Raw genomic sequence first — 70,274 nt, 5'->3', positions numbered from 1 at the left:
CCTTCATCTTCGGCGATGTGCTTGCTCGGGCGATCTCCAAACACTTGGTCGTCTGAGTTTTACATCTGGCGACTTCATCTTCAACTGGGCGATCGCCAACTCAACAACTGTCGACTACACGAGCCCCCCGACTTCCTTCCCTTCTGCAAATCTGGCGCCTTGTCGACACGCCTATACTGTAGCTTGATGCCACGTCATCACTTCCGACTACCAGGGCGGTACACAAGCCCCCCAGTCTTGAGCGAAGACTTGTCCAGCGAAAAGACTAAAAGGGTCACGTCAACACCGATCTACGTGGCACTGACGCAGAATTCCAAGCGGTTGTACTTTCTGCTTCTCTGACGCTCCACCAAACCCCTCACCCATCGCTCGACACGTGGCTTCATCAACGGTTACCTTCAGTTAACGTTTGCGCTTCCTAAACCCCTTTCGAAAAACCCTTAAACCCATTTCTCTTCACTGTTCCATCACTTTCTTCGTATTCTCAGACGCTCCTACTTTCTTCTGCAAAAAAGCTCTCAGCGTTCTTCAACTTTCTGAATCACCAACATCCTTCATCGCCTTCCCGATCATAAAAAGGTACTTCCTTTCCTTTTTCTGCTGGTTTTTCCTGCATTTTAACCGATTCGCATCATCCTTTAATTGTCTGGTGCATACGTTGTGGGTTGTTTTTGCTATTTCCCCTTCTTCGTAGCTTAGGGCTTTGTCTTTGTTGCAACGAACCTTCGTTCGTTCGTTTTTTCACCCTTCGTTCATGATTAGAGTCAGCCCCTGCGAGTCCTGATTGCCTTTTCCTTTCTTCTTCCTTTGCAGCTTCCATCATGACTCGCTCCAAGATCACCCCGAATCCTCCTCCTTCATCGCGAAACCCCTCTTCTCAAGCACTCAACCCACCGCGAGCACGCGGTGCTTCGTCTTCCCAGGCTGAGAGGCCTGCACCTTCCCGCCCCAACCCGGCCCAGGCCACTCCACCTGTCACCGGAGGAGCCTCCGTCCCCCCACCAGACTTCAAAAAATTGTACCCCTGGGCCAACTCGACCCTGTTGAGGGAAACGTCTTCTGTGAACACTGTTGGGGCAGTTCTGCGGTTGACGAAGGGGGATGAGCCTCACCAAACATTTCACAAGGAGCACGACGAGAAGATGACAGTGCTGCCTTGCCCCCCCGAGCTGCCAGTTTGCGCCGACGACAAGGCGAACAATGACGGGCCCTTCTGCTTCGTTTACACAACTCTGTTCAAGAAGGTGAAACTAAAGTTTCCCTTTACTCGCTTCGAGAGGGAGCTTCTCACCGAGCTCAACATCGCCGCCGCCCAGCTCCATCCCAACAGCTGGGCGTTTGTGCGGGCGTTCCAAGTTATGTGCGACCATCTGGGGTTGCCAGCATCTGTAGATGTATTCTTATTTCTTTTTGAAGCCAAGCACCCAGGAGACCGCCTGTGGGTAAGCTTGAATGGGATTGCTGGGAGGTCGATCCTCTCCATCTTCCAGCAATCCTATAAAGAGTGGAAGGAAAAGTTCGTCCAAGTGCGCCCCAACGACAAGGACGCTTCCCTACTCGACGGCTTCCCCTTGTACTGGGTGAACAAGGGGAACAAAGAGTCCAAGAGCTGCTTCAGGAGACCCAGAAGTCCTGATAGCATGGGCGCTTTGGACAGAGATCTCTGCTTCTTTTGGAAGAGTGTGGCGGATGCCAACATCACCTTCCTTACTACCACCCTGATCTGCTTCGAGTTCTTCGAGGACCAACTCGAAATTCGAATAGGTTAGAACATTTAAGTTCTTATTCTAATACTGCTTTTGTTAACTGTTTCTGGGCGTCTTGTGCGTTGTGCGCAGGACTTTGGTTTTATTTTTCTGCACTATTTGTCTGCTTGGTTGCATACTGTCTTATGCATTTATCTTCTTTTTGAGCTAACCCCTGCATTTTCACTCTATGCAGATAACATGTTGGGGCGGGGCAAGCTTGCTGAATTGAGGGCGCTCGCCCGAACCCACGGATTGGCAACAGGCTCTCAAACAGTGTCAAACTCTGTGGTGGAGATCGCCGCTGCTCAAGGCAGATCGCCACCCAAGGGCCCAACTCCTTCCGATGTCCAAACCGCCGCCCAACGCAAGAAACTGGTTCTCAGGAGACCCAAGAGGAAAGCCCCCCAGGTAGTCCACGAGGAGGAGTAGGAAGACGACGAGGCAACTGAAGATGGCCTTGTCACGAAGAGGAAGAGGGTGGCACCTTCTTCACCGCTTGCACCACCCCCTCTTCCAACAACGCCGCCATCCACGCCTGCTCCTCCTCCATCATCGCCACCCCCACAGGCTCCTGCTTCTCCAGTCCAAGCCATTCCATTGGCATCTGCACCACCTGCGGTTGAGGCCCCTGGGCCAAACTTCATGGAGGACCCCCCAAGCGCCTCCACGCCCTTTGTATCAGCTGGAGGGGGTCCTCCTTCAAATGTCTCAACCGCCAACGTCGCACCAATCGGGGATGAGGTTGCCCACAACTCTCCAATCCTAATTACCGAATCCCCGACGTCGCCACCACGCCCAGAAGCTCCTGCTGAACAACCAACTAAAGAGGGTGGCGGCGAAAACCAACAAGCAAACCATCCGGTGCCTCCACAAGCCAAACTTTCTCTCGAGGTCCAGAGGATGTGGGAGCCTTTCTCGGCCAAAATGAAGATGATGGCAGAGGACTTCCCCACCATCATCTCTAGAGCTGTGGAGAGCTCCACCAAAAAGCTCCAGGACGACCTCTACGCCCTTCGAACTGAAAACAGCACTATAAGCGGAGAGGTTGTCCTGCAATCTGACACTCGCGGAAATTGAACACTCCCGAGTAGAAGATGCAATGAGCACCGAGCTCAGGATGGCGCGCAAGGAGGCCACTGATCTCCGCCATAAGGTGCAGCAACTGGCTCAAGAAAAGATCGAACTGGAGAGCAAGATTGTGCCTTATCGCGTCAAGGTGGCTGACCTGGAGGCTCTCATAAAAACTGACGCCGCCAAGGTGAAGAAACTGGAGCAAAGGTCAGCCGACCGGGAGATCTTCCTTGGAAAGGTGGAGAAAGCGAGGGATGACGCCATGGCTGAGCTCGACGAAGCCAACAAGGAAAAAGGGGAGCTTGCTGCTGAACTGGGCAAGGTGCAAGCAGAATCCAAGAAGGTTGCTGAAGACCTTCTCCAGGCTCAAGAAACCAACGAAAAACTCAAGAAGCAAGTTGAAGAGCTGGAGCAGCAGAATAAGGGGCTGAAGGAACAAACTGAAGAACTCAAGAAGCAAATTGAAGAACTTAATCTGAGTTCTGCCCAAATTCTGGCTGCTGGATTCGAGGCTGCACGGGAACAGTTCGCCTGCTTGTTCCCCGATCTGGACCTCAGCATGGTGTTCCTTAACAACGAGGTAGTGGATGGGAAAGTGGTTCCCGCTAAAGACTGATCAATTCCCTCCATCCGCTGCCTTTGTGCTTTCTCTTTGTATATAACTTGTAAACAACTTCATACTTTCTTGTACATATGTTCTGAACTGACATTTATCTTTAATGACAAAGTCTTGACATTCCTTCTTACAACTCCTTCTTATAACTCTTTTAGCTGCTTTAACTTTCCTTGCACAATTTTCTTCAAGAAATTAACTTAGCGATTTTGTAAGCGCGAGCATATACTTAACTGCTTTGAACCACTTCGACTTCAAACAATAATCAATTTAACAACTCGTAATCTTAAGGCAATGAATCTTAGCGCAAAATCACTTTTCAAGCAACGAGCTTTAACTCAACTACTGGCTTAAAACATTGTTTCACCCGATCTGCTTCATCAAAACGGGTCTTTAACTTTCTCGCCACTGTTTGAACTTTTTCTGGTCGCCAAAGAATCTTGGCGATGTCAGCTTCTTTCTGGCTTCACCTTGGCCATTGTTCTTTTATCTGGGGGTAGAGGCGCCTTTCGGATCCTTCTCTACCTTCCTGAGCTTCAGAACAAAAGTCCGGGTGGCTAGGCGCTCTCTTCGAACCTACCTTAGCCACCTTCCAAACTTCTTCCACCCTTTACACCATACCTGAACTCGTTCGAGACGAGAAGGATTTTATCTTGCCTGAACTCGCTCATAGGCGAGAAGGTCTTTAACTCGCCTGAACTCGCTCACAGGCGAGGAGGTCTTTAAATCGTGCCTCCACATTGCCCCAGGGGTTACATCTCCTCCCCCCCAGAAACACTGAGGACTTTTCACTGGTGCCTCTACATTGCCCCAGGGGTTACATCTTCTCGCCCCCAGAAACACTGAGAACTTTTCGCTCTTCCTCGCCTGCACTCGCTCGACAGCGAGGAGGTCTTTAACTCGCCTCAGGACGCGCGAGGGCATTGAGGTCTTTTAACTGGTGCCTTCGATCGCCGACAGACGATGAGGACTTAAAATTTTAACTGATGCCTTCGATCGCCGAAAAACGATGAGGACTTTAAAACTTTAACTGATGCCTCCGATCGCCGAAAGACGATGAGGACTTAAAACCTTTTAGAAAGCATGCAATATATCTTTACTTGCTTTAAATCACATATAAGTGACAAGGTCTTTCTTCAAAACTTTTTGAAAACAACAAGCACGCAATCTAAAACACCTTTGAACTTCGAAAACTCTTCTTTTATTGGGTAGCCTCATTAAAAACCCTCCTTAGGGAAAAAAGAGTGCCCCCTTCAAACTGTTTTAACAGAGACATCGTAATATAACTTTGTGTTTGTCTTTACTTACAAAGCTTCTAACTGTAATACAACTTCAGGTGCGTGGCGTTCCAAGTTCGAGGAATCGCCCCTCCTTCCAATGTCTCTAAGCGGTAGGCGCCGTTCCCGAGGGCCTCGGTTATTCTGAACGGCCCCGTCCACTTGGGCGACAGTTTATTCTCCATCTCGTACTGGTGGGCTTTCCTCATCACCAGGTCGCCTTCTCTAAACTGTCTCGGCATTACCTTCGAGTTGTATCTTCGTTCGATCCTTCTCTTCACCGCCTCAGCTTTCAATCTTGCCTCTTCCCTGACCTCATCCAGTAGATCCAGGTTCAGTCTTCTTTCTTCATTTGAGTCTTCCTCCACGAAGTTCTGAAATCTCGGCGAGCTCTCCTGGATCTCCACTGGAATCATTGCATCACACCCATAGACTAAGCTGAACGGGGTCTCATGGGTTCCTGACTGTTCGGTGGTGTGGTACGCCCAGACTATACGGGGTACCTCCTTAGCCCAACTTCCTTTGGCTTTCTCGAGCCTTCTCTTCAAACCTCTCAGCAACACCCGATTAGCCGACTCTACCTGGCCATTTGTCTGAGGGTGCTCGACGGATGCAAACACTTGTTGAATTCCCACCCCTTCGCACAACTTTTTCAACAGGTGGCTTGCAAACTGAGTCCCATTGTCCGACACCAGGCGCTTGGGCACACCAAACCGGCACACAATGTTCTTCCACACGAAACCTTCGATCTTGTGTGCGGTGATCTGGGCCACTGGCTCTGCTTCGATCCACTTGGTGAAATACTCAATCGCCACCACCAAGTACTTCATCTGCCTGATCGCCAGCGGGAAAGGTCCCAGGATGTCGATTCCCCAGGTATGAAACGGCCAAGGGCTGTAAATCGACTTCAACCCCTCGGGAGGCGCCTTGTGCCAATCGGCGTGCTGTTGGCATTGTTTGCAACACTGTGCATACTTCTTGCAGTCTTCTCTCATCGTTGGCCAGTAGTAACCTGCACGGAGGGTCCTTGCGGCCAGAGCTCGACCCCCGACGTGGCTTCCGCATATGCCTTCATGGAACTCTGCCATAATCCTCGTGCATTTCTCACCATAGACACATTCCAGGAGTGGGTGAGTGAACCCAAACCTGTACAACTCGCCATCAATCATTGTGTACTTGCTAGAATTTTTCTTTATCTTCCTAGCCTCTGTCGGATCCAGTGGAAGAAGGCCATCTGCCAGGCACCGCTTGTACTGTGTTATCCAGGTGTCTGGCTCATGGATAGCGCAGACCTGCGTCATGTTCACCTTCTCTCCTCGACATGCTCTAATTCTCGGCGATCTCAAAGTTTCTTGCGTCAGGGACTTATGGCTTATCGCTGCTTTCTCCGTCGACTTGCTTATCTGAAGAACCAGGTGATCTGCTACAAATGCTCTTGGCGTCTTCAGAGTTTCTTGAATTACTGTCCTCTGCCTACCCTCCTTGCCTGAGCTGGCGAGCTTAGCTAGCAAGTCAGCTCGGGCATTCTGCTCTCTGGGCACATGCACTACTTCAAAGGAGGCGAAGGAACTTTCAATTCCTGCACATACTCCAGGTAAGCCGCCATTTGTGGATCTTTAGCCTGGAACTCGCCAGTTACTTGCCCTGTGACTAGCAGCGAGTCACTCTTAGCCATCAACACCCTCGCTCCCATATCTTTGGCCAGCAAAATCCCGGCGATCAGCGCCTCATATTCTGCTTGATTGTTACTGGCTTTGAAGGCAAATCTCAAAGATTGTTCGATCAGCACGCCGTTGGGTCCTTCCAAAATGACCCCAGCACCGCTACCCTGCTGGTTCGACGATCCATCCACCGAGAGTACCCAACGGAAGTCGTCCCCTTCTACTCGTGTCGCCTCAGATGAGAGCTCGACCACGAAATCTGCAAAGATTTGCCCCTTGATCGGGCCTCGGGGCTCATACTTAATGTCAAACTCTGACAGCTCCACTGCCCATTTCACCATCCTTCCCGCAACGTCGGGCTTCTTCAAAATTTTCTGGATGGGCAGGTCAGTCATCACCAGTATGGTGAAGCTATGGAAATAGTGGCGCAACCTCCTCGCCGAAAATACCGCAGCTAGCGCAGCCTTTTCCAGGGCATGATATCTCGTTTCGGGGCCCTGCAGCACCTTACTAACAAAATAAATAGGCTTTTGAACCTGATCTTGGTCCTGGGCGAGCACCGCACTCACCGCCCTCTCAGTTACAGCAAAATACAACCTGAGAGGGGTTCCCACCAGCGGTTTACACAAAATCGGCGGGCTCGCCAGATACTCCTTGAGCTTGACGAAGGCTTCCTCGCACTCCTTCGTCCAAGCAAACTTGTTATTGCGCCTCAAGCACTGGAAATAGGGATGTCCCTTCTCTCTGCTAGCTGACACGAAGCGAGATAGGGCGGCCATTCGACCTGTTAATTGTTGAACCTCCTTCACCGTAGCTGGGCTCCTCATCGCCAAGATGGCGGCACACTTATCTGGGTTGGCTTCTATTCCTCTTTCAGTCAAGAGAAATCCCAGGAATTTTCTAGCCTCCACGCCAAAGATGCATTTCTCTGGATTCAGCTTCGGTCTGAACTTGGCGATCGTCGTGAACAATTCTTCCAAGTCTGCAACGTGCTTGCTTTTTTCCGGCAAGGTCACGACCATGTCATCGACGTACGCTTGCACATTCCTTCCCAGCATTGGTGCAAGTACCCGATCCATCAACCTCTGGTACGTGGCCCCCGCGTTCTTCAGCCCAAACGGCATCACCTTGTAGCAGTAGCACGATCTCTCCGTCATGAAAGTTGTCTTCTCTTCATCCATGGGATGCATCTTGATCTGATTATACCCCGAGAAGGCATCCAGGAAGCTCAACAACTTACACCCTGCAGCACTGTCCACCAGGGCGTCTATGCTTGGTAAAGGATATGAATCCTTTGGGCAAGCCTTGTTCAGATCAGTGAAATCGACGCACATGCACCATTTCCCATTACTCTTCTTCACCAGCACGACATTTGCCAGCCATTCAGGGTACTGGACTTCCCTGATGTGGCCCGCAGCGAGGAGTTTTTGTGTTTCGTCCCTGATCGCCTGCCTCCTCTCCTCGTTGAACTTTCTTCTTCTTTGTCGCACTGGTCTTACCAGGCTGTCCATCGCCAGATGATGGCACAAGAAGTCGGGATCGATCCCGGGCATGTCCGAAGCGGACCATGCGAACGCATCCAGATGTCGTTCAATCACCTTGGCGATCTGGTCCTGGAGCTCAACCTCCGGGGATCTTCCCAGTTTGAAGATCTTTTCCCCGATTTCTCTCTCGAGCCACTGCTCGACGGGTTTTGGTCTGGTTTCTCTGGCGATCACCGCCCTGGCGATTCCCAGCTCTCTCGCTTCCTCAGGGCGATTCCTTGCCTCTTCCTCCTCCAGACCAGCGTTCCCCTCCCCCAGCTCAACGTCCACCATCTCCACGTCCCTTCCGGTGGTCTCTTCTGTTACCGTCGATCTGGGCTTCACACCGGGAGGCGGGGTGGTCGTTACGTAACTCACCGATCTCTTGTTTTTCAGGCTATTCTCATAGCACTTTTTCGCTTCTTTCTGATCGGATTTGATGGTGATCATCACCCCCTCCATAGACGGCAACTTCACCTTCATGTGCCGGGTCGACGGTATGACACCTATCCTGTTGAGCGTGGGTCTTCCCAACAGGATGTTGTATGCTGAAGGAGCGTTTACAACAAGGTATTTGATTTTCTCCGTTCTTGAACCCGCCACATCTGTAAACGTTGTCCTCAATTCTATGTACCCCCTGACCTCCACCTGGTCTCCAGTGAAACCATACAAACACCCTCCATAGGGCCTCAGCTGGTCAAGGGGCAGCTCCAACTGCGTGAAAGTCGGCCAAAACATCACGTCTGCTGAGCTTCCTTGGTCCACCAGCACCCTGTGGACCCTTCTTCCTGCTGTGATCAGCGAAATCACTATGGGATCGTTGTCATGAGGCACAACATCCCGAAGATCTTGCTTGGTGAATGTAATATCCACTTCCGGCGAGTGGTCCTCAAACATATCCACCGTCATCACAGACCTCGCGTACCTCTTCCTCTGTGATGCGGTGCATCCACCTCCTGAGAAACCTCCTGCAATGGTGTGGATTTCCCCGTGCGTAGGCATCTCGTGCTGCTGAGCCTCAGCACCTGCAGGTTGGGAGCTCGACGCTCCCCCCGTCCTCCTATCCAGCAGATAGTCGTTTAGGAACCTGCTCTTAACCAGATCGTCGAGCTGGTATCCTAAAGCTAAGCACGAATCCACTGTATGGCCAAAGCCCTGGTGAAACTCACACCAGGCGTCTGGCTTGGGTCCCAGCACCTTGTCGCCCACCTTCTCTGGCGCCTTCAACCTAGCAGATGTATTGGGAATGGCGATCAGGTCCGCCAATCCCATGACAAACTTGTGCTTAGGCGGGCGATTGTATTCCCGGCGTGCTGGTTGTTGGCGTCCTTGGCCCCTACCCTTGCTCTTCCTTGGATCATAAGGATGGCGAGTCCTCTGATCCCTCCTGGCCGCCGCTGTCTCCGGCACCCTCTGTGGCTGGATCCTGGTCTGGGCACGTGGCCTGGTGGGAGCCACGCTCCCTCTCTTCTCGGCGACTTCACTCTCGTCGGCAATGTGGGCCACCGCAAGTCGCCTAACCTCAGCAAACGTGGCGGGGTGGGCCCTAATCAATACCTCGCAGAATGGTCCCGGCAGCACGCCCTTCTTAAATGCATAGACCAGCATCTCTTCATCTTTAGCCGGCGGTCTGACCATCTGCGCCCCAAAGCGATTCAAGTAGTCCCTGAGGGACTCTCCCTGGTACTGCCTTATATCAAACAAATCGTAAGACACCCTGGGCGGTGCCTTATTCACGATGTACTGCTTGACGAAAATCTTCGAGAACTGTTGAAAATTGGTTATGTGACCGTTAGGCAGGCTCACAAACCACTCCAACGCCGTTCCCTGGAGTGTACTCACGAACATCTTGCAGTATACGGCGTCCGATCCTCCTGACAGCATCATCTGCGTATGGAACGTGGTGAGATGAGCCTCAGGATCCTCCACGCCGGTAAAAACAGCCTTGACAGGTACCACACTCGTAGGAATAGGCGTGTCAGTAATCGCCTGATCGAAAGGCATAGGAAAGACACGAGGTGGCGACGACGGCGCGACCTCTTCAGCAATAGGACGCCCTTGCTGCTCCTGAAGATCCTGACGCAGCTCCTCAGTCACCTTGCTAAGCTCATCATTCCTGGCCCGAGAGGCGGTCAGGTCCTCATGCATTCTCGCCTGTTCTATGCGCGAGGCTTCCACAGTTGCCTGCAACGAGCGCATAATCTCCACCATCTGCGCCATGGTCATGGCAGCGGCGCCTTCAGCAGCGACGGGCGCAACTGGACTTGAACGATTGCTTCTCATTTTTCTCATGAAATTTGACGAATCACAGAATGCAACGAACAACACTTCCTTCAGCGTCGATCAACTCAGCGATCAATCGGTCATAACCTCGCAAAACTTCGCAAGAAACTCAAGAACACAGAAAACCTCCACGAAAACCTGGAACTCCACCAGAAACCACCGCTTCCTCCACGAAAAGCCAAACAAACCAAAGAACTCAAATCTTCACCAAACAAAGACTCGCGCAGTCAGCAGAAAACTTCACCTCACCGAACAAAAATCCAAACGATCGGTGGAAAACGCGAAAACACCGAACAAAACTAGATGAACAGCGAACTACGGTTGCACCAGCACACAACCACACAGAAAAACTACGAAAACCTCCAAGAACTCACGCTGCGGATGGGAACAAGTTTTACACGGCCCCACGGTGGGCGCCTGATGATCCTGCCTGTTGACCAGAACGTTGGAACTTGCCTCGTCAAACTTGGATCGACGTGTGCACCGCTTCAACCTCCGTCCTTCTTCAAGATCCACCTCAAGAACCTGCAAAAGAACAGAGCGGCGCCGCTGCGGCCGATCGCACTCCAACGCCCAAGTCAGTGACCGAACCACCAAATACTAAGAGCAAAAACACTCAAGAACTCTCAAGGAGCCGTGCAATGTTCTCTCTCACAGTATGCTCAAGAACTCGCAAGCGTAAAGAGTGTAATCTGAACGTGCGTACCTTGAAAGTTCGTTGAGAAACCCTTAAATACCTGGTCACTTTCTCTCTCCTGGCAGTTACAGACCTGGACACGTGGCTCGCATCCAGTCGTACACGCGCCATCATCTGGAGCCTCCTTGACTTGGGCGCTGCTTCTACTCTCATTTGGCTAAGTTACTTATGCATGGTACTGCCCAGTGCATAGCTAACTTGGGAGCAGGATCTCTACTAGACTTGGCGAGTTAAGGTGCTCCCGTACACCTTCCCTGTGGTCTCGCCGGCCGCCTTCATAATCTGCACCACCTTCATCTTCGGCGATGTGCTTGCTCGGGCGATCTCCAAACACTTGGTCGTCCGAGTTTTACATCTGGCGACTTCATCTTCAACTGGGCGATCGCCAACTCAACAACTGGCGACTACACGAGCCCCCCGACTTCCTTCCCTTCTGCAAATCTGGCGCCTTGTCGACACACCTATACTGTAGCTTGATGCCACGTCATCACTTCCGACTACCAGGGCGGTACAAGGATCAAAGCGAATTGAGGAATTAAAAACACTAATCCAACCTAACAAATCTTATTCATCAGGAGGCTGAATGAATAAATAGATGTCCGTTATGATCAATCACTTAAGCCTTTAGAATTTAGGGTTCTCAATCATTCAATTTATCATTTAAACCACACTTAAATTAGTTTCAATACAATAATTACAGTAACGCTAGAAATTATTTCATCTTATCGTGTTCACATTTCAATGCGTAAAATTATATATATATATATATATATATATACTTAAAAAAGTATATTTAATTATATAAATATTTTTTAAATTTTTTTATTGATTAATTAATATCTTTAATAAGATAAATTAAAATAATTATTACCTTTAAATTACTTACTTATAATTCATTTATAAGTGACAATGATATAAGTTATAATGCTAGTGTATATTGTATTTTTTAAATAAATAAAATAAAATTTTATTTTAATTTAAATAAAAAAAAGTAGCAAGTCACTTTGTCCTGTCCTATTTTTAATCTACCAGTTCCTGTGTTTTAATCTATTAGTTTGACAATTTACACGGAACTATGGATAACACAGAATTAGCTCATTATTTTGATTTACTTCGTTTAGGTCTACTCTCCATAACTTTCAACTTGTATGAGTCAATGATAGGACGGAGCTGATCAGCCTCCAAGCTCACACAATAATAAAAGGGATATTTATTCCTAACTTGCAACTTGTATGAGTCAATGATAGGACGGAGCTGATGAGCCTCCAAGCCCACATAATAATAAAAGAGATATTTATTCTTGCATCCTCAAATTTCTTCTTGCACTCCATCACTTGTAGAAATCGAATTCCAAAAGTCAAAATAGTTGTAGTAGAGGTTGGAAGGTAAAATATTTTTTCTCAAAAGGTTATTTTAGAAAAAAAAAATATATCTTCTAAATTTTTATTTATGGAATTAAATTTTATGTTAGGGAAATTAAATTTTAAAATTGATGAGGTGCAGGGAAAAATATAAATTGTCTTTTCCAGTTTTTATTTTCTGGATACATTACAAGTGCATTAATATTTTTTATTTTTAATAAAATTTTAATTTTTTATACGAACTACGAATCATCTTTATGTATGTCAATAGATTGAATCCACTTTACTTAAGCGGAATGGACCAATTCGACCTACATTTTACAAACCAATACAAGATTAGTCTGTTTACATTGTTACCACCCTAAAGAATGGATCAAAAAGAATTGGAAGACAAAAATACTAGTCCGACTCACCAAATTTTCAAATCAAACGGAGGATGAATGAATAAATAGTTGAGGTATGTCATGATATTTAGGGTTAAGCATTCTCAACCATTCAATTTATTATTTAAACCACATTTAAATTAGATTTAATATATTTTTTTTTATTAACAATAAAAAATAAATAAATGGGAACCACTTCAAGGGTGGTCCAACCCTTATACAAAAAGAGCTAGCGCCTTACCAACATCCAACTAAGGAACACCTTCCAATTTAAATAAGGAACAACCAAACCAACTCAAGAAAGTATTACAACCAGTCTCATACAATCCACTGGGTTCAAAACCCAGTTGAGGTACGTAAAGGAATTACAACAGGACTTTGCAAAAATCCAAGACTAAACATTTACCTGTACCAATGCAAATACCTCGAGCGCATCTACCACGCCCCTGTCGAAGGTCACCGAGTTCCTATGTCTCCAAATTCCACTCACAACACCAACCCAAATCGCCCCCCAAACGTCATTAACCACATCAGAAGCCGAACACAACCTGAATTGTTGGAAGTTTACCAAAGGGTCCTTGTGAATAACAAACGACATTCCAAGCCACTCAAAACAAAGACACCACACTCGCCAGGTAAACTCGCAAACGGAAAACAGATGACTGGACGACTCTTCCACCTTCCCACACAAACCACACACCAGATTCTCTACCACCACTCCTCGCCTTTCCAAATTTACCCTAGTAGCAATCTTATTCTCCATCACCCTCCAAGCAGTGACCAAAGCAGAAGGCAGAGCTTTGCACCTCCACAACTTACTGTAAACTGGAGAAACCTCCCCAACTCTATCCTTCCTAACTTGAAAATAGGTTGAGTTAACCGTAAAAGTATGAAACCCCCATGCCTTCCAAATCCAGCAATCTGCCTTCCCCGATTCCAACTTCGCCCCTTGTAGTAACTGAAAGAACTGCTCCACCAGAGGTTTCTCCCATTCAAAAAAGGGTCTACGCCATTCAAAGTGCCACACCCAAACACCATCAATCCAATTCCCTAGTTCAGCCACCTTTGCACCTTTTGTCACACTAAGAGAGAAAATTCTCGGGAAAACACTCTTCAACGCTCCACAACTCAACCAACTGTCCTCCCAAAAAAGGATAGCCCTGCCCTCACCAACTTCTCACTCAAACCCATCTTCAAAACTTCTTCCCCAACCCTCTGAAGCCCACACCTCCTTCAAATCTTTCCACCAAAGAGAGCCCCTACCAACTTTACCTTCCTCTCTCAAGCTTCTCCACCCACCATACTTAGAAGCGAGGATCTCTTTCCACAGACCGCCCTTATCCGTACCCAACCTCCAAATCCACTTACCTAATAGAGCCAAATTAAACAACCTTAGGTCAATAATACCTAGACCCCATAGTCATGAGGCTCACAAACCTTTTTCCAATAGACCCAAGTGATCTTCCTACCATCTGAACCACATCCAAAAAAAAATTCCTTTGTATTCGAACTAACTTCTCTACCACCAGAAGGTAATTACAGTAACTTTAAAAATTATTTCACCTTATGTAACCGTCGTGTTCACATTTCAATATGAATTGAATGCAACCAAATGTAAATGGTAAAAGTTGCATGCAAAAATTAATGGACACCTCATTCAATTAAATTGCAAAAAAATATTGTTGATGTGAACTTGGTTCATGCATAATTAAATTTGATTTTTCTCCTACATTAATTACATTTGAATTTTACAATTTCATTTCTAAATCAAATTTAATAATTACAATTATTATATTTTAAAATAATTATATTCGTTTCAATAACTAAAGTTCAACCTCATCTCCAATTATATATATATATATATATATATATTAATAAATGTTTCTAAATATTTATTTGCAGCTCATATTATTCATTGTTGAAATCTAATTTATACATATTCTTAATGCAATCAATCCAAGGACTTATTAGTAATTTTTATATATTCTTTCACTTAAAAATATTTACTTTTTCTGAATCTAAATAATCTCAGGTTTTCACCATCACCTCAATCCAACCGAAGCTTAAAATATGAGCACCAAAAACTCAAATTTTAGAGTATGACTCGAGGGATGCTAAGTTTTTTTTTTTAAGAAATGAATTTCAAAATGAAAATCTGCTTGGTTAATTTGGGGTTAAATTAAGGGTTAATTTAATTTAGAATTTTTAGGTCTATTTTAAAAGCTAAAAATGTAGTTTTTGTACGAAAAATGTGTTTAGTTTTTTGCAAGTTAAGTTTGTTTTTAAAAACAGTCCCTCTATAAAGTCGAATAACACTTTTCTCGAATGTTCTAATTCGAGTAACATCAACCGTGGGACCATAACAATGTTAAATAAAAACAAAAACTTTAATCAACATTTGAAATGTTACCATCATGTAATGTGATTTTATAATACATGTATGTATATGGTGACGAACTATACAAAAAACTGTAGGCGCGAATAACACACTGATGTATGTATTCGTATGAGTGGCCTAAATATAAAAAATTAACATGCAAGTTATATCAATGATTTGTGATTTTAAATATCATGTTTCGTGTCTTTTAAAACAATAAGAGGGAAATTAATGATTATGAACCCTTGATCATGGAGACCTAATCGCAATTCTAAGAGAGGAAAAATCCACTTCAAATAAACTTATAGAAAGAGAACACACTCAATATTCTGACTTAAAGAATCTCCCAAATTTAAATGTAAATTTAAAATGTGATTAATGAAATTTAGAGAAAACTACCCATTTTGATCATTGTTTGCGGTCCATGATATAATACTACAAACTAGAAAGTAATTAAAACAAAAATGAAGGCATGGTTATATGTATATGAATAAGGATCATATTTATGAAAAATTGGGGAGTTTTTTCATGGTTCTTTTAACTTTGTATAATCTTCAAGGTCAAATTGTCCCTCCTCCTCCATTGTACTTTCATATTTTTTTTTTAATTTAAACAATATTTTTCTTAGTATGATAAAGAAAGTAGTGTCTTTTTTTTTTTTTTTTGGTAGTAATTGCTGGTAATGATTGTTTGTTGTGGCTAGAAGGTCAAAAGCATGACAACACTCAATTCCTCCTTCCAAAATCATCTATTATAACTTATCTTTATCAAGAAATGATACTTTGACAACTGATCCTGTCGTCAACTCAAGCGTGGAGGAATTGTTTTGTCGCTTCCTTATCCCGCCTATGCAACTGTGCTATCCGCAAGAATGCTCTTAGAACCTTCTCCGGGAACTTCAAACGCAACCTGCAAAACACACAGACGGCGCCTCTAGCGGTCGTTTGCACTCCGACGCTCAAGTTAGGTCACAGAACCACCAACAAAAAAATGTCACTGAATCTCTCTCTGATTCTCTTTTTTCTCTCTCTGTGTGTCTGTGCCTAACAGAATTCTGTTACGCTATCCTCTGCGTGTGTCAGAATTCTGTTACGCTATTGTGCGAAAACGTACCAAAATGAGTAAAAACGTGGGTGTGTACCTTTCACGACGCGGAGTGCACTTTTATCTTGGTCGCGCCTCTCTCAGACGGTGACACGTGGAGGCATGCAACTCACATCTAACCGTACACGTGCCACTACCTGGAGGGTTCTAGCGCATCTCTTTGTGCGCTTAAGTTATTCCCTTGCGGAGTAACTTAGCGCGTTTCTTCCATCTGGGTGAATCGCACACTCCCAGGAGAACGCCAGGTGTGGCTGGACTAGGCACACTCACCAAGCATTGCTCTATGCATAAACGATTTCCCCTTCACGATGTCATGCACGTAATGGGTTAAGAGAGTCACCAATCACTGACCGGTTTACTAACTCCCTCAGGCCACTCTCGTGCACGATTCTACCGGCGAGCAGCTCCTCTTTCTCTGATATATGATCATGCGAGGTCCATGCGTAACGCTCTCGCTGGGAATCTCAGTCCCAGTTTAACTGCGTGTAACACGAAACCCCGATGACCATGCACCCGATGACTGATCGGTGCTCTATTGCTTCTCGCGTTCTCCCCCCAGGTGTTTATCTTGGAACTGATCTGTCGGTGGCCACTCAGTTACTACCCACCGATCACCGTTATGGGTGATCTCTTCCCTGATTTCTCTGCCACCTGATCCACGTGTCACCTTGCGAGTGGTCCACGTGGTTATCTGCTGCTGACGTCATCGACTACCGATGACCGACCGGATCAACAACCATAAGAGTTGTAACTTTTGAGATGATTGATTTAGATATAAATATATATAATTGTAGAGTGATGGGTCTTGCCTAACGTATAATATGAGAATCGGAATCTTATCCTTAACTGGAAACGTGCATCATCCTTTATTCATTAGACTTAATCGCCCTTAATGACTCAATAAAGGCAGAATCGGACTACGTTACGCCGGATATGGTCAACAACAAGGTGATCTATCTTTTACACACTTATCCTAAGCCACTTGGAGAGGATCTAGGGCTAGGTTACATCTAATACACAACACAGGGAGTACTCTTAACTCATATTTTATCATATCATATCATTATTGAGCGTCGAAGTGTCATCGCAGGAGGAGCTCTCTCGTTTCTCGAAGGTTGAATCACTAGCTTGAAGGGAGACCACCATTAGGAGCTCATCCAGATTCTGACCTACCTCGAGTTGGCAAGAACAATGATAAAGGGTAAATTTGTAATTAAATGATATGAAAAAATATTAAAATAATAGTATTGAGGGTTGTAATATAGTTGTATAAAAAAATAGGATTGTCAATATATTTATGGAGGGCTAAAAGTTTGATGCTCATTAGTACTTCATTGCGAATGAGACAAAAACCTACCGTCCTCTATTTATTCTTTGTGTAATTTTATATTATTTATGAACTAAATTTTGCATCAAATAATACAAATGTTCAAAGTGTATTGAATCTTAACTTTTACTTAGGTGACAATGTAAGTGAAATTAATTTTGATTTAGTCACTCTCAAATGCATGCTTTCCTTGTCTCCCACTGGATTTTGCTTTAGGTGCATCCATTTTTGTTATATACTATTCAAAATTATATCATTTGCATAACAAAAATTCATGTTTAAATTCATATTAAGCAACCTAGATAACCCGCGAAGTGTACAAATGAAATAAAAAAAAATCACACTGAAAAATGTCACTTCAACAAATATTATCATCAACCCTGTCACACATGCTTAGAAAATGAAACTACTCTTTCAAATAATACGATTAGAAAAGAATGAAAGTGATATAGGTATAAAGAAAATATGAGAATGAAAGTATAACTAAAATTATTAAAAAATGTGAGATTACACTTCACTCAAAGTTATTTAAAAAAATTTAAAATGTTAAAATCGATGGTGGATATTGAATTTGACACCTTCAAGTCCTACTTCAGAATCAAATTAAAAAAAAACAAAAAAAAATGTGTGACAATTGAATTACATTTATAATGGAGATTCTCCTAATCATCTAAATATTGTTGTAGTAGTGTCGGCCTCAAAGTGCTACATAGAAGTAGGCATGAGAGAAATCGAAAACCTTCAATACTATTCAAATGTTGGTTAAGATTAAATGTATAACATATTGGAAGCATAAAAGTATTATCTCTTTTAACACAATGAAATGAATAAAATAATAAGAAAAGAAAAAGATAAAAGAAGATATTGGAATGTTGTAGTAGAGGGTATCCTCCAATAGAACATATATAATTAAAAAGTAAACAATGTTTATAGATTGTAGTAGGAAGAGTAGGTATTTACATGGTTAGGATGAGATAAAAAGATTGGGTGGGATGGAGGAGAAGCATTGGAGAACTTGTGGCATTTCGGGTCTTTCCTTCTGCATCGCACTGGTACACTCACAAGCGATGCGTACATACTCCCTAACACTCTCCTCACTCAACCCTTCTCTTGAAATATTCACATCAACCATATCCATCTCCGCATTTTGCTCCCTCATCTTTTTCGCCCACTGGACAATCCCAATTGCATTCTCGCCCAATTTCATCGGCAAATTGGGCCGGTGACTGGACATGGTCTCAATCATCAAAATCCCAAAACTATAAACATCCACCTTCGTGTTCGCCACATTCGACCCTTCAATGTATTCGGGCGGCATGTAGCCCATTGTGCCCGCGAACTGTGTGGAAACGTGGGAGTGCGTTTTATCGATCCTGCGGGCCAGCCCAAAGTCAGCGATGTGGGCATGGAACTTGGAGTCCAGCAAGATGTTGCTGGCCTTTATGTCGCGATGAATGACGGGCTTCTCGAGCCCGTGGAGGTAGGAAAGCCCGTGGGCCACGCCGCGGATGATGTTGACGCGAGTTTCCCAGGACAGGGGGGTGCGAGAGGGATCGGGCTCGTGGAGCCACTGATCGAGGTTTCCCTTTTCGATGAACTCATAGACGAGTAAACGTTCTGGGCCGGAGGCCCAGTACCCGAGGATTCTGACGATGTTTGGGTGGTTGAGCTTGCTTAGGGTTTCCATCTCCGCCCTGAACTCGCGGAAGCCCTGGAAGGCGTCGGGGGAGAGCTTCTTGACGGCGACGAGGGCGTTGGTGGAGAGGCGGGCCTTGTAGACAAGGCCGAAGCTGCCGTCGCCGACGATGAGGTGCGGGGAGAAGTTTTCGGTGGCGACGGCGAGCTCCTCCCACGTGATCTTGATGAGGTTGGGGTCGGAGGACCAGCTGGCGTCGACAACGGCGAGAGAGAAAGAGGCGTCGCGGGTGGGCGCGGGTGTGGTTGATCTGTGGCGGGTGCGGGCTTTGGAGGAGTTGCGGTACTGCTGGCAGAGCATGATGGCTCCGACAAGGAGTAGCGAGACGATGAAGAAGCTGCCTATGGCGGCGACGATGGCTTGGAAAGCGTTGTCCATGGGAGGGGAGGAGTGATTGATTGACTGAGTGAATTTAGAGAGAGAGATGAATGAGTAAAGGAATGTGAATGGAAAATGGAAAGAAAGGAAAGTGGGATTGTGATTTCGTGGAAGATGTTGTAGGAGACCAGTCAACGGTCATCAACTCCATATTAACCCCACTTTTCTCTGGTCTTTCCCTCTGCGGTGATTTTTGGCTCTTTCTATTAGTTTTTTTGCTCTTTGTTGAATTCACAGGTTAATTATTAGTGCCTCTGTTGACCTTAGAGAAGGAAGGAGACGGGTTGGATAAAGTTACTTTCTTTCTCACATCACTTTGTTATCTATTCTCTCTTATTATTGCACAGTTTTTGAATTATTAATTAAGTTTCGTGATCGATTATATTTTTTTAGGTTGAGGTTGAATGAGTTTTACTCTTATTTGTTTGTATGAGAGGGGAAGGTTGAGGATCGGAATGAACAGAAAATTAAAAGTATTTAAGATCCTTTCATAATTGAAGAGGAAAAAGAGTGAAAAAGAGTGGAATGAGATAAAAAAGAACATGATATGATGTCCTTATTTTCTCATACAATAATATTAATAATAATAATTTTATATATATAACATAATATAATTTAAAAAATCATATATAATATTAAAATTATTTAAATAAATTAACTTAAGTAACAAAATTAATTTAAATTAATAAAATGAAAAATAATAAAATTAATACTTACATTAAAAATTATATTTAATTCTTTTTTTGAATTTTACATTTTGTTTATTTATAAATAAAATTTTAAATTATTTTAATTAATTAAAATATGCATAAAATTAATAATTTTTTTTTATATATAAGGGTAAATTTATAATTTTATAATTTACAGTATTCAAAAAAATAATTTAAAATACTTTTACAATTATTACATTACTCATGTATCTGAATAAACTTTTTTTAACACATTCACTCTAGCATATCCTAATCCAAACACACTAACTTTTTTTACATTTTTTTTCTTACACTCTCACTCTTTCACACCCTCAACTTTCCACTTTCCAATCCAAACAACTCTCACTCTTCCACACCCTCAACTTTCCACTTTCCAATCCAAACAAAACCCATATCACCTTATCACATTTTGTGCACATACTCCTCGTACTTCCCTCTCTTTTTTTTGGGGATAGAGCAAAGCAAGAGCTTTCTGACCGTTGAAAATCTGGGTTTCTATTGATGCCAATTTGTGATTTGACATGTTTACCCCAATGGGATTGGACCCATTCAAAAGTACTCACTTTTACTTATTATTTCTCTTATTACAATTACACTAGCAATTACACTAAATAGGGAGTTGTCATGCATGTAAGTTCTTTGTGGACCTACTGAAAACAAGTGATAGGTCTAGTGATGAAAAGAACATATGAAAAGAAAAAAAAGAGCATCATTCCACTTAAAAGATGTAATCAGACGTTTATGTTTAGTTTTGTTTGAAATAAGGATTGTATCTGACTAATTTGTGGCAAATGTGAGGAAATAGAGATTCTTTGTATTAAGGTGAAATGTAGTAAAAAGTAAAAAGAAATAAGAAAAATAAATTAAAATAAATTAAATTTTTTTTTAAAAATAATGTGATTGAAATTTTAATTTTTAATTGATAAAAAATTAAATTATAAATTTGATTTAAAAATAAATAAAAAATAAAGATATTTATTAATTTATGTATTTTAATTGTTTATAATTAAAATATTTTTTTTTAATATTGTCTAAGAACTGGTTTTGGAAAAAATACGAATTATATAAAATTGTTATAACATCAAAAATTATCATAATATTTTTTTATCTTCAAAGAAAAAATAAAAATATTCGTAATTATAAAATCACCAAAGTGCATTAAAAAAAATAAGAACATTTTCTCATAATTCTCCTTACAATAACAAGGAATCACCACATCTTCTTTCTCGCTGTTAACTTTTTTTTATGGTTACAAACAAGATAACTTTCATAAATCCATCTCAATCTAGATTAAATTATGAATTCACTTTTAGTCCATATTAAATTAGGATTATGTTGAAATAAAAAGTATTTTAATAAAGAAGATTGTATCTCAACTAAAACATTTACTTTAGTCAAAAATAATAATTTTCAATGAATTAGTGTTCTACCTTGATCATGTTACTCTTTTTCCCTTATATACTTTAGTCAAAAATAATAATTTTCAATGAATTAGTGTTCTCGTGTTACTCTTTTTCCCTTATTATATTCAGTAATATTCTTTTCCTTACTTTTTATATCATTCTTAGTTACATTTTCAAATTAATTATAATAAATCTCTACCATCACTAATGTAGAGAAGAATTTTCATTATTTTAAGAGATTTACATCAAGATTGTTTCAAGTTACATAGACAGACAAGAAATATCATAACTTTTTTTTTAAGTTTTAAAGATTTTGATTGAACACAATTAAAAAGAATCTTAAAATCTTCTAAATTTCAATTGAATATACCCGTATAATTTTAACTCCTGTTTTATTCTATGTCCTTGCTTTCACTTCATAACTTCAGCAAACAACAAAAAGATTATTTCCTCATTGTTTTCTAATTCCACCAATGCAGAAAATTTATAATTTTGCTTTAATTAATTTCAAATTATACCACCTTTATTTCATTTTTTTTCATCATTATATCACTAACCATCCAGACAAAGTGAAAAGAAAAACTGTATTTAAGGAGAAAACAACCATTTCAGTATAGTCAAAAATATTTCTCTCCTCTCTCTCTTTATACACACACATACATACATACATACATACATACATACATACATACATACATACATACATACATATATATATATATATATATATCATTTTATATATTTTTTCTTACTAACTCTCGGTTTGGAAACCATTTTGATTTTGCTTAAAATATAAATGTAGATAGCTACTTAGAGGAATATCGCCTAAGCTATGCATTAACAATTCGCTCTATTTCGTCCAGTCAATTAGACACTGATATCTGCCTAAATAATTAATTCAAACAAGTTATTGTTGATTTGACATATATGAGATGAGAAAATATATATTAACAGGCTACCAAAGAACATACCATTTATAATACATTTTTTCGCATACAACCAATATTTTATTCCACGTATTTTCATTTCCACAAAAAAATATATATATATATATATATATAAAGCACAAAAAAGGCAAAATAATAAATAAATATTATAAAGATTTATTCATCAAGTCTTTAGATTCTCAATTTAATGAATTATAGAAAGTTCCCTCAAATTTGACCACATATTCAGTGACATTGGGTAAAAAATTTAATGAGAATTTCAACCTGTCAAGAACTTAATTTCGTTTTCATTATCTACTTCAGTAGGTTTTGCTTGCCCAGGTGCTCTTTGCGCAGTGCAAGCAACATTTTTGACAATTGACGAGTAAAGATCAAACTCAGCCTTCAATTTTAGGCAGCAAACCTGTATCCACTTCTCTGCAACTGTGGTGGATACACTGTCTTGGCTATCCCTCTCGTGTTCCTCAATAGCAGGCCGTATTTCATCGTATAAGGAATCAAGAGTAGATGTAGCATCATCCTTTCTTTTCTGCATGGAGATACCTTTAAATAAGAGATGTACACAAAACTAGACAAAGAAATCCAATCGGCACCATATGCTACAAGTAGCATAATGAAATGACAATAAAGCATTTACTATGATGCACCAAACCCCAATTACAATTCTCATCTAAACTATGCCTAACAATTTTATTATTTTCATCGTGATGCTGACATTGATATCTTCTTGTAATTTCTTACATTAGCATTAAGCAGTGACGGTAAGAGGAGATCTGCATTAAGCAGTAACTGCAAGATGAAGAGATTTGGAAGAGGAAGGGACCGGAGGAAAAGGAATTCCCCAATATGAAACCAAAGGATTTGACTTCTTTGAAACAAGAGTGCAGAGTGAAAAGTAAGAACTCATTCACCATTTAGTAGAATTTTTAACTAATTTCAAATAATAAACAAATGCACTTTTACTTTCTCACTTTACATTGTTGATTACTGGGAACTATATTAAAATCAGCAACAAATAAGATTTGGGTGGTCTGCAACTGCACAATATAAAGGAGTGACAGGATTGGAGTTTGCCACCAAATTAAACAACTTTTCAAATTTCAAGGTTACAAGCAACAAATAAGATTTGGGTGGTCTGCAACTGCACAATATAAAGGAGTGAAAGGATTGGAGTTTGCCACCAAATTAAACAACTTTTCAAATTTCAAGGTTACAAAATCATGCACAGCCACCCCCTGGATAAACTCTTTGAGGCTTACACCTCAAGTTCAAATACATTTACTTTCCTCTAAATGATAGCTCTAGATTGTGAACTAGTCATTTAAAAAAAAGGATCCTCCAGATCCAATTACGAATCTGCTAACTACATTACTAAAGGTATCCTTGTAAGAGGACGACCTAAGATTAAGCCTAATAACAAAATTAAAAGCCAAGGTTATAATGTTCAGATATCAGCAACAACAAAAACTAAAGAAATTCGTACCTCACAATTCAAAATCTCCTCTTGTGCTTCCTTGGATGCTAGGAGGCCAGCAGCAAACTTTGCATCAATTTTCTTCTCTACGAGATTTTTAAACCTTCCGCCATTATATGCCCTTGATCTTTTGGTAGACATAGACCTAGGTCCAATGTGATAGTTTCTGCCTGCAGCATTACTTCGGATTCGTGATATCATTGCATTCTTTTGTGAAAGCGTCTGTTCAGTATCGTGGTTGTACAAGTGCATATCCTCATCTGTTACTTCAGTTTTAATCTTTTTGACATCTAAACCTTTCATCTGAACTGAATCAAGGGACTGAACGTTAAAACCAGTGGACTCAGATAGTTGCTCATCTTTAAGCATAACATCCAAAGGGGATTCAGTTCGTCCGTTAACATTTGACACTGGTTCATCCTCTGCAGAATCATATACAGGAATTTTCTCAACAGAGTACCTGTAATCAAGAACATCAAGAAGAAAACTCACCAAATCACCATGACAAAAAGGAACCAAAGGAACATTGTAAAAAGATTTAACATTATTTTAAATTTTGTGTGTTTAAAAATTATAATGTAAATATGTGTTGTATATAAATACAATAAATATCAGGAAAAAGTTTTTTTAATCTTAATCAGGAATTTTAGAATTACTAGTCAGGTATTTTAGAATTAATTAAATTTTGTTTATCAAAATGTTAAAATGCTCACATTTCCTGTTCTGATACAATAAAATAAAAGTTTAATGATTATGCCCCTTTACACTGTAGTTTGTGACTGAAAGAGTGTAGAGCTGTTTTACATTTTTACATTGGTGGTGCATAACTTATTGTCTTTAAATATAAATATACCAGGAGAACACTTTATTTCAATTAGGTGAAAAAAAATCGTCTAAATTAGGTTAATAAGTGAACAATTAAAAAATAAAGACATTTTCTTTGGTTTTGAATATTAACAATGATTTAAATATATTTTTAATCTGTAAAAAATGTTGTTTTGGAATTTTTAATCTCTAAAAAATGTTGTTTTTGGAATTAATATACTTAACTTTTTTATTTGTATTTGCAAAGAAATATGAAGTCCCTCACCTGTTCTTCTAACAAACGCACTGGTGAGAGACTAAAACATAGTATTTTATTTTAGGTTAAATATAAGGGGGAAAAGCACAACAGAAATTATAGAGGGACTAATCACAAAATAACCAATAATATCAAACACTAAAAACATTTAAACCTAAAATAATTATAATGTTTAGTGACATATATATAAAATGACAAATCATGCCATAACTTTTAACTTTGTTTGTATATGTACTAAAAATAAAATGTATGAAAATTTAATGACTGGATTTTCAAGATTTCCATGTACAATTGTAACCTGGTTGATGATGCTAGTTTGTTTCCCCATAGTCAAAGGAAAATTTTGAAACAATGACATTAGTTTCAGGGGATAGGTAGTTCGATACTAAATCATTTTATGTTGCTTAGTACAGTGGTACAGATTCCTAACAGGGAAAATGAAAACTGTTACTTATAGAGGAATGTATCATAACAAAAGGATACATTAAAAATTACCTATCATCGTCATCTTCCCATAGATAAGTATCCTCCTGCTCAATTTTCCCAACATTAGAGAAAATAAACGAATAATAATAATGAAAGAAAAGGAAAAGTTAAGAAAAATGAAGGAATAAAGCTAGTTATTTCAAATTATTAAAAAATATGCTTCCCCTAATGAAATGATTGTCCGCACATGCATCTCACGAGATAAAAACTGATACAACAGCAACCAAGCCCTTTTACCAGTGAGTCAGGTTGGCTACATGGATCAATCAAACAAAGCCATAGGTTGTTTGTTTCAAGGTATTAAAAAGGATTCCAAGGAAAGTGAACTAGGGAATACCACATTCCCATGTTTCGTACAAGTTTTGAACAAATTTTCTCAGGAATTATTGATTCTTAGGAATATAAGATGTCCATGTTTCCCTTGGTGAAAATATTCTCATAGGAATATAATCTATAGAAGTTTCTTCCACGTTTCTTCTCCCACTTTCATTTATTCAATTTTTTACTAAAAAAATTATTTATCATAAAATTACTAAATGTCGACCAAACATTTTCATGGAAATGTTCTTGAGAATAATATTCATGAGACTGTGATTCCATGATATAAAACATAGTACCTTGAAACAAATGCTACCATAGTGTTCAATTGACAAACTATAGACCTTCAAATTCTTCCCAAAGACTTTGCTTATAGTTTTTCGGCTTCTCTCTGCCCCTACCACTAAGACTACCCTCCATGTGATTTAATCTCCTAATTCAGGCCTCTAGTGATCATCACTACACATGCCCAAACCACCTAAGGCAAGATTCTACCACGTTTTCAGTAATGGATCAAAACTGATAATCAAATTGAACAGAAGAACTGGCCTCTTTAATAAAGTGTCCATATCTACACATTTTTCAGTATTATTTAGGTTTAATATTCAATCATCTACACTATCAAAAGAATAAAAAACATCTAACCATCACCTTTCAAACTATCAGAAACAGAACTTAAAAAGCTCATGGTCAACAAGACTACAACAATCACGCCATGCAAAGCATACAAAAGGATTCATCCAAGCACTTAATTTTTGTGGGGTTAAAACTACCTAAGTAAAGATTACCTGAAAACCACGAGATTTTGCTCCAAGGAACCCTGAACATTTGAGTGCACCACATAGGCAACGAACCTTTGCACCTCCAAACCATTCAAAATTATAATCATAAGCTAATTCAGTTCCAATAGGAACATCATGTTTTGCAAATATTCCAACTCTTATTTCCCCCAACACATTCCATTTTCTCGTCTCACAATTCGGTTGACTGCAAACTTAAAAGTATTCATTTGATATCAAACCTTGGGCAAGGGAAACAAAGTAGAACAAGAAAAAGAGGCTATTATATTGCATACTAGCAGGTTCGTTATACTTAATCTCCATATTTTTGTTTGTAGTGATTACCAGGAATGATTTATAAATCTAGCAAGGCTTCCTTTCCTGGTTGCATCAATAGATTCAGATGCATTAAGGCAAATGATAAATGCATCTTTAAGGCCTGCAAAACGCAAAAAAAAAAATTTAAAAATGCACAATCAAATACCAGACAAACAGAAAAATTGAATTAATTGGCATTTGACCTTGATTTTCATAAGCCTGGGATCTACGTTTGGCTTCTTTCCATGATATTACTTCTCCACAGTATTCGATGACAAATTGTCCTGCCTGTATGAAATATATAAATTGAAGTGTGGCACTGTTGAACTAAAGGAATGGCTACATGATAAGCCATACCCATAAAACATAAAATGCATTGAAATTCATCAGGTTTTGCAAGAAAGTTTCTCTTTTCCTTTTGCTAATTTCGCAGCAATTCATTATATCATATGATTACCTTGAGATCCTCACCAGCCAAAAGACCCCATCCACGGCCTTCAGTCTTAAACAACTTTGTTTTAGCATATTCACACTTCTGGAATTTCTGTAACCATGATGACACAGGGAAAAAGAATTCAGTAATTGCTATTGGCCTCATCCAAAATAAATTCAAAGGTTAAAAAAGTTCTAGAAGGGCATTCTTGAGCACCACTGATAAGTTTATAAAATGAAAAAAAAAAAAACAGAATATAAGTAAGCAATAACTATATCAAGTTCCCTCAAACACAGGTTGGAAGATAAAAAAGAATTAACTTCACACGATCAACCCTAACTAACTGCAGGATTGTTATAGTAAAACCAAAAAACTGTATCTTTAATAATATTTTTGTAGTCGACAGATGCATAGATAACTGAATTTACATAATATATATAATATCTTTGTATACGAAGCTAAACATGAATTCACCTGATTTTTGCATAAGATATCACAAGGGCAATAACCAGGGGTGCATTCCGTGCTGGTTAAAACATTCAAGCAGCTATCCCCGCATGCACTGTCAGTGTCATTAGCATCGTATTTGCATTCACATATAGCAATATCCTCCTCCTTCTGCTTCTTCTGCCTGGAAAGAAATGAAGTGAAAGGTAAACAACTCAATATAACTTTTGAAGCTAAATCCAGCTCTCTGATACAAATTATTCATTAGATTTTGCATTTAATATTGGATTGATAGTAAGGGGTACGATGGGCATTATAACCTATGTTAAGTTTAGATGAGGGTAAGGAATGTAATGAGTTAATAAACCACTATTTTGTTTTTTTTTAAAGGTGTAATCCAATTATAATGGCACCAACTCTTTCCTTGCTAGGTTTACATCTTTAGGATTACTGTCCTTACTAAGTTTTCTACACATTAAGATACTCGGAAGGATGTCCACTACTCGTTGGATGGCAGCTTAATCTTACTACTAACTCTTGTTTGTCCAGTAAACCCTCCATTATGCTCACTCTCCTGTTGTCCACGGGTAGTGGCTCAAAGGAAATGGGCAGCTTCATCACACTAAATCTAGTGATCAGGAGACGGCCAGAGAGATGATACTTGATATTGAGACTAAGTGTCTATTTAGACAAACTTCTTTATAACCACTTATAGGAGAGAAAAAACGGAAAAATGAAACACTTGACATCTTCAAAAGCTAACATTAACTTACACATAAGTTAAAAAAATTAGCTTTTGGAGAAACTAATATAAGGAAACTTATACAAATTAGTTTGGCATAAGCTAGTTTTAACTTTTAGAGAAACTTATTTAATTAATTTGTTCTTAATTTCTTCTCATACAAGTATTTATGAAAAAAATTATCCAAACAAACTCTAGCAAAACTCCAAGAATGTCAAATAACCGATGAATAAGGACAACAACAGAAACACCAATAAGCATAATAGCAAGTTCAAATGAATGAAATTATACCAGAGTTTAACTTATTTCCAGCACAAAATTTAGCATTGCTAAATCGCTCAAAAGTTTTTTGTATGACAACTTCATATATTTAAAGAAGACCCAATCAGGATGCATGTTTTGTGTTAATAGAATTACAGTGAAACACCATTTAAGCAATCAGTAGTCAATCAAGTTCAAGAATACACGGGGTATGACTATTCAATTTCAACAATACATGGGGATTGAATTCAATTTCATAATAAGCAGCAGTTTCCATCAAAATATATTATGTATGATCACAAAGAATTGGAGTTGTCAACAAAGAGGAGGGATAGATGGAAGAAAACACCATAAAGTAAATACTGTATAAGGAACTACTAACCTTCGCATGAAAAACTCATTTTGATTTATATGTATGTACTGAGGCAACTCTTCAGTAAAAGGATCCTTCAAAGTAACAATGTGCTTGTCAATTGACTGAAAACACGCATTAACATGAACAATATCGTTTTTGAATAAAATAATAACATAAAAGCATAGACATAGAGGAAGGAAGTGAGGTAAAAACTAAAATAAAGAACAAAAAATTACCATCTACGCAATGGTTGTATTGGTAACCTGTAAAATTAGAAAAGATACATAAATATAGAGAATAGAGATAGCAAGCCACATAAATTAAGAAGTTCAGGACTCGACTCTGTTAGCTTTATACACGCTGCAATCAACTAGCAAATTAAACCAAACTTCTAGTAACACAAGTAACATAATAAGCAACATGATCATTCGAAATGCAATGTAGGAAAATAAAATACCACAGCTTTTTGTGCTCCATTTATTAATGGGAGGACCAAGTTCATTTTTTTCTATATTTTCAAGGAATTTGTAAAAAAATAATCTAATTTGTAGGAATTTTCCTTCAACAAGCACAGATCGCTACTTTTCATCATTAAAGACACAGGTTAGAAACAGCTCTTTTACCCATTCAAGCAATTCCAGTAGATATTTTCCTTATAAACTAGTTTAAACCTACAGTTTCACGATAACTAAATTGCAAGTGCAAGAGTGTGAATCTACTGAAAAAAAAAACACAATGTCATAACAAATTTTCTCTAGGCATAATATGGAAATTTGCATCCAGTTTTTGACCCTTCCTTTTGCTTTACTTCATTTTTCATTTCAATTGGGTGCTATCCCCATCACAATTCTTAATGTATAGGGACATGAGGTAGTTGAATGTGACCTAACCTAAGAGTCATATACTCAATTTATTGAGTCACAATTTCACAAGTCCGGAGCTGCTACTAAGGATAAGCTTGAACTGTTAGTAACAATATATAATTCAAATAGATTTTACTGAAACCCTAAAACCTAGGGAGGACAAATTGAGACAGCATAACAATGGTAGGGCTACATTCCCCTCCGAAAATAAAAATTTAACATGATCAAATATTGAACTCAACCGTCATTGCAGAAGCCATAAATAGCCTGCGAGAGTGAAACCTGTGCTAAAAAAAACGCAATGATCACCGAATTTTGAATGCGCTTATCGGTTTCCGGTGTAAATAGAAGATCTGCCTCGGCACTGGCGGGGAATTTTTCCGAATACGTCCCGGGTTTCCGGTGAGCAGTGCCAGCGAAGTACAGTTATAATGACGCCGCCGCAGATGACAGTGGCGTTGGACCGGCAGGATCGGAAAAGAAACAGAAACTCAACTAATAAAAGGAACCAAATTTTTTTATAACTTCAACATTAAAAGACTCTTACCAATTTACTTCTTTATTTTCTTTTAAAATAAAAAATGATTTTATAATCAGTGCAGAATGGTATAATAATAAAAACTTATAGAAAGTTACATAATAATTTGACTGGAGATTGTTTTGGTGAAACTATTTATTTAGGCTATTGGAAAAAAATTGTTAATCTCTTAAAATATATATTAATTATCTAATACAAAATTTCTTATATATCATTTTTGTATTTAATATAATCATACGAACGAAATATTGGCATAGAGAGTGTTGTAACAAGAAAATATACATAAATGGCATAATTTTTCTTAATTTTTGTTAAAATATGTAATTTTTTTTCAAAATTACAAAAATGATAAATCGTGCATGGAGATATGATTTTAACATGAAGAATTTGTGCTTTACTGTACGACTTTTGTTGTGATAAAAAAATCAGATTAGAAGTTGTACTTTCAGATACTACTTTCAATTTTGTTTCTCAATTTCACGCTAAGTCTTGCTTTGTAGCATGCTTTTAGTATTTTTGTTTTTTCAGAAATCATTAATTTTTTTTTAATTCGTGTACTAAAGTCAGAGTACATAACACATTATAATTGAAAGCATGTTTTTAGTATTTTTGTTTTTCCAGAAATGGTTAATTTTTTTAATTTGTGTACTAAAGTAGTGCTATATATAAAAGATATTGATACGTTGACATAACATATTATAATTAAAAAAAATATATATGTTTTTATTAAAATAAATCATTTTAAAATTGTATCGATTAATGTAACCTATAAAGATGATATTTATAATCGGATTATTACAATTCTTATGTTTTTTATCAATATAATTTTAATTTTTGTTAAATAATTAAATATGATGATTTTGACTTTTTTTAGAGATTATTTAATATATTAACAACATATGCTCCCTTTAAAAGCTAGGGGAAAAAAAATTACAAGTCTTACCATTAAAACTTATTTTTATGATATCCTTTCTGCTGCGTTTAATTTCATTTTGTTTGGCAATAAAAAAAAAGCATTTTATTGGATTACTATTTTTAACCTAGGTGTTTTTTCTTGCACCTCATCATTCTTCTTCGTGCATCCCGTAAAAAACTTGAAATGACTAAAGTAATTTTGAAAGGTTTTTATCTCTTTCAGATTGTTTATTCTGAAAAAACAATTTTAAATTTGGAATACTCATTTTGAAATGGATATTTTCGTTTTCAGAAACCCTATTCCAGAGACAATAACTTTCCTTTCCATAGCAACTAATTCCATGATGTATTTTTTCACTTACTTGCTTACATGATTTCAATTCTATAATTCATTTTCTAGAATACCAATTTTGGAATTGATTCTTAAAACTCAATTTTTTGAAAACACCCACACCACCATATCCAACTTAAAACATTAAAACACATTTTCTTTTTTTACCTAAAACTACCAACAAAACCTTCTTAACACCAACAACTTCATTGTACCTCTCTTGAGTTCAAATTTTGTTACAACAACCTCCACGATTTCACCTAAGCCCACATACTGTCATGAAAACTGAGTTTTGAAATAAAATGCAAAGAATAATATTGTTATTTCAAAAAATAGTGGGGTGTAGGAAGAATGATGAAGAAGTGTACGAAGAAACACCCTTTTAACCTAACAGTATATGTCCATGACTTTCATAGTAAAAAAAATACCCACCTAAGTTAGGATAAAAAATAATCGAGTTTAGCATTTAACATGAATGGTTTTGAGTTGAATTTTATAGTTACTACTTCCTCTCCACTCCTTTTTAACAATTGATTATTTTTATAGACTTATATTTTTATTTAATTGTGATTATATCCAATGTAAAAGTTAATAAGTATAGTCCCATTTCTTTTTTCTTTTTCCAATTTCTTTTGCTCTTTTTTTTATCAAGTTTCATCCCTTTTAGAATCATATCCTGCCAGCTAGTAGTTGACATGTCAATACTTATTTCCAACCCATCAATTTTTAATTAAAGATTTTTTTCCTAAAAATATATCAATTCCTTCCTCTGCTGGCATATCGGTTCATTGTTGAATATTAGGTTAGTTAAAAGAAGTGATATTCTCCTAGTGTAGCTATTTACTGAAATTTGATAGTGTGTGATTGTATTGTTCTTGGTGTCTAGGATTTTGAATAATTTCCAACTCTTTGTAGTCATTACTTAGATTGCAAACAATAAGGGAAAGTATTTTAAGCTACAATAGTAATTTTGTATTTATTAGTATTTCACACTAAAATTTGAGATAATATGTTTAATTTAGATTATTTGATTTAATGGTAAGTCTGTTTTGAATTAGAAAATGGATTTGAAGAGTCAAAATTAGTTATATTAACTAAATTGAGTAAGAAGTGATTTATGGGTGAGAACTTAGCCAGAAATGAACAGCAACAATAATTTATTTACATTCCCCAAGCATTTGATATATTAGATTTTAGGTAAATCCTTGTTTTAATTTCTAAAATCTCGTAAGATTTATTAACTAAAATTAAAATAAAATTATCAACTCCCCTTATAGGTGGATGTTTTTCTCCCAACTATAAAAATCTTAAGGTTCACTAGGGTTAAAACACAAAAAACGTCAAAGTTAAAGGATGATTTTTATGAAAATCATCTCTTAAATTCACTAGAATTCAAATTTCAATAAAAGTTACAACAAACTATAAAATGTATCCTAAAACAAAAGTGATTTAATTATTTGAAATTTGATTTGTTAGAAAATATTATTCCTTCAACACTTTTTCACTAATACTATACAGTGTACTGGTAGGACCTGCACGGTACCAAGTCATTATGCTGACTGACACCACATAGTCAATTATGTTTAAGCAGGATTAGTGAGGTTAATCAAGAGTTAGGTAATGTACTTCTAAACATGACCAAACTTTATAATTTGGTCTAATAAAAAAGGCTCATGATAAATAGGCACAAAATTCAATAATCAAGTACGCCATTATACAATACTTAAAATATCAAGTGCCGAATACTAAATATGACTTGAGCATCAAAGTGTCTTTTGTAGGTATTATCCGAGTTTGGACTTTGTGGAGACCGAGAAGTAGAGGGAGGAGATGAGAGTAAGGAGTTTGCTTGGAGAGAAATAGGAGTTCGGACTGACCAACAACAACCGAGGAGGTAGAGGAACAACTTTAATTGTTCTATTGGTTTCAACCCCGTTCGATAACAAATACAATTTTGTTTTAATTATACTTTTTAAATTTATGAATATTTAAATTATTTATTTTTATATAATAATTTACTATTTTTATATATATTGATAATTTTACATTTCAATTTCTTTTTATTTTTATCCAAAAATAATTATTTAACGTATGGAAAATAATTTACAATATTTAATTTAACTCAAATCAACACAAAAACATCTCATATTTTATTATTAAAAAATTGTTAAAGACAAGTGTAATTTTGTAATATTACATTTTACACATTTTAAGAAAAATTCAAAAATTTCCTCACAACCATCACATATTCACAAACTTCAATAAACTTTTATCAAACATCCACACTAACATACTCCAATCCAAACATACTATTTTTTTTTTCACACTTTCCTTTTCAAATTCTAACATCTTCATTCCTTAAAAAAATCCCGACACATTTATATTCCAATCCAAACACAACACATTTATATTCCAATCCAAACACAATATTAGGAAAAAAAATGGAAGCATAATATAAGTATATGAATGTAGTAGAGGAAGAAAAAGGTGAATTAAAAAGAAGAAACCAAATGTAGACTTTAGTTAGATCATGTATGAGATGAAGAAAAGAAGAATAAGAAAATTGTGTTTGCATTCACTTTAATGGATGGAAAACATGTAGGTGTTGGTGTGGATGCTTAAAAAGCTGAGTTTTACAAGGAGAATGAATAAATGAATGAATGAGTGCCTAGGTTTGGGTAATGCTTTAGTGAACAGGTTGGACATGGAATATTTATGGTTATTATTGTTATTAGGAAAAGCCACAATTTTTGATATGGGAGAAGGCTTAAAGCGTCTGAATCTGGCACGGTCAAGGCAGAGCCAGGTTGGAACTTCTCTTTTCTCCGTTTCATTCTCTGCTTTTTATTCTTTTCAAAGACGCAAGATTTGATTGATGGAAAAGACAAAATCGTCCACAAATAAAGTACATACAAACATACTCTCTTCCTTTATTGTTTTTCTTACCAACATAATTTTATTAAATCACAATTATGTTTTCTTCAATCATTTAACTAATCATTTTCATTCACTTCCATTTTTCAGTAGGAAAGATTCAGTCCAACTCTACGTTTGTTTTTGTTAGATTTGTACAACTGTTTTAGGATGTCAATTTTTATTATTTTTTTACTTTTTAATAAGTCTAATTAAAAGCATTTTTGGTCATGTATTTTGAAAAAATAGCATAATTTTAATTCTTAAAAATTCAAATTCATTTTTTTTGACTTTTCTACTAGTCCTTTTGGTGACAAAATTATAGAAAACGTATTTTATTTTCCCACCTTGACACACTTTAAGCAAAATGAATTTTGAATGATAGATTATCATATAACTAAAAAATATAATAGTGGTTTCACTTTTGGAAAAAAAATAAAAAAGTTAAACAAATATATTTTGTAATATTAAAATGACATTTCATATATTTTATAAATATAGTAAAAAAGTTATTTCAATTTTTGTAAATTAAAAATAAAATAAAAGGGACAAAAACTTAAACATGTTAATTTCACAGTACTAGATTTATTAAATATAAATTAAGATATTTTTGCATATAATTAGATTTAAATTTAGTATATGAATTAAATATAAATTAATGACGTAATTAAATTTGTTAAGATAAAAAAATGGCAGAAAAAATCTAAAATCTTTACCATGATACTGTTTAAATATCGTGATTTAAATAGTTCTAATGTTATAAAAGGAGACAACAAGTTATAATTTAACATGCATCAATAAATATGCTTTTACCAACAATATTAACACATCAAATGACCGGTTTCTTTTACAATAAAAAAATTAATTATGTAACTGTATATTTAGAAAAATATTTATTATCCATTTCTTGCATTTATAAAATATTTAAATGAGTTTTTTTATCCTTCAATATCAGTATCATGATTCTCCACTATAAGGATTTTTTGCACAAGAGAAAAAATTTGATATTTAAACAAATAAGAATTTAGCATTAATAATCTGACAAGTATTCTCTATAAACAAGGGAACATATTGCATAAAATAAATATAGTGAATAAAGATTAGCATAAATAGTTTATCTTCGTATTAAAAATATTTATATTAGCTTTAATTAATTTTCAGATTAAAATAATCATATTAATAATGTTCAATTTTCTTTTAAATGAACGAAAGTGGCTATTGCATTAAAATTAGGAAAGTGAATTTTACTTAAATTTACAAATGCGTTTATTAAATTATCTTAACCACCGCTAATATACATTAAAAATTGATCAAAGCAGCCAAAGCGCTATTCAAAAGATTTCCAGTTAAAATAAAGCTTAATCTTCAATCTTTAATTTAATGCTTATACCTATTGCTCAAACTTCTAAAATAAAATTCAAATTTTGATTAACAATGGTGTGAAAACAAGGTTAATAAAGTTGATTTTATCCCATGAAAACAAATTTTGAACTTTTTTAATAAATTAAAGTTGAAAATTATAAAAAGGTATTAATGAAATTATACTCTGACACAGAAGAGGACAAATTTTCACTGAATAATACTTGGCTTAAATGCAACATTTTGTATTTTGGTTTTGTCCGGAGTGACCTAACTCCATGAAAGAGATAGAAGTGGTGTGATGAGGATCATGCACTGAACCCGGGGCCCACCACATGCTGACGTGTCCCTAGTAAAATTTGGTAAATGAATATCTGAAAAAGAGTTCTTCTCATATCCACAGAGAGTGACTTCACAACATGAAATCAAACCAAAATAAAACAAAAGACAAAGCTATTAAAACACTATTTCATGCATTTTTAGCATCTTTTATTTTCCCAAGTTACTATATATTTCAGGAATATTAATAAAAGTTAATAAGTATTAGTGAAGTCTTAAAAATATTGGCTATCTTATATTCTTTTATTAATAAAAATTATTAGTTTTATGACAACTTTCTTTTATATATATATATATATATTAACAAAAATGTATGAGATTTGTTAAATATTTTTCTTTTCAAAAGTAATATACTGATAAGTTATAACTATATTTTATGTTGAGAACACACTCTTTTACATATATTATATTTCATTTGTTAATTTTTATTAAAACTTATAAAAAATATTTTTGTTTAATGATTATATTTCTTAGGACGTGTTTGATTCTTATGAAAAAAATGTTAGAAAATATAATTTTTTATTTTTAAAATACATTTGAGATTTAATTTTTGTGTGATGAAATTAATAAGTGTATTAAATCTCATAAATAAAAAGTTAAACGTGTTTCCAAATAAAATAAAGGATGTCTAAAGAATATGCTAGATTAAGAAATTAAGAGTAAGCTTTAGTGTAGTTTATTATAAATTTGATTTAATAATTATCCAATAATAAAAAAGTGTGTAATGAAAAGAGTGTGAAAAAGAAAGAAATTTCATCATTATTTTCACTTGATTTGGCTTGAATACAATACATTATAGCCGCGCACACTCACTCCAAATTTTGTTTTCATTTTCCCCGAAACATTCCTCAGTGCGAATCCAAAATTCTAAACTTGGAAACCGCCATCTCTGGGATCACAATCACTCCCTTTTTCTCTCTCTTCTTTTTCTTTTCAGTGAAGCTTTTTCCATCGCATTCCAGAGTGAGCCCACAAATTTTGACCCTCTCTCCGATTCTCTGGAACTTGAATGGGAGTGAGATGAGCCCTTCCCACTTCCTCCTCTCGAGCTCTTTCCTCACCTAGTGTGCTAGCCAAGAAGGAAAATCTTCATGGCTGCAAAGCGCGTGTACCAAGATTGGAGAGGAAGTAATGTAAAGTTCACTTCTTTTCCTCTTCTTCGTTGCAGTTTTAGTTTTTTATGCCATCTGGGTATGCTCTGGGTTCGTGGCTCTTTGATTTGCTTCGTGCTAAAAGGCTTTGAATTTCTCGGGTAGTTTTGGTTGCTGGAATGCCGAGGTTGGAGCTGGATTTTTTTTGTTTTTTTTACTTGGAGCATGTTTTTATTTTGAAAATTGTAAGTTGGGTGTGTGTTGAAAGTTGAGATGGTACTGGGGTGGGTTATGTTATTTTTGGGGGACTGTACAACTTTGAATGCTGAGCTGTGTTGTGCATGATTACAGTTGGTTTCGACTCAGTTGTTTGATTTTTGATTATTTAAGGGCAAAGTCTCTGCTGTAATACTTTTAGTGTTGTGCTTTATTAGTTAATTGAAAGTATTAGGCTCAGTTAACCTGCTTTGACTTTTGGGGAAATAATTTATGAATTTGAACTTCCTCCCCTCGAAAGTTTTACTATTTTTTTAGCTCAGGCTGTGTTTTTAGTTTTGGTGTGAAAATAAATGTAGAATTAAAGAGTATATATTAGTGAGTTTGGGCTTTTGATCCTCTTCCAATTTGTATCTTTGATCAATGATACTATGATAGTTTTTGTTACAAAAAAATAATCAAGTAATTTAAGACCTTGGATTGAAATCATTGAGTGGCTCCTTTCCTCATATTTTTTTTACGTCTGTCTAAGAAGGATGTGATTTATTTCAAATAATTTTTGGTGATTCTGTGTTCTGAATAGAATTGTCATGAAAGATGTTTTAATTCTCTTGGCAAAATGACTCCTGACTAAAGATAAATTGTAAAGTTGATGTATATATTATTGATTGGGTTATGTGGGATGGACCACTTTGAGCAGCATAGATAGATGTCTTTTGGTTTGATATCAAGTGGTTTGTGGTGGAACAGGTTCTGGAAGGATGAGAAATATTATGTGTAAGGGTTATTGCCAGCTTTGGGCATGGGCATTCTTCCATGGTCAAAGTAATTACTTTTGAAGATATGCTGAAATTGATGTCCCCATTCCCTGCTCTCGCATGAAGTAGTTGTCTGTACAGCTACTGGCTGTTACAGTAATGTTTTTAATAATGGATGATGGCTGGTAATACTGATGGTATTGTAAAGTGGAAAATTGATGCTACATAATCGATTGCAGCTGTAATGTTGTCAATTATTCTAATCTGCAGCCTACAAGAGGTTATCTGACAAGTGATAAACAAAGGATGATTATGTTTCATCATGTGTTTGGTGCTCATTTGTTTTACGTCATAGGTGTAAAACAGGATGAGAAACAAGAGAGATAAATTACCTTCAAAGTCTGCATAATATAAGTGTTGAGAAGATCGTGGACACATTCATCAAATGATAATTGAACTATTGAAGTTCATAGAGAAACAGTGACATGTAGCCATAAATAAGCCAAAATAAGCTGATAATACTATAGATGGGCCACTTCTGTGGTACACCTACTGAATTGTCTTGGGCTTTTCTCTTTATATGTCGTAAAGGTTTTGAAAGGCACTAGGAGTGTGAAATTTTTGGCATTCTGCTGTAATGTAATTCTCTAGCAGTGTATTTGTTTGTAACGAAATGCCAGAATTTTCTAGAGCATCTCTTTTCCTTTTAAAGTTGTAGGATAGGATCGTGCCTGTGATGGTACTTGGTTAGTGGCTTCTTCAAGGGATCAATCATTTGTGTACCGAAGCATTGGAACACTTTATTGCATTTTTGAGCCAGTTTGCCTTGTTGGTTTCTTTCTGCTTTAGATAGGATAGGAGGACTCATTATTCTCCTGTCTAATTTGTGCTATTGCCCTCTTGAAATGATGTATCATTATGTTAATATTGGATTCTTTTGTCTATTAAAAGTTTTAGTTTTTTCGCGCACTATTTTTTGCAATTTCTTAACTCTTATTTACTTTCTCATGGTTTTCTGCAGAAATTCATATGTGGAGGGAGGTTGGTATTTGGGCCCGATGCTAGGTCCCTGTTTGTCACCTTATTGCTGATTATTGTTCCAGTTATAATCTTTTGTGTATGTGTAGCAAGCCATCTCAGGCATGAATTTTCTTCATATAATTCTGGATATGCTATTTTAGCAGTGGCTATTCTCTTTACCATTCATGTAAGTTCAGTTTTTTTTTTTTTTTTTTTTGTCTTCTTGTATAAATAATTAGTTTAAGCTTGGTCTATTTTAAGTTCCAAAGTCCAAATTTAATGCAAGCTATCATAGGCCACAAAAAGCATACTTTCAACAGTTCATCACATATTCTGTCCATCTTCTTGCATACCTGTTAAGGGCCAGTACTGCGAGCTGCAGAAGTGTGGTTTGTTTAACTAAATCACTGACATCAAATCATTCATCATGCACCCATGTTTTTCCCCCCTAATAATGGAGTAAAGTTCAAAGCTGTTTTGGTGAATGGTGATAGCATTTCACTATTAAGATATTGATTCTCTTTATAGGATGTCATAATATAACCTCACAGCCTATGTTTCTAGGTTCTGGTGGTTCTCTTTCTTACGTCCTCAGGTGATCCGGGCATCGTTCCTAGGAATTCTCATCCTCCAGAAGAAGAGTTGCGTTATGATTCTTCAGTCTCTGCAGATGTTGGGGGAGCTGGACGGCAAACACCAACTCTCCAGTTCCCACGAACGAAAGAAGTTATAGTCAATGGCATTGGTATAAAGGTGAAATATTGTGAGACTTGTATGCTGTATCGTCCTCCTCGTTGCTCACACTGCTCCATTTGCAATAACTGTGTTGAGCGTTTTGATCACCATTGCCCCTGGGTGGGCCAGTGCATTGGTCTGGTATGAAAGTTGACAGCATGGCATCTTGATTTTATGATACATTTTTCTTATTTATTGATGTGTGCTATTTACTTGTTTTCTTTGTTCTGATGTATTTATGGGCCTTTTCTCCAATGCGCAGAGGAACTATCGTTACTTCTTTATGTTTGTTTCTTCAGCAACTATTCTGTGCATCTATGTGTTTTCCCTCTCAGCTCTTTACATCAAGGTTCTGATGGATAATTATGACGGCACAGTTTGGAAGGCAATGAAAGAATCCCCTGCATCCGTGATACTAATGGCTTATTGTTTCATATCTCTGTGGTTTGTTGGTGGACTAAGTGGTTTTCATTTATATCTTATAGGCACAAATCAGGTCAGTCATTTTTTTTTGACATTTCTGTTTTAACATTCTCATGGATCAGTGTAACTTCTCATTAGTTTGTAACTGAATAAAGAAAGTTAAAAGGGATGATCTTCATGGTAGTAATTCCAGACTACTTTATCTAAAATCTTCTATTGTTATTTCCGGAGTGTTCTTGTGTTACATGAGTATCTTCATCAACTAGGTCAGTGCCTCTTGTATTGCAGACTACCTATGAAAACTTCCGGTACAGAGCTGACAGCAGGATCAATGTTTTTAACCGGGGTTGTTTGAATAATTTTCTGGAAGTGTTTTGCTCGAAAGTAAAGCCCTCAAGGAACAATTTCAGGGCATTTGCTAGAGAGGAGGTACCAAGGCCACTGGCTCCGATCATTGCACGGCCTCGTGACCCAGATGACGGTTTGGATGGAGATAGGCGCCCTAAGGTTGAAGATGATCTTGGCATTGGTGAAGACCTATTGAAGATATCACAGCGCAGGAACATTGAAGAACTTGATGAAGAGATTCGTGGCAGAGGGAGCAATGGACCACCCCACCATACATCTGAACCTGACTCAATTTTGTCCTCAGATCATCGAGCTCCTACCATTCGATCAGATGCTAGGCACTCAAGTTGGGAAAGGAGTGGAAACTGGGATATTGGCCAAGAGGTTCTTGCCAATTCAAATGTCACAGAAAGCAGAAACTATGTGACTTCAAAGGAAATGCGGCAATGAAGGGTGTGGTTTGTCTCTTACAATATTTTTGATGCCATCAGTCAACCATGTATGATGTGGGGTTCCTTGCATTCTAAAGATGGAAAAGGAAATGGGAGCTGAACTGGTTGGAACTTCCTATAAAAACTTAGCCTGCATTTTCTTTGTGGCAACCCTTGTTCTTTGGGAAAGCATATAAATGTGTGCATGTAATTTGTTTGGGAGACACTGTCCTTTCTTTTCCCCCTTATTTTTTAACAGTCCAATATATGGATCTCATCTTTACCTGGCTTTATTCTTTGTGTAAATAACCAGTTATGATACTGAAAAAGCTTCTCCACATGTACTGCATATTAGGCACTGTAAAAATGGGTCCTCTGTTGTTGGAAACCTTGCTATTGATGTGATTGAGAGTGATTTTTTTTGTTCCATGTGTCTCAACGTTTTACCTTAGAATATCTCTATTGGCCAAGAGGTAAGTAAAGTTGGTTAAAGATTATGACTGAGATTGGATAAATAAATTAATCAAATATTTATTCAATAATTTCTTACAAGGAGAAAGTTCCCGATTACTAAAATAACCATGATTTGCTAGCATTTAAATAAGGAAACAAGTTTTTTTTCTTCATAAAATTAATTCACACTCACAAATTTAATTAATTTTTTTAGAGTAAATTAATAACTTTTAATCAAACTAAATTTAAATATATATTTTTTATCAGCATTAAAATATTTGAATTTGTGATGTTCTAAAAATATTAATAATTAAAAAAGAATTATATGGTAAAAACCGCAAATACAATTTTAAGTTTTGAAAAATAAATAAAAGATTTAGGTCGAGGTAATCCTATTTTTTAAAAAATAAATTGTCACGTGGATGTCATTTTTGAATAGATGTTAAAATATAATAAAAACAAGATAAGAATAAATAAATTAAATAAACAAATAAGCATAAATAAAAAAGTAAATTAAGAAATAGCTAATATTAAACAAAGCATCAATTAAAATAAATAAATGATTAATTATATGATATATAATTTTAAATATAAAATAAAATGAAGTCAACCATGATGAATAGGTACGCACCTTCTTCGTTTTTTTTATTCACAAGCCTCAATTACATAATTTATTAGGACAATGAAAATAGATTAATTTAGTTGATAATAACGGATTATTCCTCAATTTATTATTTTTTTTTTCAAAATTATCCATATAATTGATATGTTTATTAGTAATTTAGTTATTTATCAATATAACTTCTTTCTATTTTAATAAGTAGAGTTTTAATATAAAAGTAATTCATATAAAAAGTACTACGAATTTACTTTCGTAAAAAAACAGAGTAATATGTAATGACACCTCTCAAATGAACATTACAACCTTCATTTTTTTTTTCAAAAGTGTATTCTTTACAAAAATATCCCTAACATTTCACATTCCCCTGAAAAAACTTATGTTACAAATTCGGTTTGAAACACGACGAACTTTTTTCTCTCATAATATTATTTTAAAAAAAGAATACAATTGGAAATTTTCGTTTTATATTTGACTGAAATACACAATGTAAATTATACGGGAGGAAAAACAAATAATGTAATTTACGCCAATTATTATATTATTAATAACTTTGTATAAAGTTAATTTCAATTAATTCAAGTGATGATCTATAACTAAATATTACTTTGATTTGTGTCAAATTTTATAAAAGAATAATAATACAATTACCAAATTATTCATACTCTTATATATTTTAAAAAATAAATACTACATTAATTTTTAACAATTATTCTTTTCCTGAATTTTTGTCCGTTTGTAATTGAATGATGCATTAACTGGTTTTTAACTTCTAAAACGTCTTCAATTAATTGACATTAAAAGAATTAATAAATATTTTGAATAAATGTTTAGTCTAATATAAGAATATAAATTCATATGTACATCAAATTTTACTATGGGTTTGGATTGGGGATGAGATTTGTAAGGTGGAAAAAGAGTAAATTTGTGAGGATTATAGAGGATGTATGAGGATATGTAGGGTTGTTTGGATTGATGGTTGATGAAGTGAATTTGTGAGGATAGTTATTGAGATTTGTGAGTGATGTGATAGTTGAGAGGAAATTTAAAAATTATTTTAAAGATGTAAAATGTAAGTTTACAAATTTATTATTGTTATTAAAACATATTTGAATAATGAATTATGATATATTTTTTGTGTGTGTTTAAATTAATTAATTTTTTCTAATATATGATATCCATAATTACTTGTATTTTTCAATAGAAAATTTAGAAAATATTTCTGTGTTAAATTAAAATAATTTATTAAATACATTAAAATTTATGAAAATAATATTTATTATTATATACATTTGTTATTTTATATAACTATATATGTTTTGTTGATATTATAATTTTATTTTATTATTAATAGTATAATTAAATATTTTTAAAATCGTTAAATAAATTTATGTAATATTTAATTTTGTATATTGTATATTATAATAAAATAAATGCATAAAGATATTTAAATAAAATACAAGAATAGAATGGAAATGGACACAAATCTCTTTATTTGTGTGAAGAAGGAAAAAAACCTTACTCTCTCCACCTCATACCTAAAAAAAACATAACATAAACTACTAATTTTAAGTATAATAAAAATAATTTTGACAAATAGGGCGAATTTGTTATATGACTTTTTTTAATCTTAATTAAGCGTCGCAACTAGCGGTTGTAGATTCCTAAAAAAACCTACCATTAACCTGAATTAGGATTTGAGATAGTATAAAAGAGGGCAACACCAAGAAGAAAGAACTCACTCCCTCACACCAAAGTCTAAGGGAGCAATAAATAAAGCTCCCACATCACAAAATGAATTCCTCAGCACTATGTTCCTTTGTTGTGGCCCTCTGTCTGGTCATGGTTTCCTATTCTCCCATGGCAGCAAATGCTAGCGGTGAACAAGGCTTGGCGGAAAAAATCTGCATGGAAAACTTGGACGACAAGGAGGGATGCACGCTGCTGCTGAAGCAAGCTGATCCGAAGATCGTGAACGCAATGACCTTCGACGATCTGGCTCAGGCAACCCTAGAATGGGCAGTGACGAAGGGAACAGAGGCTCAGGCCTTTCTGAAGCAGTTGGCTCAGATGGACAATAATCCAGCCATCACGCAATGTGCGAATTTCGACTACGATGGGGTGGTTGCATCCTTCAAGAGCGCGTTGGAAGAGTTGCAAGAAGATCCTCAAACGGCTAGCTATGATGCGAAAGTGGCTGGTGATGGACCTGCTTGTTGTGACAGAGGCTTGGCTTCAGCAAATATTAGCAACCCTGCTATTGCTGCTCTTAACCGCCAAATAGTCATCCTCAGCACCATGGCCTTCACAGCCGTGTGTAAATTAGGTGATCAATAACTCAATTCGCCACTTCAAATTGTAATTGATGTGGGGTGTTAGCTTCTTTTTTTCTTCTCCTTTGGTCCTTTGGTGTGGGGGAGGGAAGTGATTAATCAAATACATTATTCAATTTTACTTCTTATTTTTCTTTCCTTTCTTTTATATTTATAGATACTGGTAAACTAAATTTAAAGACAATCGACATAGTTAAGAAAACAACATTTCTAGAAGGATTAAAAACAATCTTTCATCAGACAAATCAAGTTACATTAAAAAAAAATTATATGGTATTTGTAGTAGGTTTAAAACCAACGAGAAATTCTAATATGTGTGTGAGCTGGTTTGTAATTTTACTGTCTCGTATTATACTTCCGCAGTTACAGAAGAGTTGTTTCTTCTTCTTCCTATGGTTGTGGTTGATTATATAATCGTTGCATGGAGTGAGATCAATTATCAATAAAGATACAGGATGATACTTAGTTCAGGGTGCTTCTAGATGGATTACTTTGATTATTTATGTAGCTAATTTTATCACTATCACCTATTTTACTATTGCAGTCTTCTAATGTTCCTCTGTATCTTAACTTCAGAGCTACTAATCACAAACCATATGTGCTATTTTTGCTGTCTTTGTGTTCTGGTGATAAATCATTACTTGTTTATACTTATAGAAAATTGTCATATTCTTGTTGTCTCTGGACTTATACCTTGGCCTGAAAGTCTTCCTGTTTGAGTTTAGTTGGTAAGAGACTTGAGTAAACATCAATAATGAACATTTTGGCGTCTAGTGACTTGATTCTCAATACACAAATTCATCAGTAAGTATCATGGCTCTTAATTTTTTTCCCTAAAGAGATGTTAGGAATAACTCTGCTTTTATATGTTTATGTATCCGTGGACAGTAAGAGACAGGAATTTGACACAAAAATGAACCATTTTCTCATTTTTAAGATAAATTTATGCCATTGTGTCATAACTTTTGGTTGAACCTGCAAGCACACCTTGCATTAGTCTAACTGTTGTCTCATTCAGTGTGATATTTGAGCTTTTGACTCATTCAATTGGAATTTGAAAAAAAAAACTTATTCCCGTAGTTCCACAGATGCAAAGGGTCCTTTAGGAGGATTTTTAGGTCGATTGGGAGTAGATTCTAAAATGTTTCTCATTTGTTTTGAGAATTGGAATTTGGTGCTTGCTAGCTATAAGAATCGAGCATGGAATGATGTCATTAAGGTAAAGGGTAAATTTTATGTTGTTACTTATCTATAAATATTGTTATGAAGAGTGTTTTTTTTTAACAATGTACTATTATAATTACAAATAATAAGTTATTCTAGGCTAAGTTATGGTGGGATCCAATCTACGAAAGTTCAACAAAAGTATATATGATGAAAGACATAGGCAAAAAATGGAAGGAGAACAAACTGAAATTGTTTGATACTTACTATGATGATAAAAAGAATTGGGATGAAAATGTAAAGGACTCACCATTGTAAATTTCAGAAATTGAGTGGGCAACTTTCATACACAATAGATTGAATGAAAAAACAAAGGTATTTTTCTTACTCAATATTTACAATTTGTAGCACATGATTATAGAGTTCATTTTGTCTGTGTATGTTTGTAGCAAATGTGCAAAAGGAATGCTGAAAATATATCTAAAATCAAAATTAATCATAGTAGTAGATCTGAAAAAGCTCAAAATAAAAAGAGTAGAGATTATAAGTATTTAAAAACATGTAAAAAAGTTTATTTATTTTTAATGCAAATTAGGTATGCTTAACAATTGAAAATGTGATTCTCAACAATAGATGATGAAAACTTGGAAACCAATAAACATAGGTAATTTGTTATATTTATATGAGAGCGGATGAACATACATAAATGTTCAGAGTCTGTCATAGAGAATCGAATCCAAAACTTATGAGTAGACATATAATCTATAACTATAACACTAAAAAACTTTGTGATCGTATTATGATTATTAGTATTTTAATAATAAAATAATTATAATTTCATTGTTAATTTATAGTGATTTAGTGATAAAATGTAAATTGATCGTTAATTTGTAGTGATATATTTGAATATAGTAATTGAAATTAAATTGGTCGCTAATTTTGTGTGATTTACTGAGCGAAATCAAATTGACCGCTAATTTGTAATGATTTAGCGGCAAAAATCAAACTAGTTACTAATATGTAGTGATTTATTTGTATTTAGCTACCAAAATCAAATTGGTCACTAATTTATAGTTATTTAACAATCAAAACCAAATTGATCATTAATTTGTAGTGATTTATTTTTATGTAGTGATTGAACCTAAATCGGTCACTAATTTAGAGTGATTTAGCGACTGAAACCAAATGGTCTCTATTTCAGTTGCTAAAATAATCACTAAATTACGTTTTTTTAGTGATTATGTGATGGCCACTTTCTTTTCACATAGAGAGATGATGCGCTTGTTTTTTTACTTTCTTAAAATATGAGAAATTTTTTAATTACTTTGTTTTTTATATGCGCGAAGCTTGATGTTCTTTCTCATCACTCGTTACCATCAAGGAGAATGATAATATTTTCCAAATTCGCATGTTCCAACTTTTCATTGCCCTTCTTTTCAACTATATTACCAATTAGCTTCACTTAAGTTGTCTTCTTGAAATTCTCTTCTCTTCAACTATATTTACTTCTCCTATTGAGAAGGTTTTCCACGTTAAAATTTTATGTGTCTTCCTTCAATGTGTTTTTGTTGCTGCCATTATTTGTTATTGTTCCTCACAAATTCTTGCAAGTTGGGGAAATTATTATTCGTTGATTATTGCTCTGATTAAGTTATTATTTTACTGTGTTGAATTTTCCATCAAAAAGTGTGCTGGTGGGAGTGAAAGAGGTTAGTTTATGAGAAAAAGAGAGCTTAGGGAGAAAAGGAGAGACGCGTTAGTATATGAGCGAAAGGAGTGAGAAAATGGATTGGGGGAGAGAAGAACAAACAAGTGAAACACTTACGTTTTGAGATTTGATTGGGAGAGTTAAAAATAATGGTGGTGGTGGTGATTGAGAATATGGAGGGGAAGTTGTTGACGGTGGTAGTAAAATATATGAACGATTTGACTAAGTGTCTCTGCGATTATAAGACAAAGAAAAGAGAAGAATATTTCATTATATTCTTTTGTCGTATATAATATTTTCCATGATTAATGTTGATTGAACAATTGATGATGAATTTTTGGTTTATTGCTTAATGATGATTTATTGTTTAATGATGTCACATGTGTTCTAATAATAAAAAGGTTTAATTACCTTTTTCGTCCTTATATTTATAGCCAATAGTCAATTTGGTACAATGGTTTTTAAAAAAATCAATTTGGTCCCTAAGTTTTTTAAAATGTATTCAAAATGGTCCTTTCTGTTAAATATCACCAAACGGCGTTAAGTGATGCTTATGTGGCAGACACGTGTAAGTTACGTGGATTGTGCTTACATTACTTTGGTGAATACTGAATTAGGGTTTAGGTTATTCAAATTGGGGATTTCGAATTTCTGATACGAGGATTGCTCCCCTGGTTGGATTATGTGGTGCGCTTCCCTGCTTCGATTCCATTCGGAGGTGTGCTCCCCTCATTCGATTATGTGGTGCGATCGTGAGTTACGATGGTGAGCTGCGTTCCCATGGTCGATTTGGAGGAACGATTATGTGGTGCGGTCCAGAGGTGGTGAACGGGCAGCGATTGCGATACAGACCGTGGCGTCGTTTTGTGGTTGCTCCTTTATAAGGTTAGTAATTTTTGACTTAGTTTCAGAGTGGTTCTGTTATGTTTTTTATTACTTTTAGAGAACATATACAGGTTGTGTTATGATGTAGGGTCCACCATGTGCAACATTTTTTTATGTGTGGTCCAACATTTGGTCTCTGACATAATTTTGTGATGTGTGGTCCAACATTTAAGTGAAGGTTTGGTTTGTAATTTGTTTGTTATTTGTGGTCCACCACAAAATCGAATGAGGGGAGCACACCTCCGAATGGAATCGAAGCAGGGAAGCGCATCACAGAATCCAACCAGGGGAGCAATCCTCGTATTAGAAACCCTAAATCAGAAATTCGAAATCCCCAATTTGAATAACCTAAACCCTAATTCAGTATTCACTAAAGTAATGTAAGCACTATCCACGTAACTTACACGTGTCTGCCACATAAGCACCACTTAACGTCGTTTGGTGATATTTAACCGAAAGAACCATTTTGAATACATTTTAAAAAACGTGGGAACCAAATTGAATTTTTTAAAAACCACTGTACCAAATTGACTATTGACTATAAATATAGGGACGAAAAAAAGTAATTAAACCTAATAAAAATAAAAAAAATACGGATATTAATCCACGTTTATGTTCCTGCTAATTAATTTAAAGGTGGTTAAAATCGATTTTAATAATTTTAGTTGCAGTTATTCTGAAAATTATATTAAACTGACCTAATAATTTTTGGTGTTAAATTTTACATTGCGGATTAACTTACGGAAATAAATAATAACGGCTAAATTGCCACTAAACAAGATAATTAACTGATGTTAAAAAACTTTTTTAGCAGTAACAAGCAAAAAGAAAAAAAGTTTTACCTAAGTATACGAAGAGAGAGTGAGTAAAAGAAATTCCTTTACTTTATAAAATAAAGTCTATATTTTATCATATTTGATAATAACAGTACTTTAAGAAATAATGACGGGTCACTTGCATAAGAAAAAGAGAAAAGAAAAAATAATTTTAAATGGCGACAAAAAGAAAAAAAAGTACATCAAAATCTTCATTTCTAACTATTAAATGATTAATATACTTTTTTTTACACTTATATAATAAAAAATTAACTATCATTTAATATGACTTTTTTTTTTCTTTGTAAAGATCAAGCATGAAGATGGGGTGACAAAATGAATTTTGATTCTCGTCTACCAAAATTTGGTAGATTGAATAGTCAGCCAATCAATTTTTTTAAACGTTAAAATTAAAATTAAAGGTAGTTTAAAATATTTTGTTATTGTATTATTTGAATGAGGTAACTTAAATAATTAACACTTATAGACTAAAATTTAATTATTAATTAGAATAAAATAATTTAAGATATAGAGATGATAATTATAATAGGTGCCCTCTTTTTGAAATTGAGTTCATTAACTTTCAATCCCATTTGGACGTTCTTTTTCTCGAGAGCCCTCACCGATTTAATTTATCTGACATTAATTAATTAATTTTTTAAAAATTTAAAAATATTTATATAATTACACTTGTTTTTAAACAATATACAAATATATTTATATATATATATATATATATATATATATATATATATAAATAAAAACAAATTTTAAAAATACAAAATTTAGAGAAACAAAATTTTTAAAAAATTGACGAGATGAGTTAAAATTCTAACACACTTTATTAAAACTGATTGGGTTGGGCCAAAAGCTAGATTAGTCCCTTAGACAAATTCTTCCTGCACATAAATACTTTGTGGTATTTTTTTTATTTTTATTTTTTTCCATTTTGAGGTGCTCTTGTAGTAATTAGTGGTGAACATTTGTGATTGAGATAAATTTTGTTGTGTATTTATCTTTCGTTGTTTTTCATTTGCTTACATTTTTTTTTTCATGTATATCGGATTGTAAAATTTGAAACACCTCCTTACTATAATACATATTTTAAAGTGTACAATCTGGAAACTAATTCTAAATCAGAAATACCATCTGAATTCTACAATCTAAAAGGTAATTATGAATTCAGAAATACCTTATGGATGGTATAATCCATAATATATTTTAAAATTATATTTTGATTTGTACAATTCAGAATATAATTTTAAAATATATTATGGATTATAATTGGTAGTTAAAACTTTGGTTGCTAATTAGATACCAAATTAGAAACTATTTAACAATAATAGAAACTAATTTAAAAATCAATTTTTTTTTCTAAAATGGTCTCTAATTTAGTTACTATTACAACTAATTATTTTGGTGTATAAAAATGGCTCAGTTCCCTATCTAGCACCATTTACACTTTTATTTCCCTATCTAGCACCCTTTTGTTTTTATTTCCCTATCTAACACCTTTTGTTTTTATTTCCCTATCTAGCACCATTTCAAAAATAAATAAATAAATAAATAATAAATTAATTTTATTTTATAATTTTAATTTTAATTTTGAATACATTAAAAAATAAGTATTTTTAATATTTAAAATAGTTAGAAATATAGTTAATGAATAAATAAATGAGTTTTTACAAAATAAAAATAAAAAAGTAATAAATTAAAAATGTTAGTTTAATTTTTTTTTTAAGAATGAAGAAAATAAAAAATTAAACTCTACAACAACATAAAAGTTGAATCTATAAACATAAATTAGTATTTATTTGTATTATTATTGATGATGTAATCATGTTAATTTCAAGTAAAAAATACAGGACATAATTATAAAAAAATCAAAGTCAATTAGTATTAATTAATATTGAAAGCACAAATAATATTGAAGTGTCTATCTACCCTAAATACAAAATCCTAAAAAAAAAACTAATGCAATTGCTACACTTAATGCTTAAAAATGAGAAGAAGAAAAATGTAAAAATAAATAAATATAGAAAATAAAAATAACAACATTGCAACAAATATTTCATGTTACGAAAGACTATTTGATGGAACTAAAAAATGAAGAGTATTGCCCTGCATACACCAGTCAAATACTATGCCCAAGTCCTGACATGAAAATAACCTCAAAGGGGAGACCTAAGTCAAGTCAAATAAAGACTGATATTGACATAAGAGAACAACATGATCAAACAAAAAAATGTTCATATTGTCAAACACTAGCACACACAAAAAGAACATGTCCCAACATTATTGGATTGTGCTTTTCTCGTCCTTAATAATGTTTCATTTCGCACAAACTATTTAATGTACCATTGAAGAAAATATTAAATGAATGATCATCTTTCATTTATTTTTCTTTTTATGATCAACATCTACTTATTTAGTATCGTCTTATATCTCTTATCTTTATCTTGTTTGGATTTTTTTTTTATATATATATCTTGTATATTTATCTTATTTTGTTTTTCCTTTATTTTATATCTTATATGTTTTTAGTTATTATTTTTTCTGTCATTGTTTTTTTTTTATTTTTATTATTTTTGTTTTTATTTTCTATACTTATTTATTTTTGCATTTTTTTCTTCTCATTTTTAAGCATTAAGTGTAACATTTGCATTAGTATTTTTTTTAGGATTTTGCATTTAGAGTAGACACTTCAATATTATTTGTGTGCTATTAGTTAATACTAATTGACTTTCGTTTTTTTATAATTATGTTGTGTATTTTTTACTTGAAATTAACATGATTACATCATCAATAATAATAATAAAAAAAAAATACTAATTTATGTTTATAGATTCAACTTTTATGTTGTTGTAGGGTTTAATTTCTTATTTTCTTTATTCTTAAAAAAATAATTTTAAACTAAACATTTTTAATTTATTGCTTTTTTTTTATTTTGTAAAAACTCATTTCTTTATTCATTAATTATATTTCTAACTATTTTAAACATTAAAAATACATATTTTTTAATGCATTCAAAATTAAAATTTTCAAAAAAATATTAATTTATTAATTTTTGAAATGGTGCTAGATAGGGAAATAAAAAATAAAAGGGTGCTAGATAGGGAAATAAAAACAAAAGGGTGCTAGATAGGGAAATAAAAGCAAAATGGTGCTAGTTAGAGGAATAAAAGTGTAAATGGTGCTAAATAGATAATTTACCCGTATAAAAATTGGTTTCTATTTCATGATTTTCTTGTATTTATAGTTTTGTTTTTCTAAAACGGTTCCAAAATGGTTATTCACTAAAACATAGTCTCTCGTAAATTTAAATATTTTGTAATACAGTTTTTATTAAAAAATTCATTTCATTATCATAAATTTTTATATTTTTTTAAGAGTCTTTGCAATTTTAGTTTGCAAAACCTGGATGATGTGGTCTTTAGTTTGAATTATATAATTTCTTATGTGTCTTTAAGTAATTAAGTTCCTTTATATTTTAATATTTTTAATTAAGTTTCTATGGAGAATCTTATTATATATGTGAATTTTTTATATTTTTCAATTGAATAAAACTACTTACAACATATTTTCAATTATTTATTTAACACATGTTATTCTAATTTATTTATAACACTTGCAATATATACATAAAAATATTAATAACAATTCACCTTTCAATATATTATCCATATATCTTTCGTTAATTAAGACTTTAGAAATTAAAAAATGAATAGAGTTCACTTCCATTTAATAATTTTTCTTCATGATTTTATAAGTTTTAATCAATTTTAACGAATAGCATATATGAAAACGAACAGGTTACATGGACTACCATTCTTCATATTAATTGAAAACGTGTTGCACTTGATCTTGTTTGTAATGGAAGGATAATCTTTCTTATTTATTTATTTATGGTGCTAATTAAGGATTACTTATTTAAGTCTCACTACAAGAAAACACTATTTAGTGTGGACAAAAAATGGATGCAAGAGGTCAAAAAAGTTTTAACCATGCTTTAATCACTACACCAGACAAGTTCTTTTGTCATATTATGATTTTTATTATACTTATTATTAATATGGGGCACGTGAAATTTTCTTAAATATGTAACTTAAATATAATTTAATGAAAATTATATTAAAAATTTTAAATAAAAATTCAATTTATTTTATTTTAAATTTATACAACAAATAAATAAATTTAATGTATAAAAAACTGTATATACTTTATAAAAAAAAATTCTTTAATTTATACAAAACAATTAAATTCAATTTATACAACAAAAATAATTCATTTCATTTATACAACAAAAAGTTATTTTAAAATAACAAATAATAATCTATATTGTTTAATTTATATATGACAATATATAAATAAAATAAATTTAAAATAAATAATCTTTAAAATAATAAAATATTTTATATAACATTTAAATAATTTAAATACATATTTTCTTTTACTCAATTAATAAATTTAAATACATATTTTATATAACATTAAATAAATTTAAATAAATAATTTTATAATCATAAAATATAAATATGCGTGGACCATTGCGGACGCATATGCATGGGCCACAACGCAGACTGCACTTTTTTAAAAAAATAATTTAAATTCATAAGTGCGTCTGTTTTGTGTCGAATGTCATTGTTGCGTGGATTTTTTGCCATTTTGACCGACAATAATTGCGTCCGTAAATAGCTCACGCAAAAATTTAGAAGCTAATTGCTTGTTTTCTTGTAGTGTGTTTTGTCTTGTCACCATATAGTTGCTTATGGTGTTTACACAACCAATACTACACTCACAAATTCTTTAGATAACCTAGTTTTGCATGCTGCAAAAGTCAGTATATATGTTCATATAATTCTAAGATATTATATTATTAATATATAATTTTCGAATAAAAAATGAAAAACTTACGTCTTTGGAGGGAAGCTACATTATCATCGTACAATCATATTACAACAAATCTTATTGAATAATTTAATTTATATTTAAAAAAATTTAATTTAATATATTTGAAAAATAGTTGTGTAAAGAAAAAGAAGTTGTGAAAATATCTATTTTTCTTTGAAAAAAGCAATGCGACGACGGTTTATGACGACAAATATCTATTTTTCTTTGAAAAAAGCAATGCGAAGTTGTGACTTTTTCTAAACCTAATTAAGCAACGTAAGGAGTGGTTGTAGATTCCTAAAAACCGTGGGTTAACCTAAAATAGGATTTGAGAGAGTATAAAAGAAGCAACAGAATGAAGGAAGAACTCACCCCCTCACACCAAACCCTCTAAGGCACGAATAAATAAAAAAGCTCCATCAAGGGAAATGAATTCCTCAGCACTATGTTCCCTTGTTGTGGCCCTCTGTCTGGTCATGGTTTCCTATTCTCCAATGGCAGCAAATGCCAAAGGTGAACAAGGATTGGCCGAAAGTCTCTGCATGGAGAGCTTGGAAAACAGGGAGGAGTGCTTGGTGCTGCTAAAGCAAGCAGGTCCTAAAATCGCCAAAGCAAAAACCTTCGATGATCTGGCTCAGGCAACCCTAGAATGGGCCCTGGCGAAGGGCAGAGATGGTCAAGCCTTCCTCAAGGGTTTGGCGAAGATAGACAATAATCCAGCCATAGTGCAATGTGCGAATTTCGACTACGATGGGGTGGTTGCCTCCTTCAAGAGTGCCTTAGAAGGGTTCAAAGATGATCCTCAAACAGCTAGCTATGATGCCAAAGTTGCTAGTGATGGACCTGCTGGTTGTGACAGAGGCTTGGCTTCTGCAAATGTTAACAACCCTGCTATCACAGCTCTTAACCGTCAAATATTCTTCCTCAGCGACATGGCCTTCAAAGCTGTCTGTAAAGTTCACTTGTAATGGCAATGCATGCATTTCAACATGCTCATGCTCAACCTATAAGGTGTTGGGTGTTGTTGTTCTTGTAGGTTTTTTTTTGTCTCCTTTGGTGTGGAGGGAAATAATTTATAAAATCAAACTTGTTTATTCAAGGTTACTTCTTCTTTCCTCTCTCTCTCTCTCTCTCTCTCTCTCTCTCTCTCTCTCTATATGTATATATATATACACACGAGAACTATATTTAAAAAGGAAGAGAGATAATTAAGAAAAAAACATTCTTCAAAGGGTTAAAAACAATCTTTTATCAGAAAAAAAACCCACAATTTGACATGATATCGAGCAAGAAGAAAACAATAAAAAAAACTACTACATAAATATATTAAGAGAAAATGAGTAAAAATAGAATTCCCTTATTTTATAAAATAAAGTCTATCTTTTAACGTATGTTGGAATAATAATACGATAAAGAAATAATAACCGATCACTTGCATAAGAGAAAGAGAGAAAAAGTATTCACAAAAACAAACAAATAAAATAATTCATTAAATTAATATATGTATTTAATGTATTATATATATATATATTTGTAAATATATTAAAAATTTAACAGAAAAAGAATTGATGAAATAATATTTATAATACATAACTATATTTTATTTTAATATTTTTAATTATTTAATGAAACAATTGTGCACAATAACAAGAAGAATTTTTTTAAATATGTTATTTATTTGATAATTGTGAAGAATAATTCTTTATTTAAGTTTATGAATAAAATGAGAATTATGGATATGTTTGCGAGGCTTTATAAACAAGGTTCATGGCAATTAGAAATGAGAATTATGGATATATTTACTATTTTTAAAAAGAAAAGTTATTCAATTATTTATTTTATTAAATAAATAAATAATTTTTTTGTTAAAGATAAAATTTCCCACTTAAAAATAAATATAAAAAACTTTTACACAATTTTTTCTTATTTTGTAGCTAGTTTTTTTAAACATGTAGTTATCTTAGTTTTAAAAACATTTACTTAAAAGTTAAAATGGTAAGAATTTATATATACGAAAAAATTTATCTTTATTATTATAGATTATTATTATTAATAATATTAGTACTAATTAATATTAATATCATTATTTATTAGGATTAGCAAATATCATTAATAATAATAATAATATTAACAACAATAATCATAATAATAATTATAATGTAACAATAAAGTTTTAGTAATTATAAATTTTATGTTTACAATATGGATTTCCTCTAACAATATAAGCAACACTTTTAAAAACTAGTCTTTCTCATATTACCTAGTTGTACAAAAAAAATCTTAATGAATTAAATGGGAAGAAAATATTATACATGAATTTTTTTGGAAGATGGAAGATTAATGCTCTACCCTCATGACAGAACAAAAAATAATTTGTGTGTAAATTAGTGTTAAACTCTTTGTTATGTGCAAATCTATAGTATCTCTAGGGTGGTTTGGAATCTGAATATCATTAAAGAAAAATAAAATGTGTTTTCACTTCCTAAACAAAATACTTATGTTTTAACTATTAATTTATCATTTTGAAATATCCATATTATTATTAAAGATAAAAATATTAAAAAGTATAATAATTTTATATTAAAATATATCTTTTTCTTTTGACATATGATATTGTTTAGATGTAATGATTCATTATTTATTTATTTTTTCTTTATTCTGTAAATTTTAACCGTTTTTAGTTTTTCGTCCAAGTATTTGAAAGAAAAAAAATTTAATAAATATCTCTATATTATCAACATTTATAAAATAACAAAATTTTAGATTATAAATTGTTCTAGCCTAGATATATGTATTCCAACTAGAACAATTAATTCAGTCAGAAATATTGGTTTCGAACTGAGTTATTATATTTTTTTTATCATATATGTCCATTGTATGTTTTATCTGATCTCACTACTTTTTTTATATTAAATGTTAATTTTTTAGACTAATTTCTAAATTTTTATTATTTCAACTATTATAATAATATGAGAAGAAAATAATGAAATTTTTATATTGAATATTTATTATTATTTAAAATTATTTTTATATTCACTTATTACTAGGGTCGATCTATATAGCACACAACAAATTATTATTAGAAGTCGTGTTTAAAATAAAAATTTAAAGAATGATGAAAAATAAAACAATCGAAAATAACGTAGCAATCTACATATATTGAAACTTTTTTGCATATCTTCTGCAAAAAAAAGTTTAATTTTGATAGCATATAATTGGCATAGCAAACTTGAGAAGTGTGGGGAAGTTTTGGTAAAGTGGTATTTTGATGGTTATCCAAAAGATAACATTGGCAGATAGAAATGATGCAAGTGCCAAATATTACATCGTTTTCTAGTAGTATTATGATTGAAGCATAAGGTTCAAACATTGTTCTCCATCACATCAACTTCAGATATGCACATCATATTTAATACTTATCCTTGAGAGGAAAAACCTCTTATCCCCACTCGGCATATGGTATTGGCAGATCCAAACACGCCTGGATCCAAAACCCACCCTTCTTTTTGGTAACCGCTACCAATACAAACCCCACCTCCAAACTCAAAAGCCAGCCACCAAAGTGCCCGACCCCACTTTATATAATCTTTTTCCATTCATCAAAATTATAAAAAAAATTTAGAATTTTTACAGTCATATATATATATATATATATATATTATAAAAATTATTAAATAAAAAGTAATTTTAAAAATAAAAAATTATTAATTATTATATTAACTAAATTAAATAATATCTTATAAATTTAAAAAATAATTAATAACTAAAATGATTTTTATTATTAATGATTTATAAGATATTTTTTTACAGTCTTATTAATAATATATAATTTAATTAATATAATAACTAGTTACTTTTTATCTATCAAATTAATTTTTATTATATATACTAGCGGAAACACAGACGCTCTCGCGTGTATCTGATTTTTTATTTTTATTATTTTTATATATTTATATTTAATATTAAAATTCGAATGAAAAATGACATTATTTCCACATTTATATTAAGATTATAAATTTATAGTTTACTTTAATAAATACAAATGTATATGAGAAGACACATAAACTATCTAAGTACACCTACTATTGATATGATGTGAAGAAAACATACCCAACATAATAGTTATATATAATAAATTTATAAATGTCATACAAAATTATTTTATTAATTTATTTTGGTTATCTATACCTATATATATGGATTCACATTATAACTGTTTTTGGTTGAATAATTTTTTTTTCTATTTTATCTTTATATCAATATTTTATTTTATTTTGGTTATTTCGTCATTTTATAATTACTTAAATTTACTAAAAAAAATAGTTAATATTAAATTTGAAAGAACCGTTTGATAGGTGTATTACATTTATTATTCCTAATTACTCTCCACTATTGTAGCAATTTTAAAATTTAAGTTTTTATGATTATGCACTATAGATAAACCACTTATCCTACTTCCCACTTTCTCTCTCTTTCCTTCCCACTTCTATCTCTTTCCTTCTCACTTACCTACTTTTCACATTCTTATTTTACCATACTTCCCACATTTTGTGAAAAACTGATATATTATAAAAGAAATATATAATAAAATTAATAAGAAAAAAAAGAGAAAATTGGAGAGAGAAATAAAGATTAGGAATAAATTGATGATAGTATGTTTTTTATGTTTTATTAATTTTCAATTTTTATTGTGTTGTAATACGTGAGTTTTTAAAGACAAAAACAATCTTATGAAATCAATTAAAGAAAGTCTTTTATAATGTTATCATTTGTATTTAAAATTGATCAATTTCATATTTTGGAATTTTTTTCTTAAATTTTATAATAAAGAAATATCACATCAGTTCCTTTGCCTAACTAAAAAGGATATAATCTCTTTATATTGTTATAAAAACTAATATAAACAAAAACTGAAAATTGTAGTCAAGAATAAAATAAAATATAAAATCCTATGAGACAGAGTTAGTCAACAATATTTTTTTTTTGCAGTACATTATATTTAACTAAGAGAGTCAAAAAAAATATAAGAAATATAGTAGGAATAAAAACATAATTATCCACCAGTAATATGCAGTTATGCAAACTTTAGAATAACATGAAATGAGAATTCGGGTTTTTTCCAATATTAACAAAAAAGTATGAGATTCAAAACCATGAGAATTAAAAGAAAAGAATACCATTATTGTGGAATACTTTTATACTATATTTAATCCCCTCCATTCATCACCCAAAAAAATAGACCAAACATTCCACGAATATGAAAATACATTAGTCAACCATGGTTGGTGGTGTCTCATTGTTAACTGTTTAACTGCTTTGTGAGGTCTCAACATTGTTAGATTTTTTTTCTTTCTCAACATTGTTCCTTGTGAAGGTTTGCACTTAGGAACCAAGGTCCAATTGCCTTCTCTTCCATGTAATTTGCTAACTATCATATTTGAGAAGCAGTAATATACTAAATATAAATAAAATAAGATAATAATAATGATTTAATATGACAACGAAAGTGATTACAGTTCTAACAGAGACATTCTCTCCAAACTCATCAAAAAACCGCTAAATATACAAATAAATAAAACCTAAAAATTATTATAATTTTAAAAAAATCATAGAAATAATAATTTTCCACCAATCTCATTTCCATTAACAACCAAAAAAAGGTCGCTTCCCCGTCCTTATTGAACTTGAAGTTGCCACATCAAGGCAGTGCTCGTACCTTAAATAATTGTTTTACCTTGCATACACGGAAAAAAAAACTTCCTGCCAAAACCCAAACAAAACACATGAATAAGCAAACGAACAAATCAATGTTACGTTAATAATTATTTTTCCCAAATTAAAGGGGGGTGAAGATGAAGGAATATAGTAGAATGAGAAAAAGAAGAATAAAAGTGAAACCTGCTCCTGGAGGGTTCAAGCAAGCGAGGTCAGAATCGACCTGGTTGAGATTAGTGAAAGGGGTCATGGAAGGTTGGGGAGAACAGTTGATACTTCTTCAGTCTCCACTTGCTCTTCCAACAATTAAATAATCGAGATGTGGGATGGTTACTCTAGATTTTTTTATAATAGTTGGTTATTGTAAATGGTTGTGTTTGGGTGCTTACCATGCAAGGAAAGCGCTAGTTAATGCTTGTTGAATGAATGATGAAACAAATGAGATATGATATGACCTCTTCTTCAAGCTTTGCATGGCGAGCAATGCCTGCTCTCATTACTTGATTAACCTTTTGCTTTGACCCTCCAAGAAGGAGAGAAAACTCCATTTGTTTTTGGCACCATTCCTATCACACAACCTTCAAAACACATAAAATCCATGATGGCGAAAACCCAATTAGAAAAAAGAAAATTGATATCGTAGAAGTAAGATCCAGGACGGACAAACTCCGTTTGTTCTTAAAGCGGTGAAGAAAGGAATCAGGAAGAGGGTGTTTTTTCTTGCGGGTAGGTAAGTCTTGAATATCACTACCACCCAACCAACCTGGTAGTAAAAATCAACACTCTCATTCCTTTTTGGGTCTGCCTCGGTTCAACAGCCTTTTGTAACACAAAAAAAATAAAATTAGCAGGGAAATAAATAAATAAATAAATAGGAACTTGGAAATAAATATCACATTAACATTTATAAAATTTAAACGACATATAAAAGAAAACATAGAAGCATAACAAATGAATTTTTGATAAGTGATGTCGGTGGGTGTTGCAAATTTGAGAGAATAAGTCATCGGAGGTTCCTCAATTAGCCAACAAAATGAATGAATCCTCGTCTTTTTCCTGTATGCGAGGTTTGAAAATAAAAGAAACCACAATGTCAACCAAAGATTCACAACTAAATCACAAAACAAGGGAACAAAGATTCATAACTAAATCACAAAACAGGGAACGAATATAATTAACTCTAACATTAAAAAGAGAAAGAAAGGAAGGAACCGAAAATGCAGAGGTGAAAACAATTGAAAATTGAAGTAAATCCTTAATTCACAATTTGTTTCAATTAAGAGCAAAAAGAGAGAAAGAAGTTGGAAGTAACAGCTCACTTTGGCCACTACTTTCTCACGTCTCCTAATATTTTTTTCTCTCTCATAATTTGAAGACACTCCCTCTTTTAAGTAGTTGATTTTCAAAATAAATCATCTCTTTGAATTCAAAACCGCTCCTCCATTTATTCCAAATATTTTTAAAAGAAGGAAATGACGCAATACCTAAAATAATAAAATAAAACTAAATATTAATCTAAGGATAAAATAGGAAAAAATTTGAGAGCAGTTAAAGAGGGGAATCCCCTTTATATATAGGTATAGATATAAGCGGACAAAAATATTAAAATTATATTAAATATTTCTCTTTTATTTCAAATCTAGATCTCTTATTGCAATAAGCATAATTTTTCTTTTGGAATTCTACCAAGAAAATCATCAAATAGAAACCAATTTTTAGAGACCAAAATAATTAGTTGTAATAGTAACTAAATTAGAGACCATTTTAGAAACTAAAATAAAAATTGGTTTCTAAATTGGTTTCTATTATTGTTAAATAGTTTCTAATTGGTATCTAATTAGCAACCAATATTTTAACTACCAATTATTTATATTCTAAATTTGGTAGCAAAAACCTAAGTTGCTAATTAGATACCAATTTAGAAACCATTTAACAATAATAGAAACTAATTTAGAAATCAAAAATTTATTTAGTCCCTAAAATATATCTAATTTAGTCACTATAGCAACTAATTATTTTTGGTTTCTAAAATTGATTTATATTTCATAATTTTCTTGTAGTGTAGAATGTTATTATCATAGCATGTAGGTTTTATTAACTGTTATTTTTTTTTTGGTATACACACTAGAAAATACGTATTCAAGAGATGTAAATGAATATATAGTACATATGAAGTATATCGTTGTTGTATTTCATAAAAAGATGCATATAACCTATTTGTTTGTTTCAATTGCGCGGTCTAGATTAGTGTATGTAAAGTTAGGTTAAGACGATTTCGATAAGATCCACATCGAATAATGTTAAATTAAAGCAAGGTCAAATAATATTTGATTTTGAGTTAAGATTGAGTGGGGTTGACTTAGTTAGATAAAGTCTAGCAGAACCAATGTTAAGCTAATGGAGCTTAAGTCAGGTTGGTTCATTTTAGGATTAAGCAGATTAGGTTGGACAAGGCCTAAATTACACTATAATAAAATTATTAAATAAAAATTAATTTTAGAGGGAAAAAATATTAATAACTATAAAGTTTGCAGCTAAATCTTTAGTTATTGTCGTATGAACATGTCTATGTTGATGGTGTAAAATATTTTATTTGTAATTACAAACACTATATTTTTAAATTTATTGATTGTAATGAATAATCTTTAATTGGTTAATATTATATATATATATATATATATATATATATATATACTTGTTGTAAATATTTTGAATAGCACAGGTATAATATGTTTGTTGAATAAGATGGTGTATTAATATCTGATCTTCATAGTTAATCATGTCTTCATCTTTTACTTGGTGATAGGCAATGTCTCCACATTTTTTACTATACGTCTATAACTAGCATTTGGAAATCAATGAACTTTTTGTAGCTATAATTATTGCTTACAAAGACTTTGCATTTTTAGGAGCCCATGGTTGCCAATGAAGCTAGGTTCGGAAAGGACTGAGGAAGTAGAAAACTGGAGATCAGCTTTGACTCAAGTGGCCAACCCGAATTTCGAAACTTCAGTTCTCTAGTGCATACACTAGTCTCAATATGTACAGCTAAATTTCTAATATTTTTTATTTTTGTTTTTGAGTGAAATTGGTGGTCTCTGCAAATTTTGTTTACTTGGAACTTAATGCAGAATCATATGTTTCAATTTACACACCCAACTTTATAATTGGGTCTAATATATAGGGGTTGCAATTTCCTGTTCAAGGATCAAAATAAGTGGAAATTTGTAAATAATACGAAATTACTGATAGAATTTTGTTCTTTATTAATTTTAACTTTTTGTGTGTTTTGATTCTTTACTTTGTCTTCAAGTACCACTATTTTTGTATGTTCAAGTAAAACTTGCTATGCATTTGCTTTATTTCGTTGGGTAATAGCCATCAAAATTTATTTAATGTTATTTGTGAGAATCAGACCAATTTTATAGTTGGACTACTGCACTATCAAAAACGAAATGCAAACTTAGTAATTTATTTAAAAAATTACTTAAATTTTCTTCAATAACTTCATTACAATATTGTTAATAACTTCATTACAATATTTTCATTACAATATTGGTTTCTTCATTTATTTTATAAAAATTAAAATTGAATAACTTACAATATTCTTTATTTATTCGAGGTACGATCGTTGGAAGTGATACTCCATTATCAAATCAAGTAAGAGGATCAAGTGGAGAAAGCAATATTAATTGAGATGTGTTGTTTATTTCCTTTAATGATGTTATCATTTGATGTACTTGAATTTGATATACTTTTGAACAATGTGAATTTTGATCTATTTTGAATTGACATAAACATAAATAAATATGTTTTATTATTATAAATTTGTGTATTGTTTAATTATTTTATTAGTAATTATAAAACCAGGTTTAATTAAATTATGAGATTAATTAACGAAAACATGTTTCAATTAAAAATTAGAAATGAAAATATTAAAAATTATAATAAATGTATAATATTACAAATTCATTATTATAATGGTTTACAAATGTCAAACTATAATGTGAATAAAGGCGTTTAGGTGCACCATTATTTGTGTTGAATCGTTTTGACCCATTCAAAATTACGACATATATCAATAACATAAATTACACGTTTAAAAATGTCACTTTATACAATGTGTAAAATGGTGGGTGTTACGACAATTAACAATAGACTATCATATTATATTTTGTGGTGGCTAGATCTGTAGCAGTATGCGGAACCACCACACATGTAAATAGTGATGTTTGTAAATGACACTATATACAAAAATAACCGTCACCACATATATACGAATTGGTGCAGTACATGAGGTGTGTGTAAAGTCACCCCGATTGAAAACACAAAGGTCAAACTCTATAATCTCATTGTTAATATAGTTAGTTCGTCACAATCACATTAAGTGGTGACCTGATACAAAGTTTTTGTACAATTAAGTAATTTTAGAAAATTTTGAGTGTGTTCTTCTGTGGGTTGGTGCATAAGGTGTGTGCAAAGTGACTTTAGTAGAAGACACCAAGTACAATTATCTAATCTAAATGTCAATGTAGTATGTTAGATTAAGTAGTGACCTATGTAGGAATAAGTGGTAACCTGCTACTAACTTTCTTCATAGTTAAGTAATTTTGGAAATTTTGAGTTGTGTTATTCTTGAGTAGGGAGGTACATGATGTGTTCGTAAAGTGACTTTATTAGAGGAAATTGGGAAAAGTTCTCTAATCTGTGCTAATGTAGTTAATCACAGTAAGTTGTGACCTATGTATGAATAAGTGGTGACCTGTTACCACGTTTCTGCATAATTAAGTAATTTTAGAAATTTTTGTTATGTTGTTCTTGTGAGAGGTGGTGCATGAGGAGTGTGCAAAGTGACTTAAGTGGAGAACACCAAGATACAATTATCTAATATGAATGTCAATGTAGTAAGTCAGACTAAGTGGTGACATGTGTAGGAATAAGTGGTGACCTACTACCAAGTTTCTGCACAATTAAGTAATTATAGATTTTTTTAGCTTTCTGCACACCAACAACAACACAACTAAAAATTTCTAAAATTACTCAACTGTTCAAAAACTTGGTAGCAGGTCACCACATACTCCTACCTAGGTCACCACTTAATGTGTTTGCCTCTAATTACATTGATACTGAGATTACAAAATTTGACCTTGGTGTCCTTCACTGAAGTCACTTTACACACACCTCGTGCACCAACCCACCCAAGAACAACAATAAACTTAGATTTTCGAAAATTTGATCACTGTGCAGAAACTTGGTCGCATGTCACCACATATTCCTATACAGGTCACCACTTACTCTGACTAACTTCATTCACATTGAGATTAAAGAACTTGACCTTAATGTCCTCCAATGAGGTCACTTTAAACACTTCTCATGCACCACCAAACCCAACAAGATAAAACTAAATTTCTAAAAATTACATAACTGTGCAGAAAAATGGTAAAAGGTCACCTTTTATTCCTACACAGGTCACTACTAAGAACCGATGTAATATATTATTTTTACCCTATTTTGAAGCTCGCGCCGCTCATTCGCGCACAATCTCACTCTGTCACATCATTGCCACGTTTGCAACGTCGAATGTGTGTTACTGTCAGAGGGTGTCAATATATCAAGACTCGAGGTACAATTTTTTAAAATGACAAATGCAATTCAAGATTAAGAAGAAATTGGATATTAGAAGTTAAATTAATTTCCAACATGACGATATTCATGAAAAAAATAAAAGGTTGCTAACACGATTTAAAAGATGGAATACACACTAATAATAATCAAAGAGAATATAACCAAAGCTTTTGATCAACAGATGGATCAAATCGGATTAAATGAGACAAATAATACCTGGAAGTTGGTAATGTTCTCCTTCAATTCCACATATTTTCCTAGGGCACCAGTGAAGACTTCAGCAACATGGAAAGGTTGGCTTAAGAATCGCTGAATCTTGCGGGCACGGGTAACAATCAATTTATCATCTTCACTAAGCTTATCCATTCCCCAAAATAACAATGATATCTTGAAGATTCTTGTAGTTTTGAAGAACCTTCTGGACACCACGAGCAGTTTCATAGTGATCCGTATCCAAAATAAGTGGTGAAAGCATACGAGATGTAGAATCCAAGGGGTCAACAACAGGATAGATACCAAGCTCAAAGATCTATTCAATATCATGAAAATCAAACTATTTAGTTGATGATAACAAAAACAACAATGCATAAACTACAACAACCGAAAATATGCTCTTGAAGACCTCCAAGATCAGTAGACAAGGTTGTTTGCACTACAAGAAAACAAGGAATTAGCTGCCAAATATTTGCGTGGGCCAATTGTGGACGCAATTCTTGTCGGCCAAAGGGACGCAAAACCCATGCATAATTGATTTTGGCGACCATGCGATGCAAAACGAACACATCTACGGATTTAGTTAAAAAAAACATTATTGTGCGTCGGCCGCGACCAACGCAAAGTTTAATTGATGCGTCGGATGCCGACGATAACTTAAAAAAACAATTTGCGTCGGCTAAGACCCACACATGTTTATATTTTAGTTTTTTAAAACTTATTTATTTTAAATTTATTTAATGTACAACATTATAAGAAATATTTTAATATTTAATTATTTATTGTATTTATTTTAAATTTATTTTTTTAATATTATAATAAATTTTTTAATTTTAAATTTTTTAATATAAGTTAGTTAAATTAAATTAATTAAGTGTTTGATTTTAAAATATTTCAAGAAATTATCTTAAAAGTTTAGGAAGAATTAAAAAAAATAAAGAAAAATAATAATTGAGTTAAAAAATACGTATTTAAATTATTTAAATATTATATAAATTATTTTATTATTTTAAATATTATTTATTTTAAATTTATTTGATTTATATATTGTCATAAATATTTTTTTTAAAGTTTTTTTATATAAATTAGTTAAATTAAATTTATTTAATTGATGTAGTGTTTAATTTTTGAAATTATTTAAAGAAGTTATCTTAAAAAGTTTATAAAGATTTAAAAACATGTAGAAAAATAATAATTGAGTAAGAAATAGTAAAAAAAAAAAAGTATTTAAATTTTGTAAATATTATATAAAATATACATAAATTTAAGAATATAAATTTAAGATGAAGTAATTAATTAATTTAAAATGTAATGGATGTATTTAAAAATAGAGAGTCAATTTTATCTAAAAATGTTTTATTTGCCTTAAGAAAAAAAAAGTTAGATAAAACTTTTGATTAGTAACTTAAATAAATTTAAATGTTATATTTGTGCAATGGATGAATGAACTAGGGATTTTACTTTGATTTTCATTATAATTTTAAAGATGTTACTTCTCATAAATGAAGCATAAGATCATTTTAAAGAATTAGCAAAAATGTATACGATACAAGCATATTAAGACTAAGTCGTGAGTAAGTAACTTATTCTTAATTGTTAGATTGCTACAATATCCAAAGTGTCCCAAAGTTGACCACATGCTCTATAAATGCCATTTTTATAGTTACTGAGTATGATCTAAAAAAGAAATTGATGTTTTCCAAGTGAAGCACATAATAATGTAGTAAATTTTAAGTGATGAGATGACACATATGCAATATTCCTTATAAGTGTGTTAATACAGTTTCCCAATGCACTAAATAATAGGTCTTTGACATAGTAATTTTAGTAGACTTAGTTCTTAATAAATGTAACATAAATAAGTAAATTTCGACTTGGTCCGATATATAATGAACTTAAAATCATGGAATAGAGTTCATGATTAGATTTTGGATTATAAGTTCATAACCCTAGTCCATTGTCATTTTGGGTGGAACATATGTACTTGTTTTTTTTATTGCAGTTAATAAGGTAAAAGTTGAACTAAGAAGTGCATTGTAAAGGCTGAAAGAGAGTATCATGAGCAATTTGACAAATATGACACATTGATATTCATGATAATATATAGAATTAACTTAAAATCATGGAATAGAGTTGATTATTAGATTTTGGATTATAAGTTCATAATCCTAGTCCATTGCAATTTTGGGTGGAACATTTGTACTTGTGTTTTTTATTACACTTAAAAAGGTAAGAGTTGAAGTAAGAAGTGAATTATAAAGACTAAAAAAAGGGTATCATGAGCAATTTCAATAATAGGATTCATTGATATTCGTGGTAGTAGATATTAATAAATTGATTATTTGTACATAATAATAGATAGAAAGAACACTTGTAAGGATAAATGGTTTTCCAAACCAAAGTTTAATTAAATTATGTATTTATTTTTATTGTATGAATTAAATTCATTTGTTGTTGTATAAATTAAATTAATTTTGTTTGTATAAATTAAACTATTTTTTTTGTATAAAATAAATTAATTTAGTTTTTGTATAAATTAAATTTATTTATTGTTTTATAAATTAAATTAAGTTTTTTTTACAAATTAAATTAATTTTATGTTGTATAAATTAGTTTTCTTTTGTATAAATTAAACAATTTTTGTTGTTGTAGAAATTAAATTAAATATTTTTGTATAAATTAAATTAGTTTTTTTATTGTATAAATTAAATTATTATTTTTTTTATAAATTAAAAAAAAAATTATTGTATAAATTAAATTAATTTTTTTGTTTATATAAATTAAAGTTATATGCATTTTTTAAATTGAATTACATTTTTTAAAGTTTTAATTTAATTTTTAATTTTTAAATTTTGATTTCAATTTTAAATTTAATTAAAATAAAAAATTTTAACGTATGCGTCGGTCATGCGTCGTATGTGACCTATTTATAAAATTTTCGCTTCCCCGCTGTCCCAACATTCCCAGTAGTTTCCCCAATTTCAAAACCTAATTTCTCCTTCACTTTGCTCTGCCTCTGCGAGCCTCCTCCGTGTCTCCGCGAGTGTCCTCCGCGTCGCGGTTTAGCTGCAACTCTTGCTCCATTATTGCTGCCAGAGGTAAATTTTTAAAGGTTCAGAATTTTTTGATTCATTTTATTTGGATTATTGGGCTGCAATGTGTTGGTTGCGGCTATTGCTGGTATGTGAATGTAATAACATTCATTTAATTTAGATGAGTTGAAACTGCGATGATTAAAAATTACATGTCTTGGGTTTGACTTTGCATTTTTTTAGGATAAAGATGAATGTCAGTTATGTATGATTTTGGACTTTAAATGTAAGATTTTGGAGTGCAAGAGAAATTAATTGAAGGTGCAACTTGTAAATTATTCTGTGGCCACAAACTGCTTGAACATTGTTAAAAATGTAGAAGTATTGAAAGAGAGAGATATTGTGAATGAACCAACCTAACTGCACTTTTCTCTCTTTGTTCTTGTGAATGAATGTTTGATGTTATGTGATATGTCCACTGATTATGTTGAATTAATATTATATTTACAATACTTAGAAGTTTTATTCTTTTCCCATTAATTATGTTTTAATAATTAATTATATTTAGAAGTTTTTCATTTTTGTATTGTATTTTAAAAAAATATTAATGATGTAAAGAATAAAGTTTTTCATTTTTTCATTCGTTATTTAAAAAAAAAATGGATGAATAAAATAAATATAATGGGAAAATTTATAGGCAAGATTGGGGGAACTTTATGAAGAAATTTTATTTAGAGACGTGGGGTGTTTAAATGAAATAGGGAATACAGAAAGTAAAAAATAAAGACAGCAGCAGATTGGGCCAAAAAATTTGAAATAGTTAGGTGGGGTGTGTAAATGAAATAGGGGATGCATAAATATCATCATTATGATGCCATGCCCGAGGAGGACAAACTAAAATGGTGGACTGACTTTCAAATAATTTTAATTTTTAATTACAATTTCATATAGATCAACAAAAATGGGAAAACTGAAACAAACCATTTTCTTGTTTTTATCAGACTAGAATCACTTGGGCATCTCAGGATGAATGCCAAATTAAAAAGGTCTACGAGTCTAAAGTCAGAAAAAGACTTTGTGACATGTTGACCAAAGCTAGAACAAAGGGTGTCTGACCTATTTTGATAGGAGAGCAAGCATGGGCTGAACTTCTAAACTATTGGGTTTCACAACAATTCAAAGATAAATCAACTCCAAATAAAGCCAATAGGGGTTCAGCTCGTGGTGGAGCACTGCACTCCATAGGTCAAAAATCACATTCAGATATTGTCGTGACCTTGGTAAGTACT

At 33.4% G+C, this 70,274-nt stretch overlaps 5 protein-coding genes, 1 long non-coding RNA gene and 1 pseudogene across 9 annotated transcripts in view; 4 read left to right on the top strand and 3 right to left on the bottom strand.

The window, feature by feature from the left end:
- Nucleotides 1-18,297: 18,297 nt before the first annotated feature.
- Nucleotides 18,298-19,884, bottom strand: LOC137830020 (phytosulfokine receptor 2). The gene has a single exon (XM_068637100.1). The coding sequence runs from the start codon at nucleotides 19,497-19,499 to the stop codon at nucleotides 18,390-18,392; it is 1,110 nt and encodes a 369-aa protein (XP_068493201.1). The 5' UTR covers nucleotides 19,500-19,884; the 3' UTR covers nucleotides 18,298-18,389.
- Nucleotides 19,885-22,685: 2,801 nt separating this feature from the next.
- Nucleotides 22,686-30,657, bottom strand: LOC137828146 (histone-lysine N-methyltransferase ASHH1). 3 transcript variants are annotated; one of them, XM_068634597.1, is made up of 11 exons: nucleotides 30,399-30,657; nucleotides 29,490-29,516; nucleotides 29,281-29,345; nucleotides 27,923-28,079; nucleotides 27,473-27,559; nucleotides 27,219-27,303; nucleotides 27,043-27,136; nucleotides 26,707-26,905; nucleotides 25,610-25,644; nucleotides 24,043-24,493; nucleotides 22,686-23,088 (listed from the first exon to the last, which is right to left on the bottom strand). In XM_068634597.1, exons 2-11 carry the CDS (start codon nucleotides 29,490-29,492, stop codon nucleotides 22,819-22,821), a joined length of 1,446 nt encoding a protein of 481 aa, XP_068490698.1. In that variant the 5' UTR covers nucleotides 29,493-29,516; nucleotides 30,399-30,657; the 3' UTR covers nucleotides 22,686-22,818. The 3 variants fall into 3 exon arrangements, with proteins under 3 accessions (XP_068490698.1, XP_068490699.1, XP_068490700.1); XM_068634598.1 differs by having other exon boundaries at nucleotides 30,359-30,520; XM_068634599.1 differs by lacking the exon at nucleotides 29,490-29,516 and having other exon boundaries at nucleotides 29,281-29,375; nucleotides 30,354-30,609.
- Nucleotides 30,658-37,253: 6,596 nt separating this feature from the next.
- LOC137828277 (protein S-acyltransferase 8-like) lies at nucleotides 37,254-41,960 on the top strand. Of its 2 annotated transcripts, none has more exons than XM_068634770.1 (5): nucleotides 37,254-37,644; nucleotides 39,598-39,783; nucleotides 40,161-40,472; nucleotides 40,594-40,827; nucleotides 41,043-41,960. In XM_068634770.1, the coding sequence occupies exons 1-5, from the start codon at nucleotides 37,603-37,605 to the stop codon at nucleotides 41,550-41,552; spliced, it is 1,284 nt and encodes a 427-aa protein (XP_068490871.1). In that variant the 5' UTR covers nucleotides 37,254-37,602; the 3' UTR covers nucleotides 41,553-41,960. The 2 variants fall into 2 exon arrangements, with proteins under 2 accessions (XP_068490871.1, XP_068490872.1); XM_068634771.1 differs by lacking the exon at nucleotides 37,254-37,644 and adding an exon at nucleotides 38,620-38,643.
- A 2,371-nt stretch (nucleotides 41,961-44,331) lies between these two features.
- Nucleotides 44,332-45,059, top strand: LOC137828909 (uncharacterized). The gene has a single exon (XM_068635661.1). It carries the CDS (start codon nucleotides 44,400-44,402, stop codon nucleotides 44,940-44,942), a length of 543 nt encoding a protein of 180 aa, XP_068491762.1. The 5' UTR covers nucleotides 44,332-44,399; the 3' UTR covers nucleotides 44,943-45,059.
- A 9,717-nt stretch (nucleotides 45,060-54,776) lies between these two features.
- LOC137828532 (uncharacterized) lies at nucleotides 54,777-55,499 on the top strand. The gene has a single exon (XM_068635150.1). The coding sequence runs from the start codon at nucleotides 54,829-54,831 to the stop codon at nucleotides 55,366-55,368; it is 540 nt and encodes a 179-aa protein (XP_068491251.1). The 5' UTR covers nucleotides 54,777-54,828; the 3' UTR covers nucleotides 55,369-55,499.
- Nucleotides 55,500-65,029: 9,530 nt separating this feature from the next.
- Nucleotides 65,030-70,274, bottom strand: part of LOC137828996 (ATP synthase subunit beta, mitochondrial-like) — an 11,073-nt pseudogene continuing 5,828 nt past the window's right edge.
- The window catches only part of LOC137828409 (uncharacterized), a 1,520-nt gene continuing 167 nt past the window's right edge, over nucleotides 68,922-70,274 (top strand). Inside the window, exons 1-2 of the long non-coding RNA XR_011083874.1 lie at nucleotides 68,922-69,051; nucleotides 69,987-70,265. This is a non-coding gene — a long non-coding RNA (uncharacterized lncRNA). The remainder of the gene's footprint in view (nucleotides 69,052-69,986; nucleotides 70,266-70,274) is intronic.

This window comes from Phaseolus vulgaris, chromosome 7 (assembly GCF_000499845.2).
Source record: "Phaseolus vulgaris cultivar G19833 chromosome 7, P. vulgaris v2.0, whole genome shotgun sequence".
Classification (NCBI taxonomy): domain Eukaryota; kingdom Viridiplantae; phylum Streptophyta; class Magnoliopsida; order Fabales; family Fabaceae; genus Phaseolus; species Phaseolus vulgaris.
This window is presented reverse-complemented; position numbering and strand designations above follow the sequence as displayed.

Excerpts from the sequence above, each read along its gene's own strand:
- LOC137830020 (XM_068637100.1), bottom strand. The coding sequence starts at position 19,499 with ATGGACAACGCTTTCCAAGCCATCGTCGCCGCCATAGGCAGCTTCTTC.
- LOC137828146 (XM_068634597.1), bottom strand. Across the intron at positions 27,560-27,922 it reads ATATCTTATGCAAAAATCAG|AAATTCCAGAAGTGTGAATA; the intron begins GTGAATTCATGT and ends TCATGGTTACAG. Across the intron at positions 23,089-24,042 it reads AGGAGATTTTGAATTGTGAG|AAAAGAAAGGATGATGCTAC; the intron begins GTACGAATTTCT and ends ATCTCCATGCAG.
- LOC137828277 (XM_068634770.1), top strand. The coding sequence starts at position 37,603 with ATGGCTGCAAAGCGCGTGTACCAAGATTGGAGAGGAAGTAAT. Across the intron at positions 37,645-39,597 it reads AAGATTGGAGAGGAAGTAAT|AAATTCATATGTGGAGGGAG; the intron begins GTAAAGTTCACT and ends GGTTTTCTGCAG. Across the intron at positions 40,828-41,042 it reads ATCTTATAGGCACAAATCAG|ACTACCTATGAAAACTTCCG; the intron begins GTCAGTCATTTT and ends CTTGTATTGCAG.
- LOC137828909 (XM_068635661.1), top strand. The coding sequence starts at position 44,400 with ATGAATTCCTCAGCACTATGTTCCTTTGTTGTGGCCCTCTGTCTGGTC.
- LOC137828532 (XM_068635150.1), top strand. The coding sequence starts at position 54,829 with ATGAATTCCTCAGCACTATGTTCCCTTGTTGTGGCCCTCTGTCTGGTC.